Source organism: Chlorocebus sabaeus, chromosome 1 (genome assembly GCF_047675955.1).
Source record: "Chlorocebus sabaeus isolate Y175 chromosome 1, mChlSab1.0.hap1, whole genome shotgun sequence".
In the NCBI taxonomy this organism is placed as follows: Eukaryota; Metazoa; Chordata; class Mammalia; order Primates; family Cercopithecidae; genus Chlorocebus; species Chlorocebus sabaeus.
Window position 1 is genome coordinate 916,359 of NC_132904.1, and position 71,438 is coordinate 987,796.

At 60.0% G+C, this 71,438-nt stretch overlaps 1 protein-coding gene across 1 annotated transcript; it reads left to right on the forward strand.

The window, feature by feature from the left end:
• Positions 1-5,629: 5,629 nt before the first annotated feature.
• MUC2 (mucin 2, oligomeric mucus/gel-forming) lies at positions 5,630-41,784 on the forward strand. Its single transcript, XM_073022674.1, has 48 exons — positions 5,630-5,705; positions 6,383-6,653; positions 7,807-7,921; positions 8,304-8,394; positions 8,475-8,584; positions 8,664-8,874; positions 9,108-9,233; positions 9,705-9,822; positions 9,901-10,039; positions 10,298-10,408; positions 10,497-10,566; positions 10,845-10,982; positions 11,073-11,237; positions 11,711-11,805; positions 12,012-12,138; positions 12,483-12,738; positions 12,972-13,024; positions 13,511-13,611; positions 14,015-14,166; positions 14,507-14,645; positions 15,308-15,418; positions 15,500-15,679; positions 15,821-16,060; positions 17,273-17,429; positions 18,485-18,632; positions 19,896-19,939; positions 20,341-20,556; positions 21,625-21,793; positions 31,064-31,625; positions 32,240-32,465; positions 32,705-32,931; positions 33,253-33,427; positions 33,911-34,158; positions 34,750-34,933; positions 35,252-35,480; positions 36,201-36,379; positions 36,772-36,841; positions 36,980-37,080; positions 37,235-37,266; positions 38,494-38,671; positions 38,975-39,079; positions 39,409-39,449; positions 39,586-39,708; positions 39,971-40,069; positions 40,702-40,830; positions 41,068-41,107; positions 41,330-41,456; positions 41,565-41,784. Exons 1-48 carry the CDS (start codon positions 5,630-5,632, stop codon positions 41,782-41,784), a joined length of 7,224 nt encoding a protein of 2,407 aa, XP_072878775.1.
• Positions 41,785-71,438: the final 29,654 nt, after the last annotated feature.

A 71,438-nucleotide genomic window follows, 5' to 3' on the forward strand; every position in this document is an offset into this window, starting at 1 on the left:
ACCTCAGCAAGGAGCAAGGGGGCACTGAGTTTCCTGCCCTGGGGCTATGACACCACCCAGGAACCCCTGATTTTTCTGTTACTTATGATTGGGGTTTCTCCAAAAAGCAACAGTCTCCTTTGCAAGAAGTGGCCACACCATTATCAAGCGGTGGACAGCGTAAGTTTGGGGCTGGGAAGATTCTCTGGGACCACACTGCAGCTCTGCCATTCTTGGGCTGGGTGAGCTGAAGGAGTGCTTTCACCCTCTCCGAGTCTCGGTTTCCTTGTCTATAGGATGGAGTGAGGTGAGTGCCTTCCTCCCAGGGTTGAGGGCTCCAGTGAGGTGGGGCTATAGAGCACTTGGCCTGTACCTGCACATCGTGAGCCCTTGTGAGGTAGAGCACTGTGGAGCTGCCACAGAAGGTGAACCCCAGTACCAGGGGAGATTTCATTTGTCCATCCATGTACCCACCCATTAATCCATCCATCAACCCATCCACCCACTCATCCATCTATCTGTCCATTTGTCCATCCATCCATCCATCCATCCATCTGGTCATCCATTCACCCACCCACCTACCCATCCACTCACTCATCCTTCCCTCCCTCTGTCCATTCATCCAGCCATCCCTTCATCCATTCATCCATCTATCCACCCACCCAACTACCCATCCACTTATCCATTCCTCCATTCATCCACCCACCTATCCATTCACTCACTCACCTATCCATCTGTCCATCCATCCTTTCATCCATCCATTCATCGACCCATCCACACATCCATCCCTCCATTCATCCATGCCTCCATCCATCCACCTATCTATTCACTAACCCATCCATCCATCCATCCATCCATCCATCCATCCATCCATCCATCTCATCCATCCACCCACCCACCGACCCATTCATCCATCCCTCCTTCCCATCCATGCCTCCATTCATCCACCTATCCATTCACTCATCCATCCATCCATCCATCCATCTCATCCCATCCATCCACCTACCCACTGACCCATTCATCCATCCCTCCCTCCCATCCATCCATCCATCCATCCATCCATCCATCCATCCATCCATCTCTCCATTCACCCATTCATCCATCCATCCACCCATCCATCCATCCACCCATCTTCCCATTCACCCATTCATCCATCCATCCACCCATCCATCCATCCATCCACTTACCTGCCCATCCATCCATCCTTCCATCCATCCATCTTATCCATCCACCCACCCATTCATCCATCCCTCCCTGACCCATTCATCCATCCCTCCCTTCCATCCATCCCTCCATTCACCCATCCATCCATCCATCCATCCATCCATCCATCCATCCATCCACTCATTTATCCATCCATTCATCCATCCACCCACCCATTCATCCATCTATTCATCCATCCATTCATCCATCCACCCATCCACTGACCCATTCATCCATCCTTCCCTCCCTCCCTCTTATCCATCCATCCTTTCATTCACCCATTCATCCATCCATCCACTCACCCACCCATTCATCTATCCATCTAACTATCTCTCTCTCCCTCCCTCCCTCTCCCCCCTTCGTTCGTCCACTCATTCACCCAGTCAACCACCCATTCATCCACTCATTTACCCACTCATTTATCCATCCATCCATCCATCCATCCATCCATCCATCCATCCATCCATCCATCTCATCCATCCATCTACCATCCACCTACCCACTGACCCATTCATCCATCCCTCCCTCCTTCCCATCCATCCATCCTTCCATTCACCCATTCATCCATCCATCCACTCACCCACCCATCCATCCATCCCTCCCTTACCCATTCATCCATCCCTCCCTCCCATCCATCCACCCCTCCATTCACCCATCCATCCATTCATCTATCCATCCATCCATCCATCCATCCATCCATCCACCCACCCACCCACCCACCCATTCACCCATCCATCCATCCATCCACCCACTCACCTACTGACCCATTCATCCATTCATCCACCCACCCACCCATTCATCTATCCATCTAACCATCCCTCCTTCCCTTCCTCCCTCCCCCCTCCATTCATCCACTCATTCATCCAACCAACCACCCATTCATCCATCCATCCACTCATTTACCCACTCATTTATTGATCCATCCATCCATCCATCCATCCATCCATCCATCCATCCATCTATCCATCCATCCATCCATCCCATCCATCTACCTACTGACCCATTCATTCCCCTTCCTGCCTCCCAACCATCCATCCATCCATCCACCCACCCACCCGCCCGCCCAAAAAGTTATTGAGTGCATCTGCTGTGAGGGTGACCATGGGGAACCCACATGGGCTGCTGCCCTTGAGGCAATCGGAGGAGGACAGCCAGAAAGGTCACACAGTGTGGCCAGGGTGGTGAGGACAGTGTTCAGTATGAGGATGTGACACCTGGACCAAGTATTGAGGGGCAAGTGCCCCAAGGTGTCTGAACTCCTGAAGCACAGCTCTCCACCTGATTGCCCTGGTCCTGGGCTGCCCTTTCTTCAATGGAGCCTGCCCAGTGCCTGCCCGCCCATCGGAGGCCTGGCCTTGTTGAGGCCTCTCTCGATCCCTCACCTGAGAACAAACACCTCTGTATGCTCACTTGCTTACCCTCCACCCCTCACACAGAAGTGGCACCTACATCCCCCCTTTCACCCCTGCAGTCCTTGGGAGGTGACGTGCACACCTCCAGGTGTCTCAGAACCTTTGGAGGCCCAGAAAGTGGCCGTGCTTGGGGGTCTGAGTCTGCCCTGTCTTTCAAGGCCCTGCACTGATTGTGTCAGGGCCCCCTGCCTCGCCAGGGTCACATTTGAGAAATCCCTTCACAGCAGCATCCAGCCCAGTGCCATGCCAAAGACTGGAGCCACAGCCAGACAGGCCGACTCACACAGCCACCGTTTGAGCGACCGGGACAGGTGCAGGGGACGCACCTGCTGTCTTCGGCTCCCCCAGCAGCATAGGGTTCTCTCTTCTGGCCTCCCTCCCCAGCCTCCTCTTCCTCTTCCCCTTCCTCCTCCTCCTTTCCCTTCTCCCTCTTCCTCCAGTGGCTCTGACCCCTGCATGGCTACCCCTCACTGGGCTTCCTGGTGACTCAGGTTTGTGGATACACAGCAGGAGGGCTGTCACTTCAGGTGCCCTGTGACGTCTGTGCTGCCTCCTCCCTACAGTCACTACTGCAAATTCCGTGCAGCCCTTGGCAACAGTGTCTTGTCAGGGTAAACACAGTGGGCGTGGGCGGACAGGGGAGAGGTTTTGGGGACCAGGATGCTGTCTGTGTGGGAGGCTGTACTCCACGCGGCCTCTGGCTCTGAGGCCCAGCCGGGGCCTGAGGCTGGGAGCTGACACGGGGCTGGGGCTGTCGGCTCCTGGCTGGACCGTGTCTGGCCCTCCGTTTGGTGGGTGATCATTCCCACCACTGCCCTCACGTCCTTGTCACAGAAAGCAGAATCGACAAGCATTTTCCTTGGAGTGGTCAAAGCCCCCACTCTCTCCCTCCACTGGGGCCCCTCGAACCCCATGGGAAAGCCACAGGGTGGCGATGGGGTCCCAGGGCAGTACGGCTGCCCACTCTCCCACTCTGCACTTGCTGGAGGCCGACATTTCAGTAACCAGCAATGGGGGCCACATTTGGACCCATATAGGACATGGGAAGAGAGTGGCTGCAGAGCTGCTGACCTGCCCGGTCCCCATCACCTCCACAACCCCGGTAGATGCTGCGAATCTGGCAGTGGGGACCAGCTGAGGCTTGGAGGCAAAGAGGTCGGGGACACTCTCGCTTTGGGGGTGCCGGTGACTCCACAGTCACCCTGGCCTGATGGAGCCCTCACCGTCTTCCCCAGAACAGCTCCCTCTCACCATTAGGAATGGGGTTCAGCTCTCTGCACCCTGCCCCATGCAGGGCTGCCTGTGCGCTCAGACAGGGCTCCTCCCTGGGACCTTGTCACGGGCCAAGACGGGTGTTAGGGTCAGACCCCCGAGCCTGGGCACCACCACTGCCTGCCCAGAGGGGACACAGGGTCAGATCCAGGGGACCCACCTCAGGCTTCAGGGCCGGAGGGGCTGTGCTGGGCAGCTTGTGCTCGGCTAGGATTCCTGCAATCCCCCCAGGGCAGGGGGAGCCTGGCCTGGAAAATCTCTGCCCCGAAGGCCCCCTGGAGCATGTCAGGGTCGGGGGTCTGCAGTTGGGGCTGTCCTTGGGTTTCCCCAGGGCTCAGTGCCAGTGGGTGGAGGCCCACACCGGGAAGTGAACAATGGTCCCCTCTGGCCTGGCCCAGCTGGGTCCGGTTTCCTAATCCCTGGTCCTCCTGGCCCGGGCCACACACACAGCTTCCTCCACGTGCCCAGGTCCTAGCAGGGAGTGCAGACCCTGGGGCCTGGTGCTGGCAGGCACCACAGGAGGGCAGGAGGGGTTTCGTCCCAGGCCCCAGGTCCGGGCAGCAGGTCAACCAGGGAAAGAGCCTTGGTGCCTTGGGCCCCGAGTCTCCAAACTGTCAGGGTGAGTCCCCTCCCCACTGCCATCATGCTGCTGGCATGTCCCCCTCCCCTTGGGCCAAAGCTGCGAACTCAACTCAGGGCCCATCTATATTTTCAGGACGAGAAAATTGTAGAGAGAGGGGAGGGCCCCCAGACCTCAGTTTACCCACTGGCGACAAAGGGGAGCCCGCCTGTGCCCTCCCGGGCTGGGGCAAGCAGTGGTGGGCCCAGTGGTCTTGTGGCTTGGGGTCGGTATGAGTTCTGGTTCTCCAGGCTTTTCCAGACAACTGCTGGGCTTGGTGGGCGAGACCGAGGCTCATCAGAGGCCCAGCCTCAGGGGCAGGACCCCCACCCTGAGTGAGAGGTGGCTCGGGGGAGCCTGGGCAGGCTATCACCTCCTCAGCTCTCAGGCCCGAGGTCCTCATGTAGTCTCCGGGAGAAGGGGCAGATGGCCACTTCCGGCCACCAGTCAGCTCCCTGTGTGCCTCATTCTGTAACACGTCCCCTGGCTGGGCAGGTGCTCCCCGAGTTCTAATCACATGTAATTTCAGAGAAGGAATTTCCCAGCCTGGGAAAAGGATGGGCTTAGAGGGTGGTTGGGGCCTGGGGCCTCTGACACTGCTCCGTGAGCCTGGCCAAGAGTCCCATGCAAGTCAGTGGCCTCCCTGCACCCCGAAGGATCCCACATCCTCCCTGCCTTCGGGGAGGCCCCTTTCTGGAGTCAGGCCTGGAAACGGGTTGGTCCTCCCAGGGTAACATGAGCCTGATCAGGCCTGGGGACCCGTTCAGCGGGGGCCTGGGGGCCCGTGGGGGGCTACGGAGCCTGACTGGACATGCTTCTGGCAGGACGCCCCTCCCCCGGCCACCCTGGGCTGTCCCGCTAGTAGCTGGACGTGTTCCCTGGGTGTGTGCTGGCACTCAGGCCACAGGCCTGCCGCATCCTGAAGAAGGCTGTGTTTACCCAGGGAGCCATAAAGAGATGACCTCTGATAACCTGAATCAATATTTCCCCACTGGGGCTCGGGCCCCTGCAGCTGTCTTCTTGATCATCTGGCAAATGCCACACCCACCCCTTGACCCTCCCCTGCCTTCCTGCCCCCGTGCCAGGACATATAAGGACCAGACCCCTGCCCCCGGGCGCAACCCACACTGCCCTGCCAGCCACCATGGGGCTGCCACTAGCCCCTCTGGCGGCTGTCTGCCTGGCCCTGTCTGTGGCAGGGGGCTCGGAGCTCCAGACAGGTGAGAGAGCAGACACAGGGGTCTGGGGCCTGGCAGAGTGTCCTGGGGGCAGGGCCAGGCGGGCAGGCGAGTGGCATCTGGGAGGAGGAGGTGGTCCCCGTGTGCATCCTAGCAGCATGGGTGGCTCTGCTGAGGCTCCTGGCCTGGGTTGGTCCCCTGCAGTCCCTGGCCCTGCTGACTTTCAAGGGGCTGGAAGGATGGGGTTCCCCTGCCATTCCTCTGGGGTTGACTGACCGATGACAGTGTGGGTCTTGGGGCCAGCACCAGGTGGAAACAGCAGCCCAGGCCCCAGTGAACTGCGTCATTGTCCATAGGGGAGGAAGGGGCGGCCAGGACCCCACCAGAAAGCCTCATTCTCAGGTGGCAGAGACCATTGAAGAGTTGGGGCAGCACAGCCCTTGCTGGGAAGTGGGGTGCCCAGAACCTCCTCTCCTACACCCCGCTGGGCACCCGGCCACACTCCTCACCAGGCTGGGCGTAGAAGCCCTGAGACCGCTGTGGTGGGGTGACCAAAGACCAGCAGAGGGTCCGTGGATAGGAAGCTTTCCCAGCCAGGGGCCCTGCGCTGGGCTGGAAGCTGCTTCCAGGTGCTTCCACAGGGCCCCCCTCTTGAGGGTAGCCCGGGCAGCCTTCCCCCACCGGGGCCACTCACCCCTCATTCACTGCTGTTCCCTCAGAGGGCAGAACCCGAAACCATGGCCACAATGTCTGCAGCACCTGGGGCGACTTCCACTACAAGACCTTCGACGGGGACATCTTCCGCTTCCCCGGCCTCTGCGACTACAACTTCGCCTCCGATTGCCGAGGCTCCTACAAGGAATTTGCCGTGCACCTAAAGCGGGGCCCGGGCCAGGCTGGGGCCCCCGCCGGGGTTGAGTCCATTCTGCTGACCATCAAGGATGACACCATCTACCTCACCCGCCACCTGGCTGTGCTGAACGGGGCCATGTGAGTGTGGTCGGTGGCACCCCTTCCACATCCTAGCAAAGGGGGCTGATGGTTCCTAAAGGGGTCTTCCTTGTAGCCCTAGGAGACCCCTTCTGCCCTGGCACACAGCTCAGGAGAACAGCCTTGAGGTTTGGGTTCAGGTCACTAATTCATTCAACAAACACTGACGAGCCCCCACCGTTCCCCCCATAGGCGAGGGGTTTCAGTTACCCCTTTGCCTGTGTCCCTGACGGCCCTCCCCTCGGAGCCCACCAGGCTCGGGACAGCCTTGGCACCCCTGGAGGCTGCCTGTTTCTGTTTCTGGTCCTGTGCATGGAGTGGCTGTGTGTGTGCGCCCACCCCAGGCTAGAGTTACAGAAGTTGGTGCAGGGGGGCTGTGGGAGCCCCTTCCCCACTCCCAGCTATTGTTCCCCTATTGTCTCCAGAACAATGAGGCCCTGTAAGTGCATTCCTGTCTAGCGGGTTCCCCACCTGCAGGACCTGCCCCTCTTTTGCCTGGGGATTCAGTTTCCTGCAAGGGGCTCCAGCACAGGCACGGGCAGGCGGGTGGGTAGAGGCCCTCAGGTGTGGGCGGGCGGGTGGGTAAAGGCCCTCAGGGGTGGGCACGGGTGGGTGGGTAGAGGCCCTTGGGGACCGAGGCACAGAGGCTGGGGTGAGTGCCTCTACCTGGCCCAGCAAGGGGCATTGGCAGGAGGTGGTGTAGGGCCCCTGATAGCCTCAGGGGCAGTCTGGTGGGGGTTTGGGGCCCCATGGGGTGATGTTCCACCAAGCAGGGGGCCTGGAAGGAGGCTGGGCAGCCTGGCCCTCCCTCTTCTCCCAACCTGGTGCCCTCAGGGCCTCTGAGAGGGGACCCTGCCCAGGACCGTGCCCCGAGGGGGGAATGGAGAGGAGGGCGTGCAGGCAGGAGGTGGCTCTGCTGGGGAAGCCCGGCCAGAGACGGACAGGTGCTTTTCGGCCACCGCCCATGTCCCTCCACCCCAGAGGATGGCCAAGTTGGTGGCCCCAGGGCAGGAGCTGGGCCTGGCAGAGCCACCTCCACCACCCCAGGTGCCCAGCTTCAGTCCCCTTTGGGCGGCGGGGTCCCAGGAGGACAAGCTGGGGCGCAGGTGCCTGGGTGGTGGACCCAAGAGTGACCCTGACGTGCCCCCGCCAGGGTCAGCACCCCACACTACAGCCCCGGGCTGCTCATCGAGAAGAGTGACGCCTACACCAAAGTCTACTCCCGCGCCGGCCTCACCCTCCTGTGGAACCGGGAGGACGCCCTCATGGTGCTCAGGGTTCCCCGGGCTCCTGGGGCTGGTCAGGCCTCTGGGTGGACCCCAAGGGAGGGCAGGGAGGGCAGTGCTCGGACCCCTCACCGAGAGGGCAGGGGTGGGGCAGGGCCTTGGCAGCGCGGGGCATCGGTGCTGGACTTGGGGGGCAGCAGCAGAAGCCGGCCTGGCCCTGACCCCCCAGGCCTCACCCTCCCCCCAAACACACCCAGCTTCTCAGGGACCTGCCCTGCCAGGCCGCTCCCTGGCTGCTGACCCCAGCCTTCCTGCCCCACCTTTCTGGGCTCAAACAAGCCTTGAGTCTTGGGGGTTCCTGGTGGCTGCCCTGGAGGCTGTGGGCGGGGCGAGAGGTCAGCTCACCTGCTCCCTCCCCCAACAGCTGGAGCTGGACAGTAAGTTCCGGAACCACACCTGTGGCCTCTGTGGGGACTACAACGGCCTACAGAGCTATTCAGAATTCCTCTCTGACGGTGAGGCCCGGAGGGCTTGGTGGGGGCAGGGTGGGCTATGGGCCCCCAGGTGCCCCAGCTGAAGGACCATGTGTCCCCAGGTGTGTTCTTCAGTCCCCTGGAGTTCGGGAACATGCAGAAGATCAACCAGCCCGATGTGGTGTGTGAGGACCCCGAGGAGACGGTGGCCCTCGCATCCTGCTCCGAGCACGTGAGTCCCCTCATTCTGGGGGGGGGGTCCTGGCGGAGCTGGCCTCTGAGCAGCATGCCCACCCTGCGTCTGTCCCCAGCGCGCCGAGTGTGAGAGGCTGCTGACCGCCGAGGCCTTCGCGGACTGCCAGGACCTGGTGCCGCTGGAGCCGTATCTGCGCGCCTGCCAGCAGGACCGCTGCCGGTGCCCGGGCGGTGACACCTGCATCTGCAGCACTGTGGCCGAGTTCTCCCGCCAGTGCTCCCATGCCGGCGGCCAGCCCGGGAACTGGAGGACTGCCACATTCTGCCGTAAGCCCCAGCACCCTGTAGGCAGGGGACCCCACGCTGGTGCTTTCCCCAGGCCCGGTTGGGAGTTGTGTCCGTGCCGGGCGCTGGGAGCCAGGGGGGACATTCACCGTGCCGGGCACCGGGAGCCACGGGGGACGCTCACTGCGGGCTGAGAGCCCTTCTCGGTGCACTTCGGCGTGGAGCGGCTGCTGTGCCCCAGCCTCACCCTCACTGTGTGGCCTCTGTGGTTCCAGCCAAGACCTGCCCCGGGAACCTGGTGTACCTGGAGAGTGGCTCGCCCTGCATGGACACCTGCTCACACCTGGAGGTGAGCAGCCTGTGCGAGGAGCACCACATGGACGGCTGTTTCTGCCCGGAAGGTGCGTGTGGAGGAGGGCCCTGCCCTGGCACTGCCCGCTGAACGAGAGGCCTGCAGTTCTGGCCTCGGGTTCTCGCCTGCGCTGAGGGGACGGCTCCGCTAGGTGGTGGGGGCAGTGGCAGCACAGAAGTGCTTCTCCCTCCACCCGATACCAGGGGCAGGTCCAGGGAGAAGGGGCCTCGGTGTGAGGCCCTTCCCAAAGGGTGGCTTCAGGGAGGCTGAGAAGGGGGCTGCCTTCCTGGTCATCACCCTGGGGATAGACTTCCCCCTGCCTGGCCCCTGACCCGGAGCCTGGAGGCCTTTGGGAGGAGCTCGATTGTCAGGGGCAGGAAGGTGGCCTGGAGGCTGGGCGCCCATGGCCAGACCCCAACCCAGGGACCAGGTGGGGACCACAGGCGTCGGCGCAGGGGACCAGTGGTGGCTGCGGGTGGGAGGCCTGGCTGGGGTGACGTCACCTCCCTGGCTGTCCCAGGCACCGTGTATGACGACATCGGGGGCAGCGGCTGCATTCCTGTGAGCCAGTGCCACTGCAGGCTGCACGAACACCTGTACACACCGGGTCAGGAGATCACCAATGGCTGCGAGCAGTGGTGAGTCCTGGGGCCAGGGCTGGGTGCGGCAGAGGCTGGGGCAGCTGAGCCCTGACCCTGTGCCCCACTGCCCAACAGTGTCTGTAACGCTGGCCGCTGGGTGTGCAAAGACCTGCCCTGCCCTGGCACCTGCGCCCTGGAAGGCGGCTCCCACATCACCACCTTCGATGGGAAGATGTACACCTTCCATGGGGACTGCTACTACGTCCTGGCCAAGGTAGGCTGCCCAGGGTCAGGGGTATGGGGCAGAGCTGGGGCTGGCATCCAGGCCCTTGGCCGTCCAGGGGTGGGTGGGCTGGCTGTCCCTGAAGCAGAGGGTGCCCGTGGGCTGTCCTGGGGCAGGTGACCGTGCTTCTGCTCTCTGGCTGGAGGATAAGAAGCGGGCCTTCCTTTCTAAGCCACTGACGGGTCCTAGGGTGCAGGGTGCAGCCCGTCCCGGCCCTCAGCTGCTGCTCTGCCTCTTGCCCCATCACAGGGTGACCACAACGATTCCTACGCTCTCCTGGGCGAGCTGGCCCCCTGCGGCTCCACGGACAAGCAGACCTGTCTGAAGACGGTGGTGCTGCTGGCCGACAAGAAGAAGAATGTGAGTGGTGCCGCCCCCTCCTTCTGGAGCCCCAGGTGCCCCAACGGGGGCCCTTCTCAGCCCTGAGCAACCTCGGCCTTTCCCGCAGGTGGTCATCTTCAAGTCTGATGGCAGCGTGCTGCTCAACGAGCTGCAGGTGAACCTGCCCCACGTGACCGGTGAGTTCTGCCCCAGGGAGGGGCCCAGGCCCTTCAAGCTCCGCTGGGCCTGCAGTGATTCGGACAGTCCAGCTGTCTCGGACCCAGGAGGCTGGGTGGAAAGGTTCCATGGGAGGAGGGTCCCTGCAGCACCCGGCAGGCTCTCTCCTGGGTCCTCTGCTGGAGGGGGCGGTGGGAGGGTGACATCCTCCTGCTGCTCACCTGGGCCAGGCAGGCCCTGGGAGCCCCGCCCCTCGCTGTGCCCCTTACCGTGTCCCTCACCGTGCCCCTGCCTGCAGCGAGCTTCTCCGTCTTCCGCCCGTCTTCCTACCACATCATCGTGAGCATGGCCAGTGGCCTCCGGCTGCAGGTGCAGCTGGCCCCAGTCATGCAACTCTTCCTGACGCTGGACCAGGCCTCCCAGGGGCAGGTGCAGGGTAAGTGGCCCCACTGGGATTGCCCCAACAAAGGCCCACAGGGGGACCTGCTAGCCCCAGACCCTTCCCAACCCTGTCCTGGCCCCTCAGGCCTCTGTGGGAACTTCAACGGCCTGGAAGGTGATGACTTCAAGACGGCCAGTGGGCTGGTGGAGGCCACGGGGGCCGGCTTTGCCAACACCTGGAAGGCACAGTCAAGCTGCCATGACAAGCTGGACTGGCTGGACGATCCCTGCTCCCTGAACATCGAGAGTGGTGAGGCTCGGCAACACGGGCGCCCCCACCCAGCCTGCCTGGGGGACCCGGCCCATGGCCTGGAAGGGCAGATGGGGCTCCCAGCAGGACACGTGGGTGGTGAGGGGCAGAAGTTAGGTGGCTCTCCTCCAGGGGCAGCCCAGCACCAGCTGCTTCCTGCTGTGGCTAGTTTACGGCGGCCATGGTGGCAGCCTGCCAGGTGACCCGGAAGAGGGCCTGGGCTGGTCCCTACCTGCCTCATCACATCCGGGATGCTGGGCCCTTGGGGGTGAGAGACGGGAGGTGGTGGGTGCCCTGCCCGGGTCTCTATCCAGCCTGGAGCTGCCTGGAAATTTGACTCAGGGGGAGGAAGGGGCCTGGGTATGGGTGCACAGAAGGAACCATATCTGGGGCCTAGGCAGCCGGGCAGCAGGGCCCAGGGGATCTCATGGGGGTCCCAGGCCCCACTGAAGTTCTGATCCCCTACTCCCCAGCCAACTATGCCGAGCACTGGTGCTCCCTCCTGAAGAAGACAGAGACCCTCTTTGGCAGGTGCCACTCGGTCGTGGACCCCGCTGAGTATTACAAGGTGGGTGGGACCCACACCCCCAGGCCCCCATGCCATAGAGGTGGACTCAGGGCACTCCCAGGCCCCCATGCCACCTGTGACGTGGACTCAATGCACCCGGCCGGGCCCACTGGTTGCTGCATGTGCATGTGAGCTTGCGTCTGTGAGCGCCGGGCCATGTTCTGCCTCCCTGTCTCACTGCCCACCCACCTTGTTCTGTCGCCCAGAGGTGCAAATATGACACGTGCAACTGCCAGAACAACGAGGACTGCCTGTGCGCCGCCCTGTCCTCCTACGCGCGCGCCTGTGCTGCCAAGGGGGTCATGCTGTGGGGCTGGCGGGACCGTGTCTGCAGTGAGTGCCGTCCCTGTGGGCTGCCTCCTGGGGATGGGGTCCACGCTTTGAGCTCCTGGGACGGGGCTGGGGGCCCTGAGCACGGGTGGTCCAGGGAGAGGAGTCGGCCCTCTGAGGCCACGGACCAGGCTCCAGCTTCATCGGCCAGCGGTCGATGGAAACCAGCTCCTCCTACAGCAAGGGGCGGTCACATAGCAGGGGCGGAACCTGGGGCCGGCCTGGAGCTGTGGTGGAGTGTGGAAGTGGGTCCCAGAGTGCACTCCCTGGTCCCCTGGCCGCCCTGGGGATGGGAGCTGGGCGTCTGGCTCCTCCTGCCCCTCACGCCACCCCATGGTCCTCTGCAGACAAGGATGTGGGCTCCTGCCCCAGCTCTCAGGTTTTCCTGTACAACCTGACCACCTGCCAGCAGACCTGCCGCTCCCTCTCTGAGGCCGACAGCCACTGTCTCGAGGGCTTTGCGCCTGTGGACGGCTGCGGCTGCCCTGACCACACCTTCCTGGACGAGAAGGGCCGCTGCGTGCCCCTGGCCAAGTGCTCCTGCTACCACCGCGGCCTCTACCTGGAGGCGGGGGATGTGGTCGTCAGGCAGGAAGAACGATGGTGGGTACCTGCTCGGGTGTCAGGTGTGGCGTGGGGGTGGGGGAGCTCCTTCTGGACCTGCCCCAAGCGGAGACCTGGGAGACTTTACCTGGGGAAGCTGAGACACCCAAGACTGAGGGGTGCCTGGGGTGGGGGGCGCTGACAGTCACCAGGCTCACATCTGTCCCGGGGAAGCTGTGGGCTGTCTGTGGCCGTCTTGCGTGGGCCCCACTCATCCCCGGCCTTTTCCACAGTGTATGCCGGGACGGGAGGCTGCACTGTAGGCAGATCCATCTGATCGGCCAGAGTAAGTGGCACCGCCCCGGTCACCCCTCCCCACCTGCCCTGGCCACTGTCCCCAGCCACCTCTCCTCGCCTGCCCTGGACACTTCTCCCCGGCCACCTCTCCCTGCCTGCCCCGGCCACCTCTCCCCAGCCATCCCTCCCCGCCTGCCCCAGCCACCTCTCCCTGGCCACCCCTCCCCGCCTGCCCTGGCCACTCTCCCCAGCCACCCCTCCCCACCTGCCCTGGCCACTCTCCCCAGCCACCCCTCCCCGCCTGCCCTGGCCACTGTCCCCGGTCACCCCTCCCCGCCTGCCCTGGCCACTGTCCCCAGCCACCTCTCCTCGCCTGCCCTGGACACTTCTCCCCGGCCACCTCTCCCTGCCTGCCCCGGCCACCTCTCCCCAGCCACCCCTCCCCGCCTGCCCTGGCCACCCTCCCTGACCAGCCCTCCCCAGCCTGCCTGAGACCCCCAGTTTCAGCTGGAGCTGCGGCCCCTCCGTCCCACAGGCTGCACAGCCCCAAAGATCCACGTGGACTGCAGCAACCTGACCGCAATGGCCATCTGGAAGCCCCGAGCCCTCAGCTGTCAGACGCTGGCCGCCGGCTATGTGCGTGCTGGGGGTGCTGCTGTGGGCGGGCAGGGATTCCTGGCTGACTGAGCCTGGCTCCTGTACTGTGCCCCCTGCCAGGGTCTGGGTGCTGAGTCCTGAGGACACAGGACCTGTCGATGCTGTCCCTGTCCCTGGGAGGGAAGTGGCAGCCTGTGAACCACTGGGGCACAGGGGCCAGTGTAGGGCCCTCAGCCAGCAGCCCTTACCGTCTCCCTGCCCTGTGGCGGGTCTGAGGGGAGGGAGGCCTGAGCCCAGGCTAGGGGGAGTGGTGGGAGGTCTGGGATGTGACAGAGACTGCATGGTCAGGCCTTTCCTGGCTGCGTATCCAATCCTGATGGGCTACAGGTGGGCTGCAGCCTCACCTGTCCACCCCTGAACCCCACTCTCTGGCTGTCTCCAGTACCACACAGAGTGTGTCAGTGGCTGTGTGTGCCCCGATGGGCTGATGGACGACGGCCGGGGCGGCTGTGTGGTGGAGAAGGAATGCCCTTGCATCCATAACAAGGACCTATATTCCCCCGGAGCCAAGATCAAGGTGGACTGCAATACCTGGTAAGCTGGCCTGGCCTGGCCTGTCCCGGCTGCCTTCCAGGCCCCACGTTCTCTGCAGGGGTGACCACTGGAGAGCGGGCCAAGGGGCAGGTGCTTCTCCTGGGGGGGTCCGCCTGGGTCTTGCGAGATCCTGTGGCAGACCCTGTCCCATGGGCAGGATGGTCTCTCATGTCAGCTGCTGGTCTTGAAGCCATAGAAGGGACATTTGGAGCCACTTTTGGAGCCTGCAGGTGTTCTGTGTGGGAGACACAGGGAGCTGTCTGCAAGGTGTCCAGGGTCTCCTCCAGGCACCCATGAGCGGGTCCTGGGTCCCTTCAGGCTCCTCTCCTGTCCTCCTCAGCACCTGCCAGAGAGGACGCTGGGTATGCACCCAGGCTTTGTGCCATGGCACCTGCTCCATTTACGGGAGCGGCCACTACATCACCTTTGATGGGAAGTACTACGACTTTGACGGACACTGCTCCTATGTGGCTGTTCAGGTATGGTCACGGGCACTGCCTGGCTGGGCTGCTTGTGGTCAGGGACCCTCTGCCTGCCCCGAGCCCAGTGCTCAGCTCCCTGGGAAACCCTGAGACTTGGGAAGGCCGGCCTTTCCTCAGCCCCAGACCCACACCCGCACTGGCAGGAGGATTCGGTCTTCTAGCCAGGGCTGGGTGGGGGTGGTAAAACCCCTCTGCACTGCCCAGTTCTGTGGTTCTCCTCTGGGTCCTCCCTCCTCTGGGTCCTCCTCTGGGTCCTCCTCTGTGGTCTTCCTCCAGGTCCTCCTCTGGGTCCTCCTTTGGGTTCTCCTCTGGGTCCTCCCTCTTGTGGGTCCTCCTCTGGGTCCTCCTCTGGGTGTACAGGGCGGGTGGGGTTGACCCCCCAGCCATGGGGACCGAGGGCACCTGTATGGGGAGCTGAGTAAGGGCCAGGGCTAGGCCGCTGCCCACGAGGCTCTCCAGATCCAAATCCCATAGCCCTTTGAGGCACTGTGATCCCCAGGGACAGGGTACGGGCCTGCAGCTGGGTCAGGTCCTCGGATGGGCAGGGCCAGGGCCTGGTTTGTCTGCTCAGTGGCTTTGGCCCCGCCAACTGGGGCGGGTGTGCCCTGGGACACCTGGGGCCCAGCTGTCCTGGCTGACCTTGCCCTCCTGGCCCCCAGGACTACTGCGGCCAGAACTCCTCACTGGGCTCATTCAGCATCATTACCGAGAACGTCCCCTGTGGCACGACGGGCGTCACCTGTTCCAAGGCCATCAAGATCTTCATTGGGGTGAGTGCTGCTGGCCCCGGGAATGTGTGAGCCCTGCGGGACCCTCAGACCAACCAGTGACTGGGCCTCTCCTCCGGGCAGAGCACGGAGCTGAAGTTGGAAGACAAGCACCGTGTGGTGATTCAGCGCGACGAGGGTCACCATGTGACCTACACCACGCGGGAGGTCGGCCAGTACCTGGTGGTGGAGTCCAGCACGGGCATCATTGTCATCTGGGACAAGAGGACCACCGTGTTCATCAAGCTGGCTCCCTCCTACAAGGTGGGCTACCTCCCTGCCTGCCCTGCCCTCTCCTGTCCTCTCCTGGCCAGCCCCCCACCCCCTGCCCTGGTGTTTTCGGGACAAGCCCCTGCCCTCCCTCCAGCCCCTTTTCGGAGCCCCCGGGGTGCTTGTCTCTTGCAGGGCACCGTGTGTGGCCTGTGCGGGAACTTTGATGACCACTCCAACAACGACTTCACCAGACGGGACCACATGGTGGTGAGCAGCGGGCTGGACTTCGGGAACAGCTGGAAGGAGGCCCCCACCTGCCCGGACGTGAGCACCAACCCCGAGCCCTGCAGCCTGAACCCGCACCGCCGCTCCTGGGCCGAGAAGCAGTGCAGCATCCTCAAAAGCGATGTGTTCAGCATCTGCCATGGCAAGGTGGGCTGGCCAGGCCACTGCGGGGCAACTAGGCAGAGCAGGGCTGTGGGTGGGCGGTGGCTGTGGGCGGGGCCACGGGCGGGGCAACTAGGCAGAGCAGGGCTGTGGGTGGGCGGTGGCTGTGGGCGGGGCCACGGGCGGGGCAACTAGGCAGAGCAGGACTGTAGGTGGGCGGTGACTGTGGGTGGGGACATGGGCGGGGCAACTAGGCAGAGCCGGGCTGTAGGTGGGCGGTGATTGTGGGCAGGGCCATGGGCGGGGCCGACTGTAGGCAGAACAGGGCTGCAGGTGGGCGGTGACTGTGGGCGGGGCCACGGGCGGGGCAACTAGGCAGAGCAGGACTGTAGGTGGGCGGTGACTGTGGGCAGGGCCTTGGGCGGGGCTAACTAGGCAGAGCAGGGCTGTAGGTGGGCAGTTATTGTGGGCAGGGCCATGGGCGGGGCCGACTGTAGGCAGAGCAGGGCTGTAGGTGGGCGGTGACTGTGGGCGGGGCCATGGGCGGGGCAACTAGGTAGACCAGGGCTGCAGGTGGGTTGCAGCTGTGGGTGGGGCCGACTAGGCATTGCAGGGCTATGGGCTGACTGTGGACGTGGTTAGGGTGCCGTAGAGCATGCTAATGATCAGGGCGTGGCCACAGCAGGGTGAGGTCTTGGGTGCTCTTGGGGCTGGGGGCTTCTCCACACGCTCCTCCACACCTTCAGGAGTCGCCCTGCTGCGTCACCATACAGCACTTGTCTTCCAGCTTTGACTCTGGCCGCTGCATCCTTTGGTCACGTGACCATATAATCAGCCTCCCCTCTGAGACCCTGGGCTGGACCCCCAGCCTCCCTCTGCCTCCCCAGGCTCAGATATTCACCTGGAGGGAGAAAGGACATGTGCCCCCCATGCCCACACATCCCCAGCTACAGGCAGCTAGGGAGGACGGGTTCCAGGATGGCCATGTTACAGCGGAGGACGGGTTCTAGGATGGCCATGTTACAGCTGAGGATGCAGAGGGCTGGGTGATGGGTCCGCACAGCCACGGCGGGACAGGCGTCTCTGGACCCTCTCCCCAAGGTTGGCCCTGCTGGGGCCCTGGCTGGCTGGTGCTGGGTGACGTGCCCTGTCCCAGGAGCAGGGCTGGCCTCTGGGTCCTGAGCTCCAGGGCACCGGGGAAGTCCTGGCCCCATGAAGGCAGCACGGGCCCAGGACAGACCAGGGTGTTCTCCCCAGGTGGACCCCAAGCCCTTCTACGAGGCCTGCGTGCATGACTCGTGCTCCTGTGACACGGGTGGGGACTGCGAGTGCTTCTGCTCTGCCGTGGCCTCCTATGCCCAGGAGTGTACCAAAGAGGGCGCCTGCGTGTTCTGGAGGACGCCAGACCTGTGCCGTAAGAGCCCGCCCGAACTGGACCCAGGGCCAGGAGGGGGATTGGAGGTGCTGTATTGCGGGCCGGGGCGGCACTCCTTGCCCATCCAGGTGACGGGCGTGCATCACCCCCCCTTTCCCCGACTTCTCCAGTGCCCTTCTTTGGGGCCCTATGGGACCTGGGTTGGCAGAGCAAGCTTGATACATCTGCGCCCCAGCCCCCCACCCCAGATTCACCCTCACCCCGGCCCACGCCTGAGCGAGCCCTCCTGCGTCTGACCCTGGCCCTGTCTCCCCCAAGCCGTATTCTGCGACTACTACAACCCTCCACATGAGTGTGAGTGGCACTATGAGCCGTGTGGGAACCGGAGCTTCGAGACCTGCAGGACCATCAACGGCATCCACTCCAACATCTCCGTGTCCTACCTGGAGGGTGAGCAGGGTGGGGCGGGCCTCAGCAGGGGTGACGGCTGAGGGGCCTGGAGGGTGAACCGGGCGGCCCTCGGGAGAGTCAACAGCCAATGGGCCTGGCTGTGTGGGGCTGAAGGCTGATGTTGTCTGGAGACTCATGGAGACACCCGGAGGGAGGCCTGACCCTCAGGGCACCCACACCCCAGGGTGGCCAGGCTCCTCTTGCTGCAGGGTCAGGAGGGAAGCAGGCTGGCATGAAAACTGGGAGTGGCAGGGGTGGGAGGTGCTGAGGTTTGTACAGAGCAGGGCGGGTTGGGGAGCATTTCAGGCACAGGTCAGGGGAGGCCCCTCTGGGTGTTGGCGTCTGAGCTGAGAACCAGTGACGTGAAGGAGGGACTGGTAGGAAGTTTGGGAGGGAGTATCCCGCCATGGGAGAGGAACATGGGTCTTGGGACTCAGGGCTGCTCAGGGGCCCGATTAGACTGGGCAGGGCTCCTCAGCGGGCATCGTTCAGAGCCCAGTGGGGTGGGGAGATCCAGGCCCTGCCTTTCCAGTCCCTGGCGTTCCCAGAGGGGCATCCTCTGGAGAAAGACCTGCTGGGGTAGGGATGGTGGGTGGGGTGTGGTGGATTGTGGTGGTCCCAACCCCATGCCCTGTGTCCACCAGGCTGCTATCCCCGGTGCCCCAAGGACAGGCCCATCTATGACGAGGACGGGAAGAAGTGTGTCACTGCAGACAAGTGTGGCTGCTACATCGAGGACACCCACTACCCACCTGGAGTGTCGGTTCCCACTGAGGAGATCTGCAAGTCTTGGTATCTAAGCCCACGTGGCAGGGGACCTGGAGGAGCTGCACATATGGGCACATGAGTACACACACATGTGTGAGCACACAGTGAACACAATACATGGACACACAGCCATTCCACATGGGTGCACATGCACACAAATGCACACAGCATACCACGTGCACACACAGTCACATGCACAATGCACACATGCACCCATGAATGGACGCTGACACACAGGCACACTCAGTCACACATGCACACAGTGCACACATGTGTACATGTCTAGATACAGATACCCGGGCACACACACAGTCACACATGCACACATGCATGGACACAGACTTGCAGGCACACGGTCACATGTACACACATGCACACATGCACAGACACGCAGGCACACACAGTCACACTTGCACATAGTGCACACATGTACACATGCCTGGAAACAGATACCCAGGTACACAATCACACATGAGCACACACAGTCATACATGAACATAGGCACACATACATACACTCAGTCACACCATGCACACGTGTACACACAGTCACAGATGCACACATGCTTGGACACAGACATGCAGGTACACAGTCACATGAACACACAAGCACGCATGCACAGACACATGCAGGCACACACAGTCACACTTGCACATAGTGCACACATGCATGGACACTGACACGCAGGCACAGTCACACATGCACACATGCTCACATGCATGGACAGTGACACGTACACACAGTCACACATGCACACATGCACTCAGTCACACATGCACACATGCCTAGACACAGATACCCAGGCAGACACGGTTACACAGTCACACATGCACGCATGCATGGACGCAGACACGCAGGCACACACGGTCACGCGGTCATACAAAGCACCACATGCACACAGTGCACACATGCACACATGCAAAGATACAGACACCCAGGCACACACTCAGTTACACAGTCACACAGGCACACATGCATGGACACAGAGGCACACACAGTCACACAGTCATGCATGCACACAGGAGCCAGGCCACAGAGGCACCAGTCCCTCACTGGGGTGGGGGGTCTTCTGTTCTCATACCGTCCTCTGGGTCTGGCTTTTTCCTTCCTCTCCTCACCCCTGCTCTGTTCCCACAGTTAGAACCCAATGGGGGACTCTTCCAGAGCTGGCTTTGGGGCAGTGCCTGGGGGCTTTGGGCTCGGTACTAGCCACATGGGAAGTTGGGGGGACTTGTAGCTGGGGGGACTCAGTGGAGTGTGACTTGTAGCCATGTGCTTGCTTTGCAGCGTGTGCACCAACTCCTCCCAAGTCATCTGCAGGCCAAAGGAAGGTGAGTTGCCCTCTGCTGCCAGCCCTGCGGTGGCCGGGCCCATCCTGGGGAAGCCTGTGGGGCCTTGGATGGGTGGGGGTGCTGCTTCCCTCCTGGGTTCTACCCTTTGGTCCCCCCAAGCTCAGACCCACCTCCGATGTGTATCAGTCCTGGGGGGCTGCCGTGACGCATCTTGTTTCTTCTCCTGGGGTGCCGGTCTCCTGTGGGGAATTTCCATCACCCTCTCCCCCGATCCAGCTTCTGCGTTCTGGCAAGATTCCCTTTATTCAAAGAGAGGGGCTCCGGGACAGGTGTAGTCTCACTGGAGCGTTTGTTGGCTGCTTGTGGGGGCTCAGGCACACCTGGCCTTCCCCCTACCTTGCTCCCAATGAGGTGATTCTTGGCCTCACCCTCACCTCCAGGAGAGATTCTCAACCGGACCCAGGATGGCGTCTTCTGCTACTGGGAGTTCTGTGGCCCCAATGGGACGGTGGAAAAGTACTTCAACATCTGTTCCACTACACCACTCCCGTCCACTCTGACCACCTTCACCACCGTCACCCTCCCCACCACCCCCACCACCTTCACCACCACCACCACCACCACCACCCCAACCTCCAGCACAGGTAAGGCCCCTGGTTCCCCCTGTGCTTCCTCAGGCTCTTACCTTCCCCTGCATCCAGCATCCAACACACAGGGCTCTTTCAGGGGCAGGCCCTGGCCCACTGCAGCCAGGCTCTGACCTCTGCACACCAGCTGCAGAGTGAGGTGAACGGTGACATTCCTCTGCACTGAGGTGTGAGGGGCGTGCCCTGGCTCCCCTGCCCTGGTGCATTCAGATGGTAGCATACTGACCACATCCCCAAGCCCAAACCAGAGTGGAGGATCATCTGGGGAGATTTCTGAAAACCAGCAGGAAAGTATCCCTAAGGGTTAGAGAAATTTTCTTACGTTCGCCTGCGTTTGTTCTGGTTGAAATCCTAGCTACCACCGAACAAGCCACCAGGGGTATGATAGCCACAGAAAAAAGAAACTTTAAAAAAGTAAGACAAGATTTTAAAAAATCTTGAACTATATAATGATATCCTCTTTTCTTCCTGCTTTATTGCAGTTTTATCAACAACTCCGGGTAAGTGACGGTGATGATATTCACGACGACAAGCAGGGTGGGAGGAGTGAAGTCTCATAAAATCACCCGCAGGATGCTTCCTTCAGGGCCCAGATGTGAGGCTGGTAGGGCAAGACTCCTCTGCTTACGGACCAAAGATAGGTGTATTTTGGTGACTTCATTCATGGTTTGCTGAGGCCAGGGCCTAAAGTGAGACCTGATTGGCTGTTGGTGACAATATTGCTGGTTAAGAGTGGAGACAAAGCCCCTTCTGGCACACTTCTTTATTGGAACAGGCAGCTTTCTTATTATTGATTCTTTGCAAAAAGTATTGAAAATAGCTGAGGAAAGGGTCCTTCATACGCTGGGTGGCCCTGTCTCTTTGGGCTTAGGTTTTCACTTGCAAAATGAGGATGGAAGTGGTGTCCAACCCTGAGCTCTCTGAGCCTGCACTCTGGTTTTCTGGCAATGACACGGAAAAGAGAGATTGCATCTGGGGCACGGTCATGGAGGCCCCTGGGTTCTCTGAATCCTGGTGGCCTCCTGGAGGTGCCTCTCCCCAGGTGCGAGTGACAAGAGCTGGGTTTTGCTTCCCTAGAGGTGTGCTGCTTCTGGTCTGACTGGATCAACGAGGACCACCCCAGCAGTGGCAGCGACGGCGGTGACCGAGAGACATTTGATGGGGTCTGCAGGGCCCCTGAGGACATCGAGTGCAGGTCGGTCAAGGATCCTCACCTCAGCTTGCAGGAGCTAGGCCAGAAGGTGCAGTGCGATGTCTCTGTTGGGTTCATTTGCAAGAATGAAGACCAGTTTGAAAATGGACCATTTGGACTGTGTTACGACTACATGATACGTGTCAATTGTTGCCTGCCCATGGCTTGTACCACCACTGCTCCACCAACCACCACTCCCAGCCCCCCAACAACCACCACAACCACCCCTCCACCAACCACCACTCCCAGCCCTCCAACAACCACCACTCCCAGCCCCCCACCAACCACCACAACCACCCTTCCGCCAACCACCACTCCCAGCCCCCCAACAACCACCACAACCACCCCTCCACTAACCACAACTACCAGCCCCCCAACAACCACCACAACCACCCCTCCACCAACCACCACTCCCAGCCCTCCAACAACCACCACAACCACCCCTCCACCAACCACCACTCCCAGCCCTCCAATAACCACAACCACCCCTTCACCAACCACCACTCCCAGCCCTCCAACAACCACCACTCCCAGCCCTCTACCAACCACCACTCCCATCCCTCCAACAACTACTCCTCTCTCTCCATCAATAACTCCTTCTACATTTTCACCATTCTCAACGACAACCCCTACTACCCCATGCGTGCCTGTCTGCAATTGGACTGGCTGGCTGGATTCTGGAAAACCTGACTTTAACAAACCAGGTGGAGATACAGAATTGATTGGAGACATCTGTGAACCAGGATGGGCAGCTAACATCTCTTGCAGAGCCACCATGCATCCTGATGTTTCCATTGGACAGCTTGGACAAACAGTGGTGTGTGACGTCTCTGTGGGGCTAGTATGCAAAAATGAAGACCAAAAGCCAGGTGGGGTCATTCCTATGGCCTTCTGCCTCAACTATGAGATCAACGTTCAGTGCTGTAAGTGTGTCACCCAACCCACGACCATGACAACCACCACCACAGAGACTCCAACCTCAACACCCACCACAACCATCACCACCACAGAGACTGCAACTCTGACACCCACCACCACAGAGACTCTGACCCCAACACCCATCACCACCACCACTACAGTGACCCCAACCCCGACAACCATCCCCACCACCACTTCAGTGACATCAACCCCAACGCCCACTAGCACAGAGACACCAACCCCGACACCGATCGCCACCACCACCATGGTGACCCCAACCCCAGCACCCACCAGCACACAGACCCCAACCCCGACACCCATCACCACCACAACCACGACAGCAACACCAACCCCAACACCCACCAGCACACAGACCCCAACCTCGACACCCATCACCACCACCACCACGACAGTGACAGCAACCCCAACACCCACCAGCACACAGACCCCAACCCCGACACCCATCACCACCACCACCACGACAGCGACACCAACCCCAACACCCACCAGCACACAGACCCCAACCCCGACACCCACCAGCACACAGACCCCAACCACTCCACCAACACCTATCACCACCACCACTACAGTGACCCCAACCACAACACCCACCACCACCACAGAGACCCCAACCCCAACACCCACCACTACTACTACAGTGACACCAACCCTGACACCTACAACCACAGAGACCCCAACCCCAACACCTACCAACACAGTGACACCAACCCCAACACCCACAGGAACCCAGACACCAACTTCGACACCCATCACCACCACCACCACAACAGCAACACCAACCCCAACACCCACCAGCACACAGACCCCAACCTCGACACCCATCACCACCACCACCATGACAGCGACACCAACTCCAACACCCACCAGTACACAGACCCCAACCCCGACACCCACCAGCACACAGACCCCAACCACTCCACCAACACCTATCACCACCACCACTACAGTGACCCCAACCACAACACCCACCACCACCACCACCACAGAGACCCCAGCCCCAACACCCACCACTACCACTACAGTGACACCAACCCCGACACCTACAACCACAGAGACACCAACCCCAACACCTACCAACACAGTGACACCAACCCCAACACCCACCAGCACACAGACCCCAACCTCGACACCCATCACCACCACCACCACAACAACGACACCAACCCAAACACCCACCAGCACACAGACCCCAACCCCAACACCCACCAGCACACAGACCCCAACCACTCCACCAACACCTATCCCCACCACCACTACAGTGACCCCAACCACAACACCCACCACCATCACCACAGAGACCCCAACACCAACACCCACCACCACCACTACAGTGACACCAACCCCAACACCTACCAACACAGTGACACCAACCCAAACACCCACCAGCACACAGACCCCAACCTCAACACCCATCACCACCACCACCACGACAGCGACACCAACCCCAACACCCACCAGCACACAGACCCCCACCCCGACACCCACCAGCACACAGACCCCAACCACTCCACCAACACCTATCACCACCACCACTACAGTGACCCCAACCCCGACACCCATCACCACCACCACCACCACAGAGACCCCAAACCAAACACCCACCACTACCACTACAGTGACACCAACCCCAACACCTACAACCACAGAGACCCCAACCCCAACACCTACCAACACAGTGACACCAACCGCAACACCCACCAGCACCCAGACCCCAACTTCGACACCCATCACCACCACCACCACGACAGCAACACCAACCCCAACACCCACCAGCACACAGACCCAAACCTCGACACCCATCACCACCACCACCACGACAGGGACACCAACTCCAACACCCACCAGCACACAGACCCCAACCTCGACACCCATCACCACCACCACCACGACAGCGACACCAACCCCAACACCCACCAGCACACAGACCCCAACCTCGACACCCACCAGCACACAGACCCCAACCACTCCACCAACACCTATCACCACCACCACTACAGTGACTCCAACCACAACACCCACCACCACCACCACAGAGACCCCAACCCCAACACCCACCACCACCACTACAGTGACACCAACCCCAACACCTAACACAGTGACACCAACCCCAACACCCACCAGCACACAGACCCCAACCTCGACACCCATCACCACCACCACCACGACAGCGACACCAACCCCAACACCCACCAGCACACAGACCCCAACCCCGACACCCATCACCACCACCACCACGACAGCAACACCAACCCCAACACCCACCAGAACACAGACCTCAACCTCGACACCCATCACCACCACCACCACGACAGCGACACCAACCCCAACACCCACCAGCACACAGACCCCAACCTCGACACCCACCAGCACACAGACCCCAACCACTCCACCAACACCTATCACCACCACCACTACAGTGACTCCAACCACAACACCCACCACCACCACCACAGAGACCCCAACCCCAACACCCACCACCACCACTACAGTGACACCAACCCCAACACCTAACACAGTGACACCAACCCCAACACCCACCAGCACACAGACCCCAACCTCGACACCCATCACCACCACCACCACGACAGCAACACCAACCCCAACACCCAGGAGCACACGGACCCCAACCACTCCACCAACACCTATCACCACCACCACTACAGTGACCCCAACCACAACACCAACCACCACCACCACGGAGACCCCAACCCCAACACCCACCACTACCACTACAGTGACACCAACCCCGACACCCACAACCACAGAGACCCCAACCCCAACACCTACCAACACAGTGACACCAACCGCAACACCCACCAGCACCCAGACCCCAACTTCGACAACCATCACCACCACCACCACGACAGCAACACCAACCCCAACACCCACCAGCACACAGACCCCAACCCCGACACCCATCACCACCACCACGACAGGGACACCAACCCCAACACCCACCAGCACACGGACCCCAACCTCGACACCCATCACCACCACCACCACGACAGCGACACCAACCCCAACACCCACCAGCACACAGACCCCAACCTCGACACCCATCACCACCACCAAAACAGCGACACCAAGCCCAACACCCACCAGCACACAGACCCCAACCCCGACACCCACCAGCACACAGACCCCAACCACTCCACCAACACCTATCACCACCACCACTACAGTGACCCCAACCACAACACCCACCACCACCACCACAGAGACCCCAACCCCAACACCCACCACTACCACTACAGTGACACCAACCCCGACACCTACAACCACAGAGACCCCAACGCCAACACCTACCAACACAGTGACACCAACCCCAACACCCACCAGCACCCAGACCCCAACTTCAACACCAATCACCACCACCACCACGACGGCAACACCAACCCCAACACCCACCAGCACACAGACTCCAACCCCAACACCCATCACCACCACCACGACAGGGACACCAACCCCAACACCCACCAGCACACAGACCCCAACCTCGACACCCATCACCACCACCACCACGACAGCGAAACCAACCCCAACACCCACCAGCACACAGACCCCAACCTCGACACCCATCACCACCACCACAACAGCGACACCAAGCCCAACACCCACCAGCACACAGACCCCAACCTCGACACCCACCAGCACACAGACCCCAACCACTCCACCAACACCTATCACCACCACCACTACAGTGACTCCAACCACAACACCCACCACCACCACCACAGAGACCCCAACCCCAACACCCACCACCACCACTACAGTGACACCAACCCCAACACCTAACACAGTGACACCAACCCCAACACCCACCAGCACACAGACCCCAACCTCGACACCCATCACCACCACCACCACGACAGCGACACCAACCCCAACACCCACCAGCACACAGACCCCAACCCCGACACCCATCACCACCACCACCACGACAGCAACACCAACCCCAACACCCACCAGAACACAGACCTCAACCTCGACACCCATCACCACCACCACCACGACAGCGACACCAACCCCAACACCCAGCAGCACACAGACCCCAACCACTCCACCAACACCTATCACCACCACCACTACAGTGACCCCAACCACAACACCCACCACCACCACCACAGAGACCCCAACCCCAACACCCACCACTACCACTACAATGACACCAACCCCGACACCCACAACCACAGAGACCCCAACCCCAACACCCAGCAGCACACAGACCCCAACCACTCCACCAACACCTATCACCACCGCCACTACAGTGACCCCAACCACAACACCAACCACCACCACCACGGAGACCCCAACCCCAACACCCACCACTACCACTACAGTGACACCAACCCCGACACCCACAACCACAGAGACCCCAACCCCAACACCTACCAACACAGTGACACCAACCCTAACACCCACCAGCACCCAGACCCCAACTTCGACAACCATCACCACCACCACCACGACAGCGACACCAACCCCAACACCCACCAGCACACAGACCCCAACCCCGACACCCATCACCACCACAACCACGACAGCGACACCAACTCCAACACCCACCAGCACACGGACCCCAACCTCGACACCCATCACCACCACCACCACGACAGCGACACCAACCCCAACACCCACCAGCACACAGACCCCAACCCCGACACCCACCAGCACACAGACCCCAACCACTCCACCAACACCTATCACCACCACCACTACAGTGACCCCAACCACAACACCCACCACCACCACCACAGAGACCCCAACGCCAACACCCACCACTACCACTACAGTGACACCAACCCCGACACCTACAACCACAGAGACCCCAACGCCAACACCTACCAACACAGTGACACCAACCCCAACACCCACCAGCACCCAGACCCCAACTTCAACACCAATCACCACCACCACCACGACGGCAACACCAACCCCAACACCCACCAGCACACAGACTCCAACCCCGACACCCATCACCACCACCACGACAGGGACACCAACCCCAACACCCACCAGCACACAGACCCCAACCTTGACACCCATCACCACCACCACCACGACAGCGACACCAACCCCAACACCCACCAGCACACAGACCCCAACCTCGACACCCATCACCACCACCACAACAGCGACACCGAGCCCAACACCCACCAGCACACAGACCCCAACCCCGACACCCATCACCACCACCACGACAGTGACACCAACCCCAACACCCACCAGCACACAGACCCCAACCTCGACACCCATCACCACCACCACCACGACAGCGACACCAACCCCAACACCCACCAGCACACAGACCCCAACCCCGACATCCATCACCACCACCACCATGACAGCGACACCAACCCCAACACCCACCAGCACACAGACCCCAACCTCGACACCCATCACCACCACCACAACAGCGACACCAAGCCCAACACCCACCAGCACACAGACCCCAACCCCGACACCCATCACCACCACCACCACGACAGTGACACCAACCCCAACACCCACCAGCACACAGACCCCAACCTCGACACCCATCACCACCACCACCACGACAGCGACACCAACCCCAACACCCACCAGCACACAGACCCCAACCCCGACATCCATCACCACCACCACCATGACAGCGACACCAACCCCAACACCCACCAGCACACAGACCCCAACCTCGACACCCATCACCACCACTACTACGGTGACCCCAACCCCAACACACACCAGCACACAGACCCCAACCCCGACACCCACCAACACACAGACCCCAACCACTCCACCAACACCTATCACCACCACCACTACAGTGACCCCAACCACAACACCCACCACCACCACCACCACAGAGACCCCAACCCCAACACCCACCACCACCACTACAGTGACACCAACCCCAACACCTACCAACACAGTGACACCAACCCCAACACCCACCAGCACACAGATCCCAACCTCAACACCCATCACCACCACCACCACGACAGCGACACCAACCCCAGCACCCACCAGCACACAGACCCCAACCTCAACACCCATCACCACCACCACCACGACAGCAACACCAACCCCAACACCCACCAGTACACAGACCCCAACCCCGACATCCATCACCACCAGTACCACGGTGACCCCAACCCCAACACCCACCAGCACACAGACCCCAACCCCGACACCCACCAGCACACAGACCCCAACCACTCCACCAACACCTATCACCACCACCACTACTGTGACCCCAACCACAACACCCACCACCACCACCACAGAGACCCCAACCCCAACACCCACCACCACCACTACAGTGACACCAACCCCGACACCTACAACCACAGAGACCCCAACCCCAACACCCACCAACACAGAGACACCAACCCCAACACCCACCAGCACACAGACCCCAACCCCTACACCCATCACCACCACCACCACGACAGGGACACCAACCCCAACACCCACCAGCACACAGACCCCAACCCCGACACCCATCACCACCACCACCACGACAGCGACACCAACCCCAACACCCACCAGCACACAGACCCCCACCCCGACACCCATCACCACCACCACCACGACAGGGACACCAACCCCAACACCCACCAGCACACAGACCCCAACCCCGACACCCATCACCACCACCACCACGACAGGGACACCAACCCCAACACCCACCAGCACACAGACCCCAACCCCGACACCCATCACCACCACCACCACGACAGCGACACCAACCCCAACACCCACCAGCACACAGACCCCTACCCCGACACCCATCACCACCACCACCACGACAGCGACACCAACCCCAACACCCACCAGCACACAGACCCCAACCTCGACACCCATTACCACCACCACCATGACAACGACACCAACCCCAACACCCACCAGCACACAGACCCCAACCCCGACACCCATCACCACCACCACCACGACAGCGACACCAACCCCAACACCCACCGGCACACAGACCCCAACCCCAACATCCATCACCACCACTACCACGGTGACCCCAACACCAACACCCACCAGCACCCAGACCCCAACCCCGACACCCATCACCACCACCACCACGACAGTGACTCCTACCACAACACCCACCAGCACACAGACCCCCACCCCGACACCCATCACCACCACCACCACGACAGTGACTCCAACCACAACACCCACGAGCACACAGACCCCCACCCCAACACCCATCACCAGCACCACCACGACAGCGACACCAACCCCAACACCAACCAGCACACAGACCCCAACCTTGACACCCATTACCACCACCATGACAACGACACCAACCCCAACACCCACCGGCACACAGACCCCAACCCCGACACCCATCACCACCACCACAACAACAGTGACCCCAACCACAACACCCACCAGCACACAGACCCCCACCCCAACACCCATCACCAGCACCACCACGACAGCGCCACCAACCCCAACACCCACCAGCACACAGACCCCAACCTCGACACCCATTACCACCACCACCACGACAACGACACCAACCCCAACACCCACCGGCACACAGACCCCAACCCCGACACCCATCACCACCACCACAACAGTGACCCCAACCCCAACTCCCACCAGCACACAGACCCCAACCCCGACACCCATCACCACCACCACCACGACAGCGACACCAACCCCAACACCCACCAGCACACAGACCCCAACCCCGACACCCATCACCACCACCACCACGACAGCGACACCAACCCCAACACCCACCGGCACACAGACCCCAACCCCAACATCCATCACCACCACTACCACGGTGACCCCAACACCAACACCCACCAGCACCCAGACCCCAACCCCGACACCCATCACCACCACCACCACGACAGTGACTCCTACCACAACACCCACGAGCACACAGACCCCAACCCCGACACCCATCACCACCACCACAACAACAGTGACCCCAACCACAACACCCACCAGCACACAGACCCCCACCCCAATACCCATCACCAGCACCACCACGACAGCGACACCAACCCCAACACCCACCAGCACACAGACCCCAACCTTGACACCCATTACCACCACCACGACAACGACACCAACTCCAACACCCACCGGCACACAGACCCCAACCCTGACACCCATCACCACCACCACAACAACAGTGACCCCAACCACAACACCCACGAGCGCACAGACCCCCACCCCAACACCCATCACCAGCACCACCACGACAGCGACACCAACCCCAACACCCACCAGCACACAGACCCCAACCTCGACACCCATTACCACCACCACCACGACAACGACACCAACCCCAACACCCACCGGCACACAGACCCCAACCCTGACACCCATCACCACCACCACAACAGTGACCCCAACCCCAACACCCACCAGCACACAGACCCCAACCCCGACACCCATCACCACCACCACAACAGTGACCCCAACCCCAACACCCACCAGCACACAGACCCCAACTCCGACACCCATCACCACCACCACTACAGTGACCCCAACCCCAACATCTACCAGCACACAGACCCCAACCCCGACACCCATCACCACCACCACTACGATGACGTCAACCTCAACACCTACCACTACAAGCATGGAGACCCCCAACCCCACAAGCACAGCACCCATTTCTGAGTCAACCACATCCAAACCCCCACCTGAGTCCTCAACCCCTCAGATATCTCGGTCCACCTCTTCCCCTCCCACGGAGTCAACCACCCTTTTGAGTACTGCACCACCTACCATTGAGACAACCAGCACGGCCCCACCCTCCACACCCACGTCACCTACAGCCACCACGACGGGAGGCCACACGCCGTCTCCACTGCCCAGCACCACCATGGCCCCTCCAGGTAAGCAGAACTGCTCAGTTCCTCCAGCCTGGGATGCTTCCTCCTCCCCTTCAGCCAGACAGGACTGTCCCAGGAAGGCTCAAGGCAGGGTCTGGGCATCTCTCTGCCCACCAAGCATGGTTACTGTGTGGCAGGAGCTGCTGACACTGTCCAGTGATGGGCAGTGAAGCCAAAGGCCACCCCGCTGCTTGCCCATATGACGGCCTTCTTAGAAGTCACTGACACCAGCCAGTGCTGGGCAGTGGAGTCAAAGGCCACCCCGCTCGCCCATGGGACAGCCTTCTTCAGGGGCCCACTGCTGTGTGATGTGGTGCTGTGGGAGCCCACCAAGGCTGGGGGGCAGAGAGAGGCTGCCAGTGAGGTGCCTGCAGGTCCTCCTGCTTCTGGCTGTACCCCCTCCTCGGGGCCTCTTTCCGGCAGATGGCGTGCCACAGCCAGTGCCTTCTGGACAACTCTTGCTGGCAGTCAGCTTGGCCAGCAAGCTGTGTTGCTGCTGGAGCACCAGGTCATCTACGGGCTCTTGTGACACTCGGCTGTGGTGATGCTGGCCCTGTCGCTCCACCCTGCCTGGTGACTCAGAACCTGGGAGGTGGGCGCGAGGCCCTGGTCCTCCAGTTCTGCCACCCAGTCGGCTGTCTGGCCCCCCTGCAGCTGGGGAGTGGCGGTTGGGACCCTGCAGTGTCTGAGATGCGCAATGTCTCAGCCCTCACTGGTGTCTCCTGCTCTCACAGGCACCCCCACTCACAGTACCACGACCGGGTCATCTTCACCCACCACCCCCAGCACTGTGCAGACGACCACCACCAGCGCCTGGACCCCCACGCCGACCCCAATCTCCACACTCAGCGTCATCACGACCACAAGCGTGACGCCGCACTTCTCCACCCTGATTAAATGCTGTGTCCTGAACGACACTTTCTACGCACCAGGTGCTCAGGCTGTTCACATCCTGGGCTCGGGCAGCCGAGGCTGGTTTTGGTCCCGGCATGTACCGGTGCTCAGGCGCCAGGGCTATCGCTGTGGGAGCATCTCAGGAGGTGGCAGCTGTCGAGGGTGGCTGTGTCCAGGGCATAGCTTCCCTTGGGTGGCCTCTGTGGGGACCTCCATGCAGTCCAGCGGCTAGCCCTGCCTCCGGGCGGTGTGGTCATGGGTCTGTCTCCCTTTGCAGGTGAGGTGGTGTACAACGGCACACATGGAGACACCTGCTATTTCGTGAACTGCTCACTGAGCTGTACCTTGGAGTTCTATAACTGGTCCTGCCCATCCACGCCCTCCCCAACGCCCACCCCCTCCAAGTCGACGCCCACGTCTTCCAAGCCATCGCCCACGCCCTCCAAGCCAACGCCCAGCACCACCAAGCCCCCTGCGTGCCCAGACTTTGATCCTCCCAGACAGGTCAGTGGGCTGCAGGTGGCTTTGTCCCCACAGCACTGAGTGCGGCATATCCGGGCACCCAAGGCCCCAGGCACCACTTCCTGCTGGTCGTCTGAGGGCTGAGGCCTCCTGCAGCCCCTTGGGTGCGGGGTCTGCCAAGCCCTCCACCTTTTCACTGTGCCCTGCCGCGCCCCGCCGTGCCTGGCAAGGTGGCTGGCTGCAGTGAGGTCCTTGGAAGCCACCTCGGCCTCCAGCCTCCTGGCTCAGTACCCGCCCCTCCTGAGCACAGACCACCCCGTCTGGTGCCGGTCTCACTGACCGCCCCTTGCCTCCTGTCCCCAGGAGAACGAGACTTGGTGGCTGTGCGACTGCTTCATGGCCACGTGCAAGTACAACAACACGGTGGAGATTGTGAAGGTGGAGTGTGAGCCGCCGCCCATGCCCACCTGCTCCAACGGCCTCACCCCCGTGCGCGTCAGCGACCCTGACGGCTGCTGCTGGCATTGGGAGTGCGACTGTGAGTCCCGGGCCCCCAGGCCCTCCCCGCATCTCCTGCCCTCTCCGTGGGTGAGGGCTGCAGGGCCCATCTCCCAGGGGCAGAAGGGTTGAGGCTCCTTGGGCACAGACCCCACTGCGGTGTTCACTGAGGCTGGGTGACTTCTGAGGGTCTCCTCAGCCCTGCTTTTGCCTCATTGGTGGGGAGGGCCTGGGTAGGTGGAGGGCTTGCCTGGTGGAGTTAGGGCCCCTCCCTGGGACAAGGGCGCTTCTGAGGCGAGAGGGGGCTGAGTTGAGGTTTGAACCCTGGTCCGTCCTGCAGAACGGGCTGCTGTGGGTGCACCAGGGCCAGTGCAGCTCAGACGTCCCCGAGCCCACGCACAGGAGCGGGGTTTTCAGGCCCCAGCTTCCTGCTGGCTCTTCCTGACTGTGCCCCGGCCCAGCTCTTGCACCCGACCCCGGCTGAGGGGCACAGGCGGCACGGCTCACTCTGGCTCCCTCGCAGGCTACTGCACGGGCTGGGGGGACCCGCACTATGTCACCTTCGACGGACTGTACTACAGCTACCAGGGCAACTGCACCTACGTGCTGGTGGAGGAGATCAGCCCGTCCGTGGACAACTTTGGAGTTTACATCGATAACTACCACTGTGACCCCAACGACAAGGTGTCCTGCCCCCGCACCCTCATCGTGCGCCACGAGACCCAGGAGGTGCTGATCAAGACCGTGCACATGATGCCCATGGAGGTTCAGGTAGGCACAGCGTGGCCACGGGAGGCTGGCACGGAGGTGGGCGCTGACATGGGCCCCAATGCAGCCCGGTTCCCCAGGGGCCAGAGGACTGGGCTGCGGGGGTGCCCAGGCACAGCCTCTCCCAGAACCAGGCTGGAAGGTGGGATGGGGTGGGCGCCTGGCTCCAGGACCCATCAGCTCTGCCCTCCAGGTGCATCCTGGGCCCCTCAAGCCCTGACACGCATGCCACACTGGGCACAGTCTCTACAGCAGAAGCTGCCTCCTGAGGACAGAGGGACAGGGCTCTGCACACCCTTGACTGAGACGCCCCTAGTTGCAAGGGAGTTATTGGTTCTGAGGCTCAGGAGGCCCCAGGAGCCTGCGCGGGGCTCCACAGTCCCCAGGTGCTCCCAGGAGAGCTCCTTCACTGGCTCACCCATGGGACCGGGGTCTGGTTAGGAGCAGCGGAGTAGGAGCAGGAAAGGGGGCAGAAAAGGGGGGTAGGCAGGGCCCTCTCCCTGCATGTGTAGGTCAGAGAGCAGGCGGGGTGGGGCAGCCCTGGAGCTCTCCCAAGGAGAGGACTGAGGCAGCTCCGCGGTGTGTCGGCCGCAGGTGCAGGTGAACAGGCAGGCGGTGGCAGTGCCCTACAAGAAGTACGGGCTGGAGGTGTCCAAGTCTGGCATCAACTACGTGGTGGACATCCCCAAGCTGGGCGTCCTCGTCTCCTACAATGGCCTGTCCTTCTCCGTCAGGCTACCCTACCACCGGTTTGGCAACAACACCAAGGGCCAGTGTGGTGAGTTCCGTGGCCCCCATGGCTCCCGAGGCCCCCCAAGGCCCCCACAGCTCCCGTTACCCCCCTGTCCTACCCCAGGGCGGGCGGCTGGACCAGGCTGAGGCTGAGGCTGTGTGTAAACACCCACAGGCCTGCTGTGGGCCTCTTGCCTCTCTGCTCGGGGGTGCTGTGGCCATCACCCGGGTTCAGTCCCTGTGAGGAGCCAACAGGAAGGGGCCTAGTCTCTGCCCTTGACCCCAGCTGGCCGGTCCTGGGCATCTGGGCTGGAGAAGGGCAGGGCTTGCCCTGTCTGCAACATGGCCTCTCTCACTGATACAGGCACCTGCACCAACACCACCTCTGACGACTGCATTCTGCCCAGCGGGGAGATCGTCTCCAGCTGTGAGGCTGCAGCCGACCAGTGGATAGTGAACGACCCCTCCAAGCCACACTGCCCCCACAGCAGCTCCACGACCAAGCGCCCGCCCGTCACTGTGCCCGGGGGCAACAAAACGACCCCACACAAGGGCTGCACCCCATCTCCCCTCTGCCAGCTCATCAAGGACAGGTGACCCTGCCCGGGCCTGCCTGCGGCCGTGACACCAACAAGCTGAGGGCCTCTGTGCCCCAGCCCCCAGCTCTTGCAAAGAGGAAGGAAGCAGTGCATGGGGCCTGGCACTGGGGCTGGGAAGGCAGGAGGCCACGGAACCAGGGCCAGGAGCTAGGTCGCCGTGGTGTCCAGGACCCGGGTCGTTGGGTTCCACAGGGCGAAGCTGCCATGTCTGGCATGCCTGCGCCTTTACTGAACTCCATACTCTCCCGGCTCCTGGGAAGGTGCAGGGCTGGCCGAGTGTGAGACTCAGAGTAGACCAGTCAACCCAGGACAGAGCTCAGGGCTGATATTGGGAGGCAGATTTGGGCTTTGACAGAGGGGGGTGCTTCTAATCTGGCAGCCATGGGGTTCAGCACCCCGTCCCTGGAAGTATAGGGGCCAAGTACAGGCTGGGTGTCCGTCTGCCACGGTTGTTGGAGGGGCTCCTGAAGCTGATGACCACATAGACATGGCTTCTATCTGGGAGCCGGGCTGCAGAGCCACCTTGCTCGCCCATCCCTTGGTCTGTCCCTGACCCGTCCCCCGGCTGGCCTGTCCCTTGACCCTCTGTCGGCCACAGACGCCTCTCTGGTGGGTGCCGGACTCCAGGAGGACGGTCCGGGCAGAGATGCTGGGGTAGGGAGTAAGGGAGAGGCAGCTGCCACCTGAGTGTGACCTGTGCCTCTCCCTGCGCAGCCTGTTTGCCCAGTGCCACGCGCTGGTGCCCCCACAGCACTACTACGACGCCTGCGTGTTCGACAGCTGCTTCGTGCCGGGCTCGAGCCTGGAGTGCGCCAGTCTGCAGGCCTACGCAGCCCTCTGCGCCCAGCAGGGCGTCTGCCTCAACTGGCGGAACCACACGCATGGGGCCTGCTGTAAGTGTCCATCTGCCCCTGCCCTGGAGCTGGGGACCTGCAGGCCAGACGTGGTCTCTAGGCTCTGCCGGGTGCTGTGCCCAGCCTGAAGCTAGACCCAGGTGGGCTGTGGCCAGGGATGCAGAGATGGTGGGTGTGAGACCAGGGCTGGGGCCATGGAGTAGGGAAGGCTGAGCTGGAGGAACTGAGGTGCTGGGGGTTCTGCCAGTGTCACTAAATGCAACTGGGTGCCCACCACCTGGCTCGGGACAACTGTGAGGGCAGAGGCTGATGCCCCAGGCAGCTAGCCACCCTCCTCTGTGTGTGGGGCACTAGGCAGCTGTCACTCAAGGGGGTCCAGGCTCCTCCGCCTGACATGAGGCAGCCCTCTGACCCCTGCCCCTGTCCTGCAGTGGTGGAGTGCCCGTCTCACAGGGAGTACCAGGCCTGTGGCCCTGCAGAAGAGCCCACGTGCAAATCCAGGTATGTTGCTTGAGGGTCCACCAGGACCGTGGGCTTGCCCTCTGCAGTGTGGAGGGTGGCATCATCTGGGCATAGCAGTCCCGCCTGCCAGCTCCCCAGCCCCACCCCACCTGTCTGACGATGCCCTCCCGCCCCCAGCTCCTCCCAGCAGAACAGCACAGTCCTGGTGGAAGGTTGCTTCTGTCCTGAGGGCACCATGAACTACGCCCCTGGCTTTGATGTCTGCGTGAAGACCTGCGGTAGGCCACCCACTCACGCTGTCCCCTGCTGCCTCCCTCCCGCCGCCTCCTGGGTGTCCACAGAGGCTGGGAGCAGGAGGCTGACCACCCCCCACCCCTGCTCCCTGCTACACAAGGACTCTGCTAACACAACTTGTTTCTTCCCTCTTCCTAGGCTGTGTGGGACCTGACAATGTGCCCAGAGAGGTAGGCCCCACCTTGGTGCTGGGGGATTCTCCCACAAATTCTAAATTCTGGGGAGTGAGGGATGGACATGAAAACGTAAAGCCTCAAAGATTGAGGAATGAGGTGATCTAAGTTCTGGATGGCTGAGTTGGCAGGGACATCACCCACTCACCCACCCATCCTTCCAACCACCCACTCATCCACCTATGTACCTATCTGCCCACTCACCTACCCCTCCATCCATCCCTCCACCTACCTAGTCATCACCCACTCATCTGTGCACCCACCCACCCACTCATCTACCTACACATCCACCCACCCATCCATCCATCTATCTACCCACCCAGCCAGTCAGCCACCCACCCAACCATCCTTCTGTCCCTCCATTCATCTATCTGTCCTTTCATCCTTCCACCCACCTGGCCATCCACCCACCCATCCATCCACCATCCATGCATCCATCCCTCCATCCATCCCTCCATCCCTCCATCCACCCATCCACCATCCCTCCATCCATCCATCCATCCACCCATCCATCCATCCACCCACCCACCCATGCATCCACCCACCCACCCAGCCATTCATCCACCCACCCACTCATCCACCCATCCATCCACCCATCCATCCACCTATCCACCCATCCATTCACCATCCATCTACCATCCACCCACCCATCCATCCACCATCCATCCATCCATCCATCCATCCACCATCCATCCACCATCCTCCCACCATCCTCCCACCCAGCCATTCATCCACCCACCCATCCATCCATCCACCTACCATCCACCTATTTATCCATCCATTCTCCGTCCCTCCATTTACCACCCATTGGTCATATGATACTCTGTCTAGAAGCTCTGACACGACATCTTGGCCACTTCTGTGCTGCCCGTGCCTCCTACCTGTGGTAGCATCCATGTGGCTGATTCCTTAGCTAAATTCTGCACAAACCTGAGAGGCCTGAGTGGAGCATCTACCACGTGCCAAGCCCCTGCTGGCAGCTGCTGGTGAGCAGGTCATGGTCTTGTGGTATCAGTGAATGAGCAGCGACTGTCCTATCCCAGAACCTGCCTGGTGTGCTCAGGTTGACGTGAGGAGGGACGCGGTTTTCCCCCAGGATCCCTCAGCACTCTGTTCAGGGCAGCTGTTTCTCCCTACTGACCACAGCTGCAGCTCCAGGGCTGTGGTGCGGCGGGGCCTGCCTGGCACCTCCTGTCCTTTCTACTCACCCCTCTTTCCCTGCAGTTTGGGGAGCGCTTTGAGTTCGACTGCAAGAACTGTGTCTGCCTGGAGGGTGGAAGTGGCATCATCTGCCAGCCCAAGAGGTGCAGCCAGAAGTCTGTTACCCACTGTGTGGAAGATGGCACCTACCTCGCCACGGAGGTCAACCCTGCCGATACCTGCTGCAACATTACCGTCTGCAGTAAGGCCATCCCCTGGGGCCCGCACCACCTCTCGGAGGTGCACACATCCCCGTAGGCCGGGCTGCCTGCTGTCCCTTCTGTGGCAAGTGGGAAAACAGCTGGCTTGGGGGCCTCCGATGTGCCCCTTGAGAGGGCTTGGGAGGGGGCCGCTGGGCACAGTCCAGGCCTCCCTGCTGCAGGGCCTGACCTGGGTGGGGGGAGGGGACTCTTGGTGGTGCTGGGGGCCTGACCCTGTGCAGTGGCCCCGGGGGCTTTGCCTGTGAGGAGCCACCCTCATGGCCGCATGCCCACCCTGTCTTCAGAGTGCAACACCAGCCTGTGCAAAGAGAAGCCCCCCGTGTGCCCGCTGGGATTTGAAGCGAAGAGCAAGATGGTGCCTGGCAGGTGCTGCCCCTTCTACTGGTGTGGTAAGCAGAGTTGGTGGGCAGGGCAGGGGGAGGCTGCCGCCCGGGGTGGGGGGCTGGTGGGTGGGCAGGGGGGAGGCTGCTGCCCGGGGTGGGGGGCTGGTGGGCGGGCAGGGGGGAGGCTGCCGCCCGGGGTGGGGTGGGGTGGCTGTGGGGGATGGGCTTCCTCCTGGGGGCCTCAGATTCTGGGGACACAGATGGCTGCATGCTTGGCTGATGCACCCACCCCAGCCTTGAGCGCCCACTGGGTGTGCACCGGGAGTGGGGGTCTGGCCAGGTGGCCACCCCGGGGCAGTTTCCAACGAACGGCGTTCTCCGTTCTTTCTCCCAAGAGTCCAAGGGGGTGTGCGTTCACGAGAATGCTGAGTACCAGGTGAGCCCTGGGCTGGGTGAGGGGGGAGGAGGGGAGGAGGGGAGGAGGTTGGCTGCAGTGTGGGGGTCCTGGCAGGCTCTGGGCTGGCTGGGGTGCTGGAGAAGCCCCTGCCTCACGTCTCTCCCTATGCCCGAAGCCCGGTTCTCCAGTTTATTCCTCCAAGTGCCAGGACTGCGTGTGCACGGACAAGGTGGACAACAGCACCCTGCTCAACACCATCACCTGCACCCATGTGCCCTGCAGCACCTCCTGCAGCCCAGTAAGCGGCCGCCCCAGCCCTGGTTCCCCACCTCAGCCTGCCCTTTTCCCTCCTCCCAGACAAGTACCCGGGCCCATGTCTGTGTCGTGACACTCTCTTTCCTCCTTTCAATGCCAACCTCTCCCTGTGCCCACCTCTCCGTCCTGACACCTGCCCAGCTTGGGGCCTCCTCCAGGTGGGGGTTGTCGGCAGTCCTGCAGGCTTTGTGTGGTGTGGGGTACAGCCTGGGAGTTCAGCTTCAGTGGCGTGTCTGTGTGCGCAGGGCTTTGAACTCGTGGAGGCCCCCGGGGAATGCTGCAAGAAGTGTGAACAGACGCACTGTATCCTCAAGCGGCCTGACAACCAGCACGTCATCCTGAAGGTGTGTGCTGCTGGCCCTGACGTGGCCGGGTTGCTTGAGCCCAGGGCAAGGCACGGGCCACCCAGGATCCCCCAGCTGAGTCCTCCCAGTCCTGGACGCAGCTGTGATGGGCGTCCTGGGGCTGCCATGACAAATGAGCAGGCGTCTTCAGAGCAGAAAGGGATTCTCCTGGTTCTGGGGCCCAGAGATCCCAGGGCAAAGGGCCTCAGGGCTGTGCTCCCTCAGAAGCTCTAGGCAAGGACCTTTCCCAGCCTCTGGTTCCTCCAGGTGCCCCTTGGCTGTGGCCATGAGGTTTCCTTCCCTGTGTCTGTCTCTCCTTTCCCTTGTAAGGATTTAGGGCCCCCCCCCAGCAAGATGATCTCATCTTAGGATGCTTCATTTAATGACACCTTCAAAGATCCCTTTTTCAAGGCAGGTCACGTTCATAGATTTAGAGTTACAACACAGACAGATCTTTGAGGGTTGTGTGGGCTCCAGACTGGTGCCTGATGTGGGGTCCCACCCGTGTCGCTTGTCCTGTGGCCCTGGGCCTTGCCAGGAAGCCTCCCCAGCCAGGTGTCTCCAGGGTGTCTTCCTGGCTGGGCTGGGGCTGGGCCTGCTGCCCTCCCTCACCAGAGCTCCCTGCCCCACAGCCTGGGGACTTCAAGAGCGACCCCACGAACAACTGCACATTCTTCAGCTGCGTGAAGATCCATAACCAGCTCATCTCATCCATCTCCAACATTACCTGCCCCAACTTTGACGCCAGCATTTGTGTCCCGGTGAGTGGGCCACCTGGGGCCTGGCTGTGGGTGCTCGGCCGGGAGTGGGGGCACCTGGTGTTCTGAGGGTCTGGGGCCCCAGTGCTGTGACAGTGGCCTTGGGCCTGGTCTGAGCTGCCACAGGAGGCTTTGCCTGGGGCTTTCTGCAGCAGCTACTCCTGCCCATGGCATGGGAGGAAGGTGCTCTCATCCCCAGGAATGTCCGGGGGTCCCAGGCTCATTCTCCTTTCCCTCCAGGGCTCCATCACACTCATGCCCAATGGATGCTGCAAGACCTGTGAGTACAGGGCATAGCCTGGGGGGTGGGCAGGGTCAGGGCACAAGGGCTGGTGCCCTCAGCCCTGCCTGGTGTGGCTGGAGGACGGACAATGGCCTCCGGGCGGGCAATGAGGGCTGGGGGCTGAGGCCGAGCCTGGGGAAGGGACACAGCGAGGGAGAGCCCTCCCTCTCCCCTCAAAGATGTGGAGGTCCTGCCCCGAGCCACTGCCCCTCTCCCCAGGCATCCTTCGCAATGAGACCAGGGTGCCCTGCTCCACCGTCCCCGTCATCACGGAGGTTTCGTACGCCGGCTGCACCAAGACCGTCCTCATGAATCATTGCTCTGGGTCCTGCGGGACATTTGCCATGTGAGTTCCAGGCTGGGAGTGTGCCTGGAGGGGGTGGCGGAGGCCCCATAGAGACGAGAGGCCAGCGCTGGCCCTGGGAGGTCGCCCCTCACTCCGCCCTCCCTGCAGGTACTCGGCCAGGGCCCAGTCCCTGGACCACGGGTGCTCCTGCTGCAGAGAAGAGAAAACGAGCCAGCGTGAGGTGGTCCTGAGCTGCCCCAATGGTGGCTCGCTGGCACACACCTACACGCACATCGAGAGCTGCCAGTGCCAGGACACCATCTGCGAGTTGCCCACCGACACCTCCCGCCGGGCCCGGCGCTCCCCCAGGCATCTGGGGAGTGGGTGAACTGGGTGGGCACAGCCACCCTTCACTGCCCTCCACAGCTCTGCCTCCCCCAGACCCTCTGAGCTTCCTGGCCTCCTAAGCTTGGCTTCCTCTCTTCAGATATTTATTGTCTGAGTCTTTGTTCAGTCTTTGCTTTCCAATAATAAACTCAGGCAGACATGCCGCACTGTGTGGTTTAGGTTGGTTCTGCAGGGTGTGGCGTGGCCACTGTGCATGGCGGAGGCCTGGCCACCGGGCTTTGCACACAGGACATGGGGACACCACACACATGCCACGTGGTTGGCACATCCCTCGTAGCAAATGCAGGGCGCATGTGGGGGCTGCCTGCCCTCCACTCCTGGTTCTCACCCTGGGCAAAACCCCCATGGGGCCATGGAAACGTGGTCAGATTCCCTGGTAGGAATCCCCCCAGCCCTGAATCTGTGAAAAGAGCCCTGGGTTCCTTCACAGTCATTTCCCAGGCTTGCCACGGTTGGTGGGGACTTTGTGTAGCCCCGAGGGTCAGGTGGCCCTGGGGAGGGGGTGTGTGTGTGTGTAGCCCTGAGGGTCAGGTGGCCCTGGGGTGTGTGTGTGTGTGTGTGTAGCCCTGAGGGTCAGGTGGCCCTGGGAAGGGAGGGGGTGTGTGTGTGTGTGTAACCCTGAGGGTCAGGTGGCCCTGGGGAGGGTGTGTGTGTGTGTGCGCGTGAGCATTTGCTTGTGTGCACACGTGTCTGCATGTGCCGTATGTATGTGAATTGCACCTCGCCCTGGGTCTCTACACTGGGAAAATGGAGAAGGTCTTAGTCCTCAGGTCACTGTCAGCTCCTGCTGCAAAGTGACAAAAGGCAACAAGGACCTGGTGGCCCCGTCAGGGCTTTGGGGAGCTGCCAGGCAGAGCTGCCAATGCCTTCAAATCTGCAGAAGTTCTAGTTGGCTCTGTGGACCCAGCCAGACAGGGGGCACTGGGTGTGGACCCTGGGCACAATGCCCACTCGTGTTGGAGAGCTGAGCCCCCGGCCTTCTAGGTGGAGCCCACGGAGGCTGCTGGGGCCAGAGCAGGTGCTTGTGTAGTTCAGAGAGGAGTCTGGTGTCTCCTGTCAAAGGCAGGTGTGTGCGGGGGGGCCGAGGCCCCTGAGCACAGTGATCCAACCTCGAGCATCCTCTGAGGTCAAAGGGGAGGACATCTGTCCCCAGACCGCAAGGCTGTGCCACACCCTTTACATGTGTCGAAACCCTCAGGAGGACAGACACCGGGGCTGGGCTCCGCACTTCCAAAGCCAGGGTGCAACAGGTCCCCAGGGCGTGACAGGTCCCCAGGACACAACAGGTCCCCAGGGCGTGACGGGTCCCCAGGACACAACAGGTCCCCAGGGCGTGACGGGTCCCCAGGACACAACAGGTCCCAGGGCGTGACGGGTCCCCTGGGTGCAACGGGTCCCCAGGGCGTGACGGGTCCCCAGGACACAACAGGTCCCCAGGGCGTGACGGGTCCCCTGGACACAACAGGTCCCAGGGCGTGACGGGTCCCCTGGGTGCAATGGGTCCCCAGGGCGTGACGGGTCCCCAGGACACAACAGGTCCCAGGGCGTGACGGGTCCCCAGGACGCAATGGGTCCCAGGGCGTGACGGGTCCCCGGGGTGCAATGGGTCCCCAGGGCGTGACGGGTCCCCAGGACACAACAGGTCCCCAGGGCGTGACGGGTCCCCAGGACACAACAGGTCCCCAGGGCGTGACGGGTCCCCAGGACACAACAGGTCCCCAGGGCGTGACGGGTCCCCTGGACACAACAGGTCCCAGGGCGTGACGGGTCCCCTGGACACAACAGGTCCCAGGGCGTGACGGGTCCCCTGGGTGCAACGGGTCCCCAGGGCGTGACGGGTCCCCTGGACACAACAGGTCCCAGGGCGTGACGGGTCCCCTGGGTGCAATGGGTCCCCAGGGCGTGACGGGTCCCCTGGGTGCAATGGGTCCCCAGGGCGTGACAGGTCCCCAGGACACAACAGGTCCCAGGGCGTGACGGGTCCCCAGGACACAACAGGTCCCAGGGCGTGACGGGTCCCCTGGACACAACAGGTCCCCAGGGCGTGACGGGTCCCCAGGACACAACAGGTCCCCAGGGCGTGACGGGTCCCCTGGGTGCAATGGGTCCCCAGGGCGTGACGGGTCCCCAGGACACAACAGGTCCCCAGGGCGTGACGGGTCCCCAGGACACAACAGGTCCCCAGGGCGTGACGGGTCCCCAGGACACAACAGGTCCCAGGGCGTGACGGGTCCCCAGGACACAACGGGTCCCAGGGCGTGACGGGTCCCCAGGACACAACGGGTCCCAGGGCGTGACGGGTCCCCAGGACGCAATGGGTCCCAGGGCGTGACGGGTCCCCAGGGTGCAATGGGTCCCCAGGGCGTGACGGGTCCCCAGGACACAATGGGTCCCCAGGGCGTGACGGGTCCCCAGGACACAATGGGTCCCAGGGCGTGACGGGTCCCCGGGGTGCAACAGGTCCCAGGGCGTGACGGATCCCCAGGACACAACAGGCCCCAGGGCGTGACGGGTCCCCAGGACACAACAGGTCCCAGGGCGTGACGGGTCCCCAGGACACAACAGGTCCCAGGGCGTGACGGGTCCCCAGGACACAACGGGTCCCAGGGCGTGACGGGTCCCCAGGACACAATGGGTCCCAGGGCGTGATGGGTCCCCGGGGTGCAATGGGTCCCCAGGGCGTGACGGGTCCCCAGGACACAATGGGTCCCCAGGGCGTGACGGGTCCCCAGGACACAATGGGTCCCAGGGCGTGACGGGTCCCCGGGGTGCAACAGGTCCCAGGGCGTGATGGGTCCCCAGGACACAACAGGCCCCAGGGTGTGACGGGTCCCCAGGACACAACAGGCCCCAGGGCGTGACGGGTCCCCTGGACACAACAGGTCCCCAGGGCGTGACGGGTCCCCAGGACACAACGGGTCCCAGGGCGTGACGGGTCCCCAGGACACAATGGGTCCCAGGGCGTGACGGGTCCCCTGGACACAACAGGTCCCCAGGGCGTGACGGGTCCCCAGGACACAATGGGTCCCAGGGCGTGACGGGTCCCCAGGACACAACAGGCCCCAGGGCGTGACGGGTCCCCTGGGTGCGATGGGTCCCGCCCCCGCTGTCCTACCTCCCAAGTAGCTGTACAGGCATGTGGTACCATGACTGGCTAATTTTTAAGAACTTGCTTTTTGTTCTTATCTTTCAAAACAATCCTATGTTTTACTAAAATAACATGCACGTGATTTTTGAATAGTTTTGTTTGTTTTGTAGAGACAGGGTCTCACTATGTTGCTCAGGCTGGTCTCAAACTCTTTCCTGGGTTCAAGCGATCCTCCCACCTCAGCCTCCCAAAGTACCAGGATTACAAGCATGAACCACTGAGCCTGGCTCCTGGCGGGGGGCTGAGGCCACTGCCCTCCCCTAGCTGCTGCCTCCCCCATCTGACCCCAGGAAGGGCAGTGGTTGAGGGCCGGAGTTGAGCAGCAGCCCTGTGGGGTCCGAAGCCAGTTGGGACATCCCAGCTCATCAGCGCCACCCAGGGTCCTGGGGCCTGCTCAGGCCTGGGGCCTTTCCACTTCCCCGCTTGGCTCAGCAGAGCCCCCAAAAGGACCTGCTCATCCCCTCTGGTGGCCCCAGGAGCCCACACTGTCTGGGCCTAGGGACCTCCTGGGTGGTCAGTTGGCCTGGGCCTGCCTTGGAGCCCCTGAGGCCACCCCAGAGCCTCTGGCATAGCCACGTGGGGATTCTGGGGGCTTCAGAACTGGCCCTTCCATGAAGCGGTCAGCATGACCCCCAAAGCCATCCCTGGGTCATTTCGAGGGTGACCTGTTTCCGGCCCACCCCCAAAACGTATGTATCTGCCTGGCTGTGGCCACTGGGCCCAGCAGTCCCTGCACAGGCCAGGGAATGGGCAGGGCAGGGTGGGGGCACTGTAGTCAGAGACCTGGTAAGGAAGAGGTGGCCAGGCTCTCTCCAACTTCCTCATCTGTCCCCCGGCTTGCAGCTGTGAAGAGGGGTTTCTCCTGGTGATGCAGCGTGGACACGGGTGCGGCTGGGCCCCTGCCTGCTCTTCCCTGCTGTGCCCTTTGAAGCAGAGGCTACCCGGGAAGCTCAGGAGAGCATGAGCCCTGACTCCAGTCCTTCCCCAGACAGCCCTGCCCCTTCCCAGAGCAGGCCCCACCCCTTTCCTAGGACGGGCCCCTCCCCTTCCCCAGAGCAGGCCCCACCCCTTTCCTAAGATAGGCCCGCCCCTTCCCCAGAGCAGGCCCCTCCCCTTCCCCAGAGCAGGCCCCACCCCTTTCTTAAGACAGGCCCGCCCCTTCCCCAGAGCAGGCCCCACCCCTTTCCTAAGATAGGCCCGCCCCTTCCCCAGAGCAGACCCCACCCCTTTCCTAGGAGAGGCCCCGCCCCTCCTGCCCTCTCAGGATCTTCCTTTTGGGTTCTCTTGTGTCCAGAACTCCAGTGCAGGTGTTGTGGGCTGGGAAGGAGCTACCCCTTCAGGTGGAGGTAGGGTTGGTGCCAATGGAGGGGCAGGGAGATGCAGGGGCTCCCTTACCACCATGTCCAGTCACTGTGCAGCCCCTAACTTTATCCCCAGCGGCCTCCTCTTCCTCACATAGCTCATGCCCCCAGCTGGGTCCTCCTGGGTCTCCCTAGGGGTGACCTGGGGCAGGGACTGCCTGGCCTGTTTCCCTGGGCTCCCCACAGTGGGCTAAGCCCACAGCAGAGGAGATAGGGAGCCAGTCAGCCAGGTGGGCAGCCCGCTACCCCCTTGGAGTAGCTGGAAGGGTTGGAGTAGCTGGAAGGGTTGGAGTAGCTGGAAGGGTTGGGACCACGTTCTCTCATTCTCTGGAAGAAGCTGGCTGTTCCCACAGCGGCCTCCCTGTTTCTGGGAGCAGACGGAAGGCCCAGTGCGTGCTCCTCCTTTCCCCCAATGTGAGACTTGCTATTGTTCCCTTGGCTGAAACAAGCCATGCGCCTGGCTGTCAGGTGCTCCGGGCTGTGCCAGCAAACCACAAACCAGGGGCTGAAAGCCACAGGAAAGCTCCATCCCACAGCTCCAGAGGCCGGAGTCCGAGGCGAAGGCGTGGCAGTGCCACACGGCCACTCAGGCTAGGGGAGGATGCTCTCCGCCCTTCCAGCTGCAGGTGGCTTTGGGCTTTCCTTGGCTTGTGGCTGCATCGCCCACACCCTGCCTCCGTATCCGTGGGGGCTTCTCCCGGGTATTTCTCCCTTTGCATCTCTTCTAAGGACACTAGTCATTGGATTTAGGGCCCACCCGATAATCCAGGCTGATCTCGTGAGGTCCACAATTTAATCATATCTGAAGAGACCCTTTTTCTTTTTCTTTCTTTGGAGACAGATTCTCACTCTGCCACCCGGGCTGGAGTGCAGTGATGTGATCTCGACTCACTGCAACCTCCGCCTCCCCAGTTCAAGCAGTTCTCCTGCCTCAGCCTCCTGAGTAGCTGGGATTACAGGCATGCGCCACCACGCCCAGCTAATTTTGTATTTTTAGTAGAGATGAAATTTCCCCATGTTGGCCAGGCTGGTCTCAACTCCTGACCTCAGATGATCTGCCTGCCTCGGCCTCCCAAAATGCTGGGATTATGGGCGTGAGCCACTGCACCTGGCCTCGAGTCTTGGTGGCTCACGGCAGCAGGGTTCTGTCTGGTTCATGCTCCGTTTGTGGCTGCATGACTGGTGCCCTCCTCCACACCCGGTCACTCTAGGGCCTAGGCTGCGGGAGCAGCTATCGCCTCCGTGGTCACAGTGTGGGGACGGGAGACCGAGGGTCGTGCCCATGTCTAAGTCCCCTGAGGGGTTCTGACTCTGCTCAGACACTAGGTCCCTGGGGCTGCAGTACCACCACCAGGCAGGAGAGGGTGCCAGAGACGTGTGGAGGATTTAACAACGGAAGGCTCTCAGGTGCAGACAGGTTTCTGATGGGAGTCGACAGCGTGTCTCAACCTGCTGTTATAAAAAAAGCAAGCCCAGATGAGAAGGAAGCCGTCTCAACCTGTTTAGGAATGTCTGCCCAGAAACTGCAGCACACATCGGACCCCTTGCTGGGACTTGGGAATCACTCCCACAGAAGCCAGGGGACACGGGAGATGTTGGCCACGGCTGTGCCTTCCCTCTATGGGGGTGCTGGAGGCTTCTCCAAGGCTGTGAGACAAGAGCAAGAAGAAATGAAGACCAGCATTGGGAGACAAAACCATCCTGATTTGTTTCATTTTTATTATTTTTTGTAGAGACAGGGTTTTGCTATGTTGCCCAGACTGGCCTTGAACTCCTGGGCTCAAGTGATCCGCCTGCCTCAGCCTCCCAAAGTGCTGGGATTACAGGTGTGAGCCCTTACAGGGATTCCCAAAGTGCTGGGATTACAGGTGTGAGCCCTTACAGGGATTCCCAAAGTGCTGGGATTACAGGTGTGAGCCCTTACAGGGATTCCGAAAGTGCTGGGATTACAGGTGTGAGCCCTTACAGAGATTCCCAAAGTGCTGGGATTACAGGTGTGAGCCCTTACAGGTGTGTACCTGGCCCTTATTTCATATAATATGATTATCAAGATGTAAAAGCCAGCTGGCGGGGTGCAGTGGTTCACGTCTGTATTCCCAGCACTTTGGGAGGCTGAGGCTGGCAGATCACCTGAGGTTGGGAGTTCAAGACCAGCCTGGCCAACACAGTGAAACCTCATCTCTACTAAAAATATAAAAATTACCCAAGTATGGTGGCGGACACTTGTAATCCTAGGTACTCAGGAGACTGAGGCAGGAGAATGGCTTGAACCTGGGAGGCGGAGGTTACAGTGAGCCGAGATCACACCACTGCAGTCCAGCCTGGGTGTCAGAGCAAGATTCTGTCTCAAAAACAAACAAATAACAACAACAAAACGAAGATGTAAAAGCCAAGAGAATTTTTGACTTTAGTGTTTGAACTAATGAGAGGGTTCTGTAATATTGTTGGAGACGAGGTTGATGAAGGAAGAACAATAGCATATGTTTACACCAGTAGAAACCAAGTTGAAATATAATAGAAAAATACCTCATTAACAGCGGCCTCAAAACCTACAAATATTCCTATGTAGAAAACATCAGATGGAAGCTGTCCAGGCCATTACAACATTGCAAAGGGCATAAAAGAAGACTTGACTGATGGAGAGGTAGGTCATGTTCATGAATGAAAAGTGTCAGTTTTGAAAACCAAGGTTAATTTTAAAAAGTGAAAAACGAGGTCGATTGAGCTCGATTTTCTGCAAACAGCCGTTCACGATCCCAGTTGAGTTTTTCGTGGGAGTTGGCCGGCTGGTCCAAAAGTCCACGTGGAAGGCCAGAGAGCCAAGCAGAGCTAAGCGAGTTTCAGAGAAGAATCACGTGGGACGCCTGCCTCTCAGACAGCGTGGCATTGGTGCAGGGATAGGCAAGCGATGGCTGGAAGAGCCCCTGTGCTTACGATGATGCTTTGAGGCAGATGGGTGCTCCACATCTACAAGGAAAGAGGGCTGTCCCCTGAGTGTGCTGGGCCGGGCTGTCCCCCTGAGTGTGCTGGGCTGTCTCCTGAGTGTGCTGGGCTGGGCTGTCCCCCTGAGGGGGCTGAGCTGTCCCCTGAGTGTGCTGGGCTGTCTCGTGAGTGGGCTGGGCTGTCTCCTGAGTGTGCTGGGCTGGGCTGTCCCCCTGAGTGGGCTGGGCTGTCTCCTGAGTGGGCCAGGCTGTCCCCGGAGTGTGCTGGGCCGGGGCTTCTCTACATGGGGAAATTAGGTGCCTGCTTCATGCTCTAAACAAAAATAAATACCAGTAGATTAAACAACTCACATGTGAAAAGCTAAACCTGAAAACGTTTAGAAGGAAAACAGGCATAATATTTATGGCCTCAGGGTAGGAAAGGGTTTCTTAATAAGTCGCTAAAGTCATATCCGTCAAAGTAAAGAGAGAGGTGTTTGACCACATTACATCGTAAAAACTGTGTTTGAAAAAAGACAACATAACAAAGTAAAACTACAAGCCAGGGAGTGGAAGGAGGTCGTCTCTGTGCATCCAGCGCTGAGGCCTGAGTCCAGGAGATCTAGCAAACATCACCGTCAGACAAGCAGCCCAAGGTTGAGGTGGGGGTCACTCAGGAGGAGACGGGGACAGGCGGGGGTCACTCAGGAGGAGACGGGGACAGGCGGGGGTCACTCAGGAGGAGACGGGGACAGGCGGGGGTCACTCAGGAGGAGACGGGGACAGGCGGGGGTCACTCAGGAGGAGACGGGGACAGGCGGGGGTCACACAGGGGAGACAGGGACAGGCAGGGGTCACACAGGGGAGATGGGGACAGGAGGGGGTCACACACGGCGGGAGACGGGGACAGGCGGGGGTCACAGGGGAGACGGGGACAGGCGGGGGTCACTCAGGAGGAGACGGGGACAGGCGGGGGTCACACAGGGGAGACGGGGACAGGCGGGGGTCACACAGGGGAGACGGGGACAGGAGGGGGTCACACATGGCGGGAGACGGGGACAGGAGGGGGTCACACAGGAGGAGACGGGCCTAGGTGGGGGTCACACAGGAGGAAACACTGACAACACTGAATAGCCAGCAGGGAGGCTCGGCCACTGGGATCCCAGGAAGGGCGTGGTAATCCTCGAGACCGGCTGGAGGTTCTCACACCTCCAGAGAGAACACGCTCGTGACGTTCAGGGGAGAGGGGTTGGTCAGGGCAGCCAAGCTGAGGACACAGTCCTGCTTCTGGGCACCCAGGGAGCTGCCACTCGGGAGGATGGAGACTGGAAATGGCCTGAATGCTGGTCCACTAGGCACGGGCTGCTCCTCTGGGCATATTCATCCCCTGGATGGGGCCCAGCACTAAACTGGAACCGCCTGTCTTGACAAGGAGGCATCAGAAACCCAGCACAGGGCAGAAAGGATGAATCACGGGTCTCTCATCCTGCACACTGATGCTGTCCGTTTCTGTGAATGTGAAACAGGACCATATTGCCGGATACTTACAAAAGTAGTAAAATTATAAAATATTTTGCGAGGCACTGGATTCAGGGTCATGGTTGCCTCTGGAGAGGGGTGGGGGGCAGGGAGGGGCACGCGCTTCTGCCCGCGATGTTTATTCCTTGATGGAAAGCACCTGAGCTAGAGTGGCAGGTCTGATATTAGTTACAGCTGGTGGTGAGGAGGCGGTGGTCATGTCCATTCCATTACTCCGTTCTTCACAGGGTTTGAAATCATCCATAACAAAAAAGTCAGAGGGGCCAGGCACGGAGGCTCATGCGTGTAATCCCAGCACTTTTGGAGGCCGAGTTGGGCGGATCTTCTGAGGCCAGGAGTTCGAGACCAGCATGGCCAACATGGTGAAAACCCATCTCTACTAAAAATAAAAAATTATTTAGCTAGGCGTGATGGCGCTCACCTGTAATCCCAGCTGCTTGGGAGACTGAGGCAAAAGGATGGCTTGAACCCAGGAGGCAGAGGTTGCAGTGAGCTGAGATCGTGCCACTGCACTCCAGCTTTCATGACAGAGAGACTGTCGCAAAAAAAAAAAAAAAAAAAGAAAAGAAGAAACAAATATTTAGCACTATTCATTCATCTGAGGAAAAAAAGTGGCCGGGCGCGGTGGCTCATGCCTGTGATCCCAGCACGTTGGGAGGCAGAGGAGGGCGGATCACGTGAGATCAGGAGTTGGAGACCAGCCTGGCCGACATGGTGAAACCCCATCTCTACTAAAAATACAAAAATTAGCCGGGCATGGTGGTGGGCGCCTGTCATCCCAGCTGCTCGGGAGGCTGAGACAGGAGAATGGCTTGAACCCGGCAGGCGGAGGTTGCGGTGAGCCAAGATTGCGCCACAGCATTCCAGCCTGGGCGACAGAGTGAGACGCATCTCAAAAAGACAGAAACCAAAACCAAACCAAACCAAAACAAAAAAGTGAGTGGGCCCCGTGTGTGTGGGCTGAACTGTTCAGCAGGGGCTCCATGGAGGCCAGAGCTGAGACCCTGGGAAACTGGCAGGTTCTGCCACGGTGGGTGGCGAGGCAGGCGAGGGAGGCGAGGCAGGCTCTGCTCACCCTACAGGGCAAGGGTGCTCCCTGCCCACCTCTGCGAGGCCAGGTTGCTATGCTGGTCCCCGTGTTCCTGCAGACAGTCCCTCTCCATCCTGAGACAGCCAGGGCCTGCCCCCACGGCAGGGACCAGAGGCCAGGGCTGAGCGAGGCTGCAGAGCAGCTGGCCTCTGGCAGGCCCTGGGAGAGAAGCCCCCAGCCATGCTGAATCCTGACCCTGCAGGGTTCCACTGGCCACCCCTGCACCACAGCCCCTAGCGAGCCCAGAAGAGCCGAGGGTTCTCTTTGGGGAGTCTGGGCTCACTGCCTCTGCTGTCCTTGTGGGCTGTTGTGGCAGAGCTGTGCCCCACCCCCATCAATATGTTGGAGTGATTTGCATTTGGAGATGGGGTCTTCACAGAGGGAGTTAAATCAAAATGAGCCAGCAGGGGAGGCCCTGATCCCATCAGACTAGGGCCCTGGTGAGAGGAAATGAGGACATCGACAGGGGCCGCCCTGTGAGGACGCAGGGAGAAGGTGGCATCTGCAGGCCCAGGAGAGAGGTGTGGAGGGCCAGCCCTGCAGACCCCTGGATCTCCGACTCCAGTCTCCGGGGCCGGGAGAAGTGTATTCTCCCTGAGCGGTCTGGTCCATGCTCATATATGGGTCAACCTGGACTTCACGGGACAGGACCCAGGCGGACAGAACGCAGAGCTCAGAGAAGCTGTGGGGTTCCTAGCCACCCCGCTGAACAGCTGGAGGAAGAAGAGGCAGCATCATTAGGGAGGTGCTGGCCCCTGTGGGATATTTAACCCCTCGCTACCATCCAGGCTGCAGGGGAGGGTGGCTGGCTGCCATCTTCAGTTAACAGGTGGCAAAGCTGGCTGAAGTGGGCCAGCGGCCTTGGGGGTCCCACAGCTGGGGCTGGCAGTGTCCCTCACCATGCTGCCCCCCACGAGGCATGGGTCACCTGCTCAGGGTGCCCCCAGCCCCAGCTGCCCCAAGTCCACAGTCTCTAGCCCTCAGTTCGGGGCGCTGAGACCCATGCTCACCTCACTCTTCTTTTTCTGCCACGTGGCCGAGGGGCCGCTTGTCTGTTTAAACCCGATAAAAGTGGGAAGATGGCTCCACGCAGCCAAACCACCTGCTTCTGCGCTGCCAGTTGGTCCCTCGGGCATTTTCATCCTGGGCCCTGGAAGAGACTGTGGTGCTAGTGCTGCCTGGTGTCAGAGAGGCTCCTCCCAGTGACCTTGGGCCAGTGGTGCCCTCTCAGTGCCCTCTCATCTGGGGGCTGTCCCGGGTTGTGCTGCGGGCCGCAAAACCGCGGCTTATCTTGACTCAGTGGGCTCCAAGGGGGGTGAGTCACCCGGCCGCCTCCCCCACTTCCTGCACAGGCAAGGTTGGTGCCAGCTGGCCAGGGACACGGAGAGAGGCTTGGTGGCCCCGTGGCAGGGTGGGCAGGGGGCCAGGACACCGTGTGCCCCAGGGTTTCTTAACTTTAACCCTTGATCTTGGTTTCCGGGACCTCCAGAAAGGGTCAGGGGCTCCTTGCTTATCCCTGGCCGCTTGGCTCGGGGCTCTGTGGTTTGATCCATGTTAGAGGGATGGTGACTGGAGACCCTTCACACTTGGTGTCTTTGGCCTCAGCCGCAGGGTCCAGGACAGGGCATAGCCAGCATGTTCTAGCCAGGGCCGCCCGGGATGGTCCTACCTGACCAGCAGGGTCTTCCCAGAGGACGAGGTGGGTGCCCCACTCCAGCGTGGTTTGGACTGGCTGGGCAAGAGGACTCCTGTGGCCTGTGCTGGGGGAGGTGACTGAGAGCCCAACTTTGCCCAACTGACTGCTGGGAGAGGGGTCTCTATCCTGGCACACCTGCCCAACCATGGACTGCTCCTGCCCAGCACCCACTGGCCTCATGTCAGTCACACTGCCCACTTTCGATGGCCCTGCCCCACTGGCCACCCCTCAGCCCCTGAGTCACAGAGGGGCTTTCTTCTCTCCTGGGACCCCCGCTGGCCAGGCCCCTCCCCAGGGAAGCCTGTTTCACTGCCCAGTTGGCACTGCACCCTCACTCTGCCCTCCACGCTGGCCTCTCCAGCTGGCAGTCACCCCTGCCCCGCCTGAAGACTGAGGGCGCCAGCAGACTCTGGGCTGGAGCCTGAGGACTTGTGTGGTCTTTCCTGCGGTGTGCCCCCGCAACACCCCTGCTCAGGCTGGGCCTCCAGGACCCCTCCCCGAGAGGGAGCCAGGACAGTATAAGCTTGAGGCTGGGAAGATTCTCTGGGACCACACTGCAGCTCTGCCATTCTTGGGCTGGGTGAGCTGAAGGAGTGCTTTCACCCCTTCTGAGTCTCGGTCTCCTTGTCTATAGGATGCAGTGAGGTGAGTGCCTTCCTCCCAGGGTTGAGGGCTCCAGCGAGGTGGGGTTATAGAGCACTTGGCCTGTACCTGCACATCATGAGTCCTCATGAGGTGGAGCCCTGTGGAGCTGCCACAGAAGGCGAACCCCAGTACCAGGGAGATTTCATTTGTCCATCTATCCATGCACCCACTCATTCATACATTCGTCCATCCGTCCACCCACCCACCCACCCATCCATCTACCCACCTACACACCCACCCAACCAACCATCCAACCAACCATCCATCCATCCATCCATCCATCCATCCATCCATCCATCCATCCATCCATCCATCTATCCATCCGTCCATCCATCCATCCAACCATCTGTCCATCCATCCATCCATCCCATTCATCCACACACCCATGGATCCATCCATCCATCCATCCATCTGTCCATCCATCCATTTGTCCACCCATTTGTCCGTCCATCCATCCATCCCATTCATCCACACACCCATGGATCCATCCATCCATCCATCCATCTATCCATTCATCCCTCCACCCATCCACCCACCCACCCATTCATTCATCCATCCATCCAACCATCCACCCGTGCATCTATCCACCCACCTCTCCATCCATCCACCCATCCATCCATCCATCCATCCAACCATCCAACATCCATCCATCCATCCATCCATCCATCCATCCAACCATCCAACATCCATCCATCCATCCATCCATCCATCCATCCATCCAACCATCTGTCTATCCATCCATTTGTCCATCCATTTGTCCATCCATCCATCCATCCATCCATCCATTTGTCCATCCATTTGTCCATCCATCCATCCATCCATCCATCCATCCATCCATCCATCCATCTGTCACGTCTTACACCAGGATACCAGCCTTCACAATCAGTCTTCCAGCAAGTCCTAGACCCAACAGCTGAACTCAGACAAACTGCAGGCACCTCAGAGCCCTTCCCGCCCGATGGGAGAGCATCGGAGAGGACGTTCTGACCTCCCTTCCTGTGGTTGAGTGTGTGCAGTTTATTGATAAGCTGGATGCAGGCTCACTGGGAGAGCCGAGGGTGCTGGTCCCAGCCTTGGAGCCCATGGGCCCCTCCAGGGTTGCTCTGCCTCCTTGGCCCACTGGCAGGGGCTGCCCTCCCCTGCCTCTTCCCCTGAGTGGCCATGCCAGGGCAGCCATGATGCCATGATGGACCCAGACCAGCTACTGCTTGCGGGAGCCCATGGGTATCCTCAGACACCTGGAAGACCCTGTCCTCCTGCCTGACCCCCCTGGTCCCTCACGCTGGATGCCAGTGCTTGGAACAGCAGCCTGAGGGCCTCCAGGGCCCCAGCAACCACCTCCTTCTTCTGTTTGGGATGTGGCCTAAGCCTGCCCCATGCCTTGCTTTTCCTCTCTGCTGAAGTGAGGTTGGGTTGGAAATTCTAATTCTGGCTTACCACGGATCCATGCTCGTTCCCACCTCTCCTTAGTGCAACTTCGAGCTTTCCTGAGGGTCCTTCTCACATTCCCCACCTGTCCTGCAGCACCTCAGCACCTCTCCCCAGATAGGAGCCCCTCCCTAGACATCCTCAACATGGGTCTCTGAGGCCTGGGGAACCCAAGGACAGTTTAGTCACGTCTGAGGGTGTGAGTGACAGTTTTGCTGCGTATAAAATTCTAGGCTCAATGTTATTTTCTTTTCAGCATTTTAAAAATAGCATCCCTTGTCTTTTTGTAAATAGTAGCCCTTGTCTTTTTGTAACCAGAGTGACAGAGAAGTCCAAATCAATCCACTGTTTCTCTCCCTCTGTCCCTCTAACAAGGGACCACTGTGTCCCTTGGTGGTGCATGCACCTCTCTGGTGCAGCCCTGGTGGATCCCACATCCCTGTTTGAAGGCCTGGGTTGGACACTGGCTCAGTTGACCACAAGCTCAGGGCGGCTCTTCTTCTTCCCTGTCCGCCATGGTGCCTGCTGGCCTCCAGTCCTGCCTGGGGTCCCAAGGCACCCATCTTCCTGGGGTTGCAGACCCCACTGCCTAGTGGCTCATGTCTAGGTGCGTCTGGGGGCCTCTGTGTCTCCAGGGCCAGTGGTGGACGTGAGTTAAGTCTGGAGGTGCCAGCTCTTCAGCCTTTTGGGAGTTTTGTCCCAGGAGGAATTTTGCCTCCCTGATGTGGGATGCCTCCAGGCTTGGCCAGGCCCACCCACCTCCCACTCAGCAGCTGCTGGATCCCAGGCCCCCAGCCAGGCCGGCTCCCACTCCTGAGCCCTTTAACTCTGAGTGATCAGATTTCCGGGGTATGTTGTGATGTGTGTGTCCTGCTTGGACAGCGGGAGCTGAGCCGTGTCCACGCATGGCTCCATTAACTGCCCATGGCTGCTTGGACACCCACAGGCCATAGGCCTGCAGTTCTTCTGTGTCTCTCCCAGTTTCTTATTTATCTCATCTGGTTGGGGCAAAAGCACAAACTGCGGTTGTCCAACTGATGCACCCCTGTCCAGCCCGGGCCACTGGGCTGCTTGGTGGGGGTCATGCCTGCCCAGACCCCTGTTCTCACAGTTTTGGTTGCAGGGACAGTGGTGTTGGAGGCCGGCCCGAGGGGCCCCTTCATGGGCTCACTGAGGCTGGCTAAAGGGGCTGGGCCATCGAGACGAGCAGTGGTGGGCTGGGTGGGCCACACCAGGGCAGAGCTCCTTGTCGGTCATGTCCGAGACCCCAGGGTCCATGGAGTGGATGTCTGAGCCTGGGGTCAGAGTCCCAGCTGCCGTCCTGTCTCTGTTCTCATCAATACAGGCTTGTAACTCTCTTTTCAGTGCAGGGGTGGGTTCAGGGAGGTCACTCGGCACCCTGATCCCCGAGAGCCCTGGCTGAGGTCACTCTGCACCTCCGTCCCTGAGAGCCCTGGCTGATGGTTGCACTCATTTGGGATGGGGAGGTGTCTCTGGGAGGGGGAGCTCTATGTGTGAATGGAGCCCCGGGGAGGCCACCTGTCAGAGTGGGTGTCCCCTGCTCCCAGACCCCAGGACCGGCCCTGACTCCCCCCAGCACCGCTTGGATAAATGTTTAAGAAATAGGGCTGGGCGTGGTGACTCACGCCTGTAATCCCAGTACTTTAGGAGGCTGAGGTGGGTGGTTCACCTGAGGCCCCAAGTCCGAGACCAGGCTGGCCAAAATGGTGAAACCCCATCTCTGCTAAAATTACAAAAATTAGCTGGATGTGGTGGCGGGCACCTGTACTCCCAGTTACTTGGGAGGCTAAGGCAGGAGAATTGCTTGAACCCGGGAGGTGGAGGTTGCAGTGAGTGGAGATGGTGCTACTGCACCCCAGCCTGGGCGACACAGTGAGACTCTGTCTCAAAAAAAAAAAGAAAAATAGAAATAGGATCGGTGTCTTTGGTGATTGATTGTTGGAGGTGGTGAAGCACCATCCCTGGGTCCATCCCTGCTGACCCTGCCGAGGCTTCCCGGGACACCCCCATCTCTCTCAGGGTGCTTTGTGCAAGATGGGATCAGAAGACCAAGACCCCAGGGTTGGCTCCCTAAGACCAGTCTAAACTGCCAGCGCAGGGCTGAGGGCATGGCCAGAGCTGGGGCGCTTGCCCACCCACCACCTACCTGCATGGGGAGGGGCCTTGGGGGTGACTGAGCATGAGAGGGGCTGTGTGGAGGTGGCCGTGATGGTCTCTGGTCCCGCCTCTGGGGCAGGTGGTGCTGACACGGCAGGGTTTGGGCAGCGGGAGTCAGGGGCTCCCAGGGCAGCCTGGAGAGGCTGAGCACGGGGTTGGACCTCATCAAGCACTTTTGGGAAACATTTTTGGGGGCCGGGGCTGGTGGAAAAGAGTTGGGGGCCTTGTGGGAGGGCAAGACAGGCCTGCTGGGGCTGGGTGGGGCCAGGGAGGCATGAAAGGAAGAAGTGTTTCTAGAAGGATCTCCTGGAGGCTGAGAGAAGGAGGGAGTGGGGAGGGTGGTGGAAACTGGGAGGGCAGGGGGAGGCGAGGCATGGGGGCCAGAGACCCCCCCGAGTGGACAGAGTGTCTGGAGACCTCCCAGAAGGTGGAGGATACAGTGGACCCGGTGGGCTTCAGAGGGGCTGGGAGCTGGGAATAGGGGCCCCCTCGGACACTGAGAAAGACCCCCCCATGCTGAGCTGTGGCCATTTATTACCGTCCAGAGGTGCGGGTCCTGGAGCACCCAAGACCACTCCTGTCCCGGGTCACTGTGGCTCCTGGCCAGCCCTTAGGAGTTGAAGGGCGGGACCCCTCCCCGTACCCCATGCTGGGTGCTGACCAGCCACTGTGTGCGTCATTAGGTAGGGCTGAATTAAAACCCCATAAATCTCATAAATAAATAAGGTGGCCGGGCCAGCCCTGTGTGCAAACAAGCAGCATTGGTGTGGCCACGCCCGTTTTTGGGGGAGGCCAGGACCCCCCTCCCCTCCTTGCCCTTGTCCCTGGTCCCTTGCTCTCCTCTCCCCTCCGGAATTCCAGCACTTTCCCTCCAAACCAGGCACTGACGTTTCTGCGCTCCCAGTGTCCTTTTGAGGTTGAAAGGGGTGGCATCCCACAGGGCGGGGGCCTGGCCTTGCCTGGGTCTGGGGGCTCAGGACTCTGGGGGCTGCGGCAGCTCTTCTTGGGCCCAGAGTGGGGTCTGTGCCAACCTGGATGGTGGCTCATAGAGGGCAAGGCTGTCAGGGACAGAACTTGGGCCGTGGAGAGGGCCACGTCCTGCAGGACCTCAAGAGGAGGTGAGCTCGGGGCACCTCCTGGGTCCATCACAGAGCATGAGGCTGTGCAGTGGGGCAGCTGGGGCTGAGGCTGCGCTGTGCTCAGGGCCAATTTAAGCTCCGAGTCCCTGTTTTGGATTCAGTCATCTTTGGAGGGGCCTCTGTTCCAGTTTGCAGGGGGCCCCATGGGTTCTGCTCTTCAGGGGCTGTGGGAATGGTAGGTGCCCGCCCAGAGCCTGGCTCGGCTGTGATTGAATTTACTGTGTGGCAGCCGTGTGGGTTACAGGAAGGGAGAGGCTGAGGACCCCAGCTCGAGGAAATTGTGATCTACAGCATCTAGGCCAGATTCCAAGTCAGTGTGTGAAGAGGGGCTGGGGTCTCTGAGGGGCCGACCGCAAACCCTCGCCACAGGGACGCTTCAGTGCCCAGATGGGACCCAGGGCCTGTTTCCAGCAGCCTGGGGCTACAGCCTGGGCACGGCCGGGGGCAGAGAATCAGGGAGCCCTGGGAGATAGAGGGCTTGCCCAGGCTGGGGTACAGGACTGGATCACAGCCCCCTGAAGCCTCCGCCTGCTGGGCTCAAGTGATCCTCCCGCCTCAGCCTCCCAAATTGCTGGGATTACAGGCACGAGCCAATTGCACCTGGCCTTGCTGCGTTTTTCAATAACGCTCTTCTCAGCAGAAACCACATTTCCAGGGCAACAGGCTCCTGCAATCTCGAGGCCACTCCCAGCCCCGAGACAGACCCTGTGCCCTGCGTGTGCTGAGCATGTGTGTCCCTTGCCTGACCCTGCCGAGCCCACGTCCTGCAGGACCCAGGTCCGGGGGACCCATGCTCTGCCCCTCCCTTCCCTGCCCTGGCCCCTCAGAGCTCCCCCATCACTGTGGTGCTTGCTGCTCTTGGAAAAGTGGGGAGGGTGCAGACAGCAGGGGCCACGTTCTCCTGGGAGACCCCTCCTGGCTTCCGCTGGTCTGACTGGAGGCAGGGGCTGTTCGGACCTGGACCCCACTGGGGGCGCTGACACCACAATTTGACCCTGACCCTTTCTTGACCCTTCTGTGGCTCCCGGCATTCTTGGAGGGGCCCAGGCAGTGTCTGGATTGCTCACAGACCAGGCTGACCGGAGCCTTCCACTAGGCACACCTGCAAACCCTTAACCTCGTTGTAGCCCTGGCCCTGCTGGCCTCTCACTGCTCACCCTCGCTCCTGCTCCTGCCCAGGCGTCTGGGGACAGAGCGTGTCCTTGAGGGTGTGGAGGCCAGTGAGGGCTGCACCGACCCCCACTGTGGGCTCTGGACATGGGAGGGGCCCGGGAGATTGGAGGTGGGTGGCCTGCAGGGATGGGCAGCCCTGGGGCAGTGGGAGGGTGGTGTGTGGCCGGCCACCTGCCAGGAGTGCTGATTGCAGTGGGCAGTAAACTGTGGGTGCCCATTCATGGTGCCTGGATACCTGGCGGGGAGCCCTGGGGGTCTGGGGGCTGCCCATGAGCCAGTGCCCACTTTCCTGCCCCTGGCACAGGCTTGGCATGGGACCCAGTGCTTGCTGCCCACTGCACGCCCCCCTCCTGCCCCAACGATTGGCAGCACTACTGGCCTGCTTGGCCTCACCTCACTGTGCAGACGGGCCGTGCCTCAGGGCTGCCTGAAAAATCCTGAGTCTGTGGCTCAGTGGAATCTCCAAACTGGTGAGGCCCCGGGAGGATGAGCCATGTTGTCAGGAGGGGCCAGCGCACAGAGGATGGCAGTCCCCAGTCCCTGTCAGAGTCCCTGCCCCTGCCTGTGTTGTCACTGCCTGTTTGAGTCCTGGAGAGCAGGTTACGTCTGTGCCTTGTAGCCGTGTCCCCCACTCCCAGGCCAGGTCGTGGTGCACCCTGGGGTTGGAGGGACAAGGAGAAGACGTTCATGTCGCAACCTCCCCTGGGGCCGTCAGGACCAGAGGATCTTAGGCCCGGCTTGAGGACAGCCCCATCCCCACCCCGTCCTCCTGGGCCTTGCCATCATCACTGAGTGGTTGTGGTGCCCCACTCCTGTGTCAGCCCAGAAGTGACCTATGAGTCCCACTCAGCGCGGCCCAGCATGGAAGGTTGTGGGTCAGGAGCATCCCCTGCCGCCCTGGGAGCCCCCACCCACCCAGGCTGGTGGCGGCTGCTCAGGGGTGACTTGCAGGCAGGACAAGAGCCGAGGCCACAGGGCAGACCGGGCGCCATCTTTAAGAGTCGGTCAGAGCCATCCCAGCTGCCCCAGCCTCCTCTACCTCCCTCATGGCTCAGACAGCAGCCTCGGCTGCAGAGACCTCTGGTCAACCCGAGGAGGGGCCTGAGACGTGGCCTTGGTTGAGTCAATGTTTCCCTCTGTCCCCTGAGGGCCAGGTTTCTCCTCCCTGGGGCATGTTCCCATGCTCCAGTCCAGATGAGCCGTGTCTGTTTTCCCAGGGAGACGGGAAAATATCTTTTCATTTTCTGTGAATAAATGTGCTCATTGCTGTCACCTGTGCCAAGCGGCTCCCAGGCCCGAGAACCCTGCCAGGTTGTGGTCCTGACCTCCCCAGGGAACCTGGAAGTGTCTGCACCTGGGGCTGGGAGAGATCCTGGATTAGCCCCCAAGGGCAGGCACAAAATGCCTGGGTCAGGCACGGGAAGCAGCTGTCCACAGATCCACAGGCTGCATGCCAACTACAGCTGCATGGCTGGGGCCTTCTCACCCACCAGGGCCTCTCCGCCAAGCAGTGCTTGCCTGGCCACCCCTGGACAGCCCCTGGGTTGGTTAGCAGGCTCTAGGCAGGCCAGCAGGTTCTGCCCATGCCGTGCAGGGAGCACTCTTGGAGGGTGTGGGGGGCCTGGCCCAGAGTCAGACTCAATGAATATTTGCTGAATGACAGAACGAATGAAGGGTCCACACCCACAGGCAGCTGGATGGGCGTCCACTGTGGCCCAGCACCATGTGCCCAGCCCTCTCGCTCTGGCTGCCATGAGGCCACCCCTTCTGTGGTGGATGGAGGCCTGGGCTCTGAGTCCTGTGTCAGCTGTGGATCTGTCCTCCCTCTCTTTCCTTCCTCTCTCTCTTTCTATCTCTCTCCATTCTTTCTCTCCCTCCCTCTTTCCTTCTCTTGCTTTCTTTCTCTTTTCTCTTCTATCTCTTTTTTCTTTTTATCTCCCTTCCACCCTCCCTCTTCCCTCCTTCCTCCCTCTTCCCTCTTTCCTTCCTCTTCACTCTCTCTCTCCCTCCTTCCTTTCCTCCTGCCCTTCCTTCCTCCCTCCATCTTTCCTTCCTTCCCTGCTTTTTCTCTCTCCCTCCCTCTGCCTCCTCTCTCTGTCTCTCTCCCTCCCTCTGCCTCTTCTCTCTGTCTCTCTCCCTCCCTCTGCCTCCTCTCTCTCTCCCTCTACCTCCTCTCTCTGTCTCTCTCCCTCCCTCTGCCTCCTCTCTCTGTCTCTCGCCCTCCCTCTGCCTCCTCTCTGTCTCTGTCTTATGGATCCCTTCCTCCCTCCATTACTACATCACATGGGATGCAATGCTGGCTGAAGGCAAATGGGACAATTTTTTAGACTGTCCTTTTGCTCAATCCCTCCATAACATTCAGGCCACAGAGGCTTTGGTCCTGCCCTTGCTGTGTCCAGCGTCACCTGCCGTAAAATCCAGCCTCAGCCCCCCTTTAGGACACGCGGGGACAGAGCTCTGTGGATGGGTGGTGGTGATAGGCACAGAGATGGGAACACACTCGATGCCACTGAACTTTATGCTTAATGGTTAAGATGGCAAATTCCATATGATGTCAGTTTTACCACCATAAAAATGTGTTAAAAAAAGAGATTAAAAAAGAGAGCAGCAGGGAAATGTTCCCATTTGGACAATTTCTTTCTTTTTTATTTTTGAGAGGGAGTCCCCTCTGTCGCCCAGGCTGGAGTGCAGTGGCACAATCTCAGCTCACTGCAAGCTCCGCCTCCTGGGTTCCCACCATTCTCCTGCCTCAGCCTCCTTGGTAGCTGGGACTGTAGGAGGATCTCACATACGGTCCTTCCATGACTGGCATATTTCACCGAGCACAGTGTCCTCGAGGCTCACCCACGCTGTAGCCTGTGTCAGAGTCCCTTCCTTTTTAAGGCTGGATCATATTCCATGGATGGGTGGACCACATTTGTCCACAGATGGACCCTGGGCTGCTTCTGCTTCTTGGCTCTTGTGGACATGGGTGTGCAAAGACCTGGCTTGTAAAAAGCAGGTGAACGTCAAATAAGAAACACAGAAGGTCTCATACCAGTAGGTGTGCTGCCTCATGGGGTGGGCGCTTCAGACGGCTGTGACCACTGCAGTATGGGCCCACGCCAGAGCCAGCCACTGCTCTGTGTGCATGAGCTGAACCATGTTGGCTGCCCTGGCAGACCCAAGTCCCGCCTTGTCTGTGCCCTCACCCACAGATGTGGCCTCTGGCCTGGTGTTGCCAGAATCCCAGCATGACATGCGGTTTACCTCTTTAAGGCTCCACCTCTTCATACTATTAAAATGGCAATCATATTTCCAATGGATGAACTTTGAGGAATATATTCATGCCATAATATGCCTCTCTGTTCTTTGGGCCTTCTCAGACCTGTTCCGTCCACCTAGTGCAGGTGCTGTCAGCTTTAGCCTCCTCCTCAGAGCCCAGCCACATCCTGCAACCCAGGGTCCCTTGTCTGGCCAGAGGGAGGGATGTCAGGATGGGACAGGTACTCCAAGAGTTCTTACTTCAACAGCACAGAGGTGGCTCCTTGGGGTGCAGAAAGGGGACAGGGGTGGCTCAGGAGATAGCCCATGAATGTGCAGCCCGCCCATTGGTCATCTGGGGTCTGAATTCAGGCTGCTCATATCTGGTTCTGCCCAAGACTTACTCAGCTTCCCAACATCTGCACCAGGAATAGAGGACCCACCTGCCCCATGGAGAGATGACTGACCTGCCCCAGGGCCAGAGGATGCATCTGCCTGAGGACAGAGGGGTGTGAGTCCTGCCCCCTGCTCAGAAGCAACCCTGGAACGTGGGCTCAAGCCTTCTGAGGCTTGGTGGGGGCAGGGGATTTACTCCCAGGCAGGGCTCACCTGGACCAGGGCCCTCCACTGCCTCTGATGCTGAACACAACTCCACCCCTGAACACTGCTGTGGGGTTGTTTGTGAACATCTCCTCGGCTCTCAGTGAGCACCCTGAGGGCAAGACCAGCGCCAGCCCGATGAGGGCCCCATACATGTTGTGGAATGAATAAATATGAGTGAATGAATCAGTGAGCATGAATATCAATAATAAAGTTGAATATGTAAGAATGAATGAATGAATGAAGAGAAATATATGAATGTAGATGGGTGGGAATGTAGATGGGTGGGAATGTAGATGGGTGGGAATGTAGATGGATGGGAATGTAGATGGATGGGAATGAGTGGATGGGAATGTAGATGGATGGGAATGTAGATGGATGGGAATGTAGATGGATGGGAATGCAGATGGATGGGAATGTAGATGGGTGGGAATGTAGATGGATGGGAATGTACATGGATGGGAATGTAGATGGATGGGAATGAGTGGATGGGAATGTAGATGGGTGGGAATGTAGATGGGTGGGAATGTAGATGGATGGGAATGAGTGGATGGGAATGTAGATGGGTGGGAATGTAGATGGGTGGGAATGTAGATGGGTGGGAATGAGTGGACGGGAATGTAGATGGGTGGGAATGTAGATGGGTGGGAATGAGTGGATGGGAATGTAGATGGATGGGAATGTAGATGGGTGGGAATGAGTGGATGGGAATGTAGATGGGTGGGAATGTAGATGAGTGGGAATGTAGATGGGTGGGAATGAGTGGATGGGAATGTAGATGGATGGGAATGTAGATGGATGGGAATGTAGATGGATGGGAATGAGTGGATGGGAATGTAGATGGGTGGGAATGTAGATGGATGGGAATGTAGGTGGATGGGAATGTAGATGGATGGGAATGAGTGGATGGGAATGTAGATGGGTGGGAATGTAGATGGATGGGAATGTAGATGGATGGGAATGTAGATGGATGGGAATGTAGATGGGTGGGAATGTAGATGGATGGGAATGAGTGGATGGGAATGTAGATGGATGGGAATGTAGATGGGTGGGAATGTAGATGGGTGGGAATGTAGATGGATGGGAATGTAGATGGATGGGAATGTAGATGGATGGGAATGTAGATGGGTGGGAATGTAGATGGATGGGAATGAGTGGATGGGAATGTAGATGGATGGGAATGTAGATGGGTGGGAATGTAGATGAGTGGGAATGTAGATGGGTGGGAATGTAGATGGATGGGAATGTAGATGGATGGGAATGTAGATGGATGGGAATGTAGATGGGTGGGAATGTAGATGGGTGGGAATGTAGATGGATGGGAATGTAGATGGAGGGGAATGAATGGGTGGGAATGTAGATGGATGGGAATGTAGATGGATGGGAATGAGTGGATGGGAATGTAGATGGATGGGAATGTAGATGGGTGGGAATGTAGATGGGTGGGAATGTAGATGGATGGGAATGTAGATGGATGGGAATGTAGATGGGTGGGAATAAGTGGATGGGAATGTAGATGGATGGGAATGTAGATGGGTGGGAATGAGTGGATGGGAATGTAGATGGATGGGAATGTAGATGGATGGGAATGTAGATGGGTGGGAATGTAGATGGGTGGGAATGTAGATGGATGGGAATGTTGATGGATGGGAATGTAGATGGGTGGGAATGTAGATGGGTGGGAATGTAGATGGATGGGAATGTAGATGGAGGGGAATGAATGGGTGGGAATGTAGATGGATGGGAATGTAGATGGATGGGAATGAGTGGATGGGAATGTAGATGGGTGGGAATGTAGATGGGTGGGAATGTAGATGGATGGGAATGTAGATGGATGGGAATGTAGATGGATGGGAATGTAGATGGATGGGAATGTAGATGGGTGGGAATGTAGATGGGTGGGAATGAGTGGATGGGAATGTAGATGGGTGGGAATGTAGATGGGTGGGAATGAGTGGATGGGAATGTAGATGGATGGGAATGTAGATGGGTGGGAATGTAGATGGGTGGGAATGTAGATGGATGGGGATGTAGATGGAGGGGAATGAATGGGTGGGAATGTAGATGGATGGGAATGTAGATGGATGGGAATGTAGATGGATGGGAATGTAGATGGAGGGGAATGAATGGGTGGGAATGTAGATGGGTGGGAATGTAGATGGATGGAAATGTAGATGGATGGGAATGTAGATGGATGGGAATGTAGATGGGTGGGAATGTAGATGGATGGGAATGTAGATGGAGGGGAATGAATGGGTGGGAATGTAGATGGATGGGAATGTAGATGGATGGGAATGTAGATGGATGAGAAATGAGTGGATGGGAATGTAGATGAATAGGAAATGAGTGGATGGGAATGTAGATGGGTGGGAATGTAGATGGGTGGGAATGTAGATGGATGGGAATGTAGATGGATGGGAATGTAGATGGATGGGAATGTAGATGGGTGGGAATGTAGATGGGTGGGAATGTAGATGGATGGGAATGTAGATGGATGGGAATGTAGATGGGTGGGAAAGTAGATGGGTGGGAATGTAGATGGATGGGAATGAATGGATGGGAATGTAGATGGATGGGAATGTAGATGGATGGGAATGTAGATGGGTGGGAATGTAGATGGATGGGAATGTAGATGGATGGGAATGTAGATGGGTGGGAATGTAGATGGATGGGAATGTAGATGGATGGGAATGTAGATGGGTGGGAATGAGTGGATGGGAATGTAGATGGGTGGGAATGTAGATGGATGGGAATTTAGATGGGTGGGAAAGTAGATGGGTGGGAATGTAGATGGATGGGAATGAATGGATGGGAATGTAGATGGATGGGAATGTAGATGGATGGGAATGTAGATGGGTGGGAATGTGGATGGATGGGAATGTAAATGGATGGGAATGTAGATGGGTGGGAATGTAGATGGATGGGAATGTAGATGGATGGGAATGTAGATGGGTGGGAATGAGTGGATGGGAATGTAGATGTGTGGGAATGTAGATGGGTGGGAATGAGTGGATGGGAATGTAGATGGGTGGGAATGAGTGGATGGGAATGTAGATGGGTGGGAATGTAGATGGATGGGAATGTAGATGGGTGGGAAAGTAGATGGGTGGGAATGTAGATGGATGGGAATGTAGATGGATGGGAAAGTAGATGGGTGGGAATGTAGATGGATGGGAATGAATGGGTGGGAATGTAGATGGATGGGAATGTAGATGGATGGGAATGTAGATGGGTGGGAATGTAGATGGATGGGAATGAATGGGTGGGAATGTAGATGGATGGGAATGTAGATGGATGGGAATGTAGATGGATGGGAATGTAGATGGATGGGAATGAATGGGTGGGAATGTAGATGGATGGGAATGTAGATGGATGGGAATGTAGATGGGTGGGAATGTAGATGGATGGGAATGTAGATGGAGGGGAATGAATGGGTGGGAATGTAGATGGATGGGAATGTAGATGGATGGGAATGTAGATGGATGGGAATGTAGATGGGTGGGAATGTAGATGGATGGGAATGTAGATGGATGGGAATGTAGATGGGTGGGAATGTAGATGGGTGGGAATGTAGATGGAGGGGAATGAATGGGTGGGAATGTAGATGGGTGGGAATGTAGATGGGTGGGAATGTAGATGGATGGGAATGTAGATGGGTGGGAATGTAGATGGGTGGGAATGAGTGGATGGGAATGTAGATGGATGGGAATGTAGATGGGTGGGAATGAGTGGATGTGAATGTAGATGGATGGGAATGTAGATGGGTGGGAATGAGTGGATGGGAATGTAGATGGATGGGAATGTAGATGGGTGGGAAAGTAGATGGGTGGGAATGTAGATGGATGGGAATGTAGATGGGTGGGAATGAGTGGATGGGAATGTAGATGGATGGGAATGTAGATGGGTGGGAAAGTAGATGGGTGGGAATGTAGATGGATGGGAATGTAGATGGATGGGAATGTAGATGGATGGGAATGTAGATGGGTGGGAATATAGATGGATGGGAATGTAGATGGATGGGAATGTAGATGGGTGGGAATGTAGATGGATGGGAATGTAGATGGATGGGAATGTAGATGGGTGGGAATGTAGATGGATGGGAATGTAGATGGGTGGGAATGAATGGGTGGGAATGTAGATGGATGGGAATGTAGATGGATGAGAAATGAGTGGATGGGAATGTAGATGAATAGGAAATGAGTGGATGGGAATGTAGATGGGTGCGAATGTAGATGGGTGGGAATGTAGATGGATGGGAATGTAGATGGATGGGAATGTAGATGGGTGGGAATGTAGATGGGTGGGAATGTAGATGGGTGGGAATGAGTGGATGGGAATGTAGATGGATGGGAATGTAGATGGATGGGAATGAGTGGATGGGAATGTAGATGGATGGGAATGTAGATGGGTGGGAATGAGTGGATGGGAATATAGATGGGTGGGAATGTAGATGGGTGGGAATGAGTGGATGGGAATGTAGATGGATGGGAATGTAGATGGATGGGAATGTAGATGGGTGGGAAAGTAGATGGGTGGGAATGTAGATGGATGGGAATGTAGATGGATGGGAATGTAGATGGATGGGAATGTAGATGGGTGGGAAAGTAGATGGGTGGGAATGTAGATGGGTGGGAATGTAGATGGGTGGGAATGAGTGGATGGGAATGTAGATGGATGGGAATGTAGATGGGTGGGAATGAGTGGATGGGAATGTAGATTGTTGGGAATGTAGATGGATGGGAATGTAGATGGATGGGAATGTAGATGGATGGGAATGTAGATGGATGGGAATGTAGATGGGTGGGAAAGTAGATGGGTGGGAATGTAGATGGGTGGGAATGTAGATGGGTGGGAATGAGTGGATGGGAATGTAGATGGGTGGGAATGTAGATGGATGGGAATGTAGATGGGTGGGAAAGTAGATGGGTGGGAATGTAGATGGATGGGAATGTAGATGGGTGGGAATGTAGATGGATGGGAATGTAGATCGATGGGAAAATAGATGGATGGGAATGTAGATGGATGAGAAATGAGTGGATGGGAATGTAGATGAATAGGAAATGAGTGGATGGGAATTGGGGATGGGGATGGACGTGGCTAATGCTGTGACCTCAGCCAGGACAGTCCCCGAGGGGAGGAGGAGGCTGGGCCCCTCTAAGGCTGCCCTCCCCCAGCCTCCTGCCCTTCAGCCCAGGTCTCGTCACCCTCACCCAGCCCCAGCCTCCCTTCTTGACCCCCAATCTGTTCCCACCTCCTTTGGAGGAGGCTCCTGAAGTGGGTGCCCCTCTGGCCTGCCTGTCTCTGTTGAGGCCCTGAGGGCTCCAGAGGGGGGCCAAGGCCTGGGGGTCTCGACCTCCATGTGCCTCCCGTGTCCTCCGCTGCAGCCCCCCACACACCCAATGTCCAACCACACAGGCCATCTCAGGCTGGGGGCCCAGAGGCCGACTGCCCCAGATGTGGACCAGTGGTCAGCAGGGCTCTCAGGACAACAGCTGGGGGTGAGGGGAGCGTGGAGGGGCCGTGGGACAGGCTGAGCTGCCAAGGGAGCCTCCCTGGAGCTCTGGAGCCGGGAGGCCTTGGGGGACGTCCCAGGCTGGGTCCTGTCCCACGATGTGGCAGGTGTTGCAGGCAGGCTCACCGTGGCCTTGGGCGAGGTGGTTTTCTGGGGAGGGCAGTTCCCAGGGAGGGAAGGCCAAGCCCTTGGCAGCCAACACTCAGGTGACTTGGGACCAAGGCCTCGGTCCTGGTGGGGTGCCCACCACGCAGGCCTGTGGATGGTCACGGATGTGGCCTTCTCCTCCTACCCACTGTCTCCACCTCGGCTTCCAGCAGGTACTCAGTGCTCACACTGGCCCCAAGCCTGGCCTGAGGGCTGCACCTGCCCCAACACGCTCAATGTGTGGGTGGGGAATCTGAGGCCCAGAGGCACCCAGCCCATCCACCCACAAAGCAGGCCTCAGACCTGCTGCCCTGCCGTCTGGCCGAGAGCACTGCCTGGGGTAGAGCGGCCGGTAAAGTGAGCCCGGGTCGTAAGCCAGGCAGGGGAGCAGGCTTCCTGGGATCTGCCGACCCCTTCCAGCTGCTGCAGGGCCCCGTGCCTGCCACAGAACACCCCTGAGCCTGGGGCAAGGCCGCTGCCCTGCAGGGGAGGCCGTCTACTGGTGCAGCTGTCCTGCAGCTGGACATGGCTTCAAGATGACCACTGCAGGGTGGGGTGCAGGGAAAGGCCGTTGAAACCCGAGACCCAACACACAGGAAGGCAGGGAAGGCTGAGGGGCCTGGGCGCTGGCCCAGCTGCACAGAGGGCTGGGATGCAGAGCAAGCCTCCACCCCGGGCCTGTCCCCTCATCTCCGCCCAGTGTGGACTTCTTTTGGGCATAGCTGTGACCAACCCGGCAGATAAGCGGATTAGCGTGGTGCATGCCCCCAGGGTGCACGACTGGATTTATCAGGGCCCGGATGTTGTCTCAGGTGGAGCTGGGCAGGTTCAGGTGAGGTGGGTGTTCCCAGGTCAGATACACTCTGCCCAGCTCTCACCCCTCGGCCAGCACAGGGTCAGGGGCCTGGACCAGGGGTTCGCTCCAGCTGCCTGCTATCTGGCTGCCCGTGGCAGGCACGGGGTGAGGGTGTGCAGGAGAGCCGGGTCTTGGTGGCTTTGTGCTTCTGCCCTGGGTTTCAAGGGCACTGCCTCCCTTGTTCCTTGTTCCTTGACAAAATCAGTCCGTGCCCCGGCATGTGGGACACAGATGAAGGGGCCGGGGGAGGGTGTGCCACTGGGCCAGGGCACCAGGAGTATCCCCACGTGTCGTCTGGCCGAGTCTTGGTGGGGGGAAGCCCTGCTCAGAAACAGAGAAACCGGGGAGGGGGAAGCCCTGCTCAGAAATGGAGAAACTGAGTCTTGGGACATTTGCTGCCTCCTCACTGTCAGAGCCTCCCGGATCCCGAGGCAGGCCTGGGCACCTGACAGCCGTTCAGGACCGTGACATAAAATACGCCAGGAAATCGGGTGGAAGAAACACAGACGTAAGGGAATTGGGCAGGCAGAGCCGGGTGGGGAGAGGGGGCTGGCACAGGCAGGGACACTCTAGTTGCCAGTTTTAGGGGGAAGCCACCTGAGATGACAGGGAGAGAGGCCAGGACGACTTGAAGAAGCCCAGGGTGCTGGGTGAACCTGGGGGCCAAGCAGAGGAGGCGCCTGGGGGCCGGACCAGGTGGGCACAGACCTATAGCTGCCTGGGCCCTCCTCTTCTGCCCCACCCCAGCGCCCACCTGCATCCGCCACAGCTGGCCTGGCTTTCCGCCCGACACCTGGGAGGTCAGGGGGCCCCTCCTGGAAGCCACACCCCGCTCTGCTCGCCTCCCACCACCTCACTTCCACTGCCTGAGCCCCTGCTAGCCCCCATGGTGCCCTCCTCACCTCCACTCATCAGAGCCCTGCCCTGTGCCCCAGACTTGGCTGGAGGCACCCGAAGG

Excerpts from the sequence above, each read along its gene's own strand:
- MUC2 (XM_073022674.1), top strand. The coding sequence starts at position 5,630 with ATGGGGCTGCCACTAGCCCCTCTGGCGGCTGTCTGCCTGGCCCTGTCT. Across the intron at positions 7,922-8,303 it reads ACCGGGAGGACGCCCTCATG|CTGGAGCTGGACAGTAAGTT; the intron begins GTGCTCAGGGTT and ends CTCCCCCAACAG. Across the intron at positions 34,934-35,251 it reads CAACACCAAGGGCCAGTGTG|GCACCTGCACCAACACCACC; the intron begins GTGAGTTCCGTG and ends TCACTGATACAG.